This window comes from Triticum urartu, chromosome 2 (assembly GCF_003073215.2).
Source record: "Triticum urartu cultivar G1812 chromosome 2, Tu2.1, whole genome shotgun sequence".
Taxonomy (NCBI): Eukaryota; Viridiplantae; Streptophyta; class Magnoliopsida; order Poales; family Poaceae; genus Triticum; species Triticum urartu.
Window position 1 is genome coordinate 595,293,127 of NC_053023.1, and position 72,089 is coordinate 595,365,215.

Here is a 72,089-nt window from a genome sequence, read left to right on the forward strand (position 1 = left end):
TGGAGACGTATCAAGCATCCCCAAGCTTAATTCCTGCTCGTCCTCGAGTAGATAAATGATAAAAACAGAATTTTTGATGCGGAGTGCTACTTGGCATAATTTTAATGTAATTCTTCTTAATTGTGGTATGAATATTCAGATCCGAAAGATTCAAGACAAAAGTTCATATTGACATAAAAAATAATAATACTTCAAGCATACTAACTAAGCAATTATGTCTTCTCAAAATAACATGGCCAAAGAAAGTTCATCCCTACAAAATCATATGGTTTAGTCATGTTTCATTTTCGTCACACAAGAATGATCTCATCATACACAACCTCGATGACAAGCCAAGCAATTGTTTCATACTTTAGTAATCTCAAACCTATAAGCTTTCACGCAATATATGAGCGCGAGCCATGGACATAGCACTATGGGTGGAATATAATATAATGAGGGGGGTTATGTGGAGAAGACAAAAAAAGAGAAAGTCTCACATCAACGAGGCTAATCAATGGGCTATGGAGATGCCCACTGATTGATGTTAATGCAAGGAGTAGGGATTGCCATGCAACGGATGCACTAGAGCTATAAATGTTTGAAAGCTCAACAAAAGAAACTAGTGGGTGTGCATCCAACTTGCTTGCTCACGAAGACCTAGGGCACTTGAGGGGGCCCATTGTTGGAATATACAAGCCAAGTTCTATAATGAAAAATTCCCACTAGTATATGAAAGTGACAAGACAAGAGACTCTCTAACATGAAGATTAAGGTGCTACTTTGAAGCACAAGTGTGGCAAAGGATAGTAACATTGTCCCTTCTCTATTTTTCTCTCATTTTTTTGGTGCCTTCTCTTTTTTATGGCCTTTTCCTCTTTTTTATATTCCTCACTTGGGACAATGCTCTAGAAAATGATGATCATCACACTTCTATTTATTTACAACTCAATGACTACAACTCGATACTAGAACAAAAGATGACTCTATATGAATGCCTCCGGTGGTGTACCGGGATATGCAATGGACCAAGAGTGACATGTATGAAAGAATTATGAACGGTGGCTTTGCCACAAATACTATGTCAACTACATGATCATGCTAAGCAATATGACAATACTGAATGTGTCACGATGAACGGAATGATGGAAAGTTGCATGGCAATATATCTCGGAATGGCTATGGAAATGCCATAATAGGTAGGTATGGTGGCTATTTTGAGGAAGATATAAGGAGGTTTATGTGTGAAAGAGTGTATCATATCACGGGGTTTGGATGCACCGGCGAAGTTTGCGCCAACTCTCAATGTGAGAAAGGGCAATGCACGGTACCCAAGAGGCTAGCAAGGATGGAAGGGTGAGAGTGCGTATAATCCATGGACTCAACATTAGTCATAAAGAACTCACATACTTATTGCAAAAATCTACAAGTCATCAAAAACATCGGTACTACGTGCATGCTCCTAGGGGGATAGATTGGTAGGAAAAGACCATCACTCGTCCCCGACCGCCACTCATAAGGAAGACAATCAAATAACACCTCATGTTTCAAATTTGTTGCATAACGTTTACCATACGTGCATGCTACGGGACTTGCAAACTTCAACACAAGTATTTCTCAATTTCACAACTAATCAACTAGCACGACTTTGATATTATTACCTCCATATCTCAAAACAATCATCAAGCATCAAACTTCTCTTAGTATTCAAAACACTCTTAAGAAAATTTTACTAACTTTGAATGCCTAGCATATTAGGATTTTAAGCAAACTACCATGCTATTAAGACTCTCAAAATAATCTAAGTGAAGCATGAGAGATCAATAGTTTCTATAAAACAAATCCACCACCGTGCTCTAAAAGATATAAGCGAAGCACTAGAGCAAAATTATATAACTCAAAAGATATAAGCGAAGCACATAGAGTATTCTAACAAATTCCAAATCATGTATGGCTCTCTCAAAAGGTGTGTACAGAAAGGATTATTGTGGTAAACTAACAAGCAAAGAATCAAATCATACAAGACGCTCCAAGCAAAACACATATCATGTGGCGAATAAAAATATAGCTCCAAGTAAAGTTACCGATAGAAGTAGACGAAAGAGGGGATGCCTTCTGGGGCATCCCCAAGCTTTGGCTTTTAGGTGTCCTTAGATTGTCTTGGGGGTGCCATGGGCATCCCCAAGCTTAGGCTCTTGCCACTCCTTGTTCCATAATCCATCAAATCTTTACCCAAAACTTGAAAACTTCACAACACAAAACTTAAACTAGAAAATCTCGTGAGCTCCGTTAGCGAAAGAAAATAAAAGACCACTTCAAGGTACTGTAATGAACTCATTTTTTATTTATATTGGTGTTATACCTACTGTATTCCAACTTCTCTATGGTTTATAAACTATTTTACTAGCCATAGATTCATCAAAATAAGCAAACAACACACGAAAAACAGAATCTGTCAAAAACAGAACAGTCTGTAGTAATCTGTAGCTAGCGCAAGATCTGGAACCCAAAAAATTCTAAAATAAATTTCTGGACGTGAGTAATTTATCTATTAATCATCTGAAAAAATAATTAACTAAATAGCACTTTCCAAATAAAAATTTCAGCAGTTCTCATGAGCGCTAAAGTTTCTGTTTTTTACAGCAAGTTCAACAAGACTTTCCCCAAGTCTTCCCAACGGTTCTACTTGGCACAAACACTAATTAAACACACAAAAACACAACCAAAGCATAGGCTAGATAAATTATTTATTACTAAACATGAGCAAAAAGCAAGGAATAAAAATAAAATTGGGTTGCCTCCCAACAAGCGCTATCGTTTAACGCTCCTAGCTAGGCATAACAAGCAAGAATAGATCTAGGTATTGCCATCTTTGGTAGGCAATTATTCAATTAGGCATCTACCATCTTTAGGAATTTCTTTATTTTTATTAATTATCAAACTTTCAGGCACAAGATCTAAAAATTCATTTGTAGCAAATGGTTCCTTAATGATAGCAAAAAGATTGGGATGAATACTTATAGATTTGAGATCCGCATTTTCCTTACTAGAGGATTCACCCTTATTTTTAGGAACGTACATAAGCTTGGCAAGTTTAGTGGAAGGACTTGGAGTATTCTTTACGGAAGAAAAAGCGGTTCCCAAGTTGGTAATAATATCCTCAAGTTTATCGATCCTAGTAGAATCGTGATTTATTTTCTCATTAACTATGGGTTCCTTTTCTTTAATATTTTTCAAAGTAACTCCTACTTTAGATCCATATTGAGAGATTCGGCTGTGGATCTTTTTATCCAAATTTTCAATTAACTCTACGGTAGCAACCTTATTTTCAATAATTTCAAGCCTTTGCATTACATGCTCCAAAGTTAATACAGTTCCATTAACCAGGAGAGGGGGTGAGCCAAATAAATCTATCATAGCATTATAAGAATCAAAAGTATGGCTACCCAAGAAGTTCCCTCCGGTAATAGTATCAAGAACATATCTGTGCCAAGGAGTAATGCCTACATAAAAACTGTGAAGGAGAACGGAAGTAGATTGCTTCCTAGTAGATCTATTTTGAGCATTGCAAATTCTATACCAAGCATCTTTTAGATTTTCTCCCTCCCTTTGCTTAAAATTTAGAATTTCATTCTCGGGAGACAATGGAGAAGATAAGGGACTAGCCATAACGACAAGCAAACAAACTAACACACAAGCAAACAAAAAGCAAGCGGGCAAAAAGAGGCAAATAGAGAAAGAGAGGGAGGATAGAGAGAGAGGGCGAATAAAACGGCAAGGGTGAAGTGGATGAGAGGAAAACAAGAGGCAAATGTCAAATAATGTAATTCGGGAGATAAGGGTATGTGATGGGTAATTGGTATGTTGACTTTTGCGTAGACCTCCCCGGCAACGGCACCAGAAATCCTTCTTGCTACCTCTTGAGCACTGCGTTGGTTTTCCCCGAAGAGGAAGGGATGATGCAACAAAGTAGCGTAAGTATTTCCCTCGGTTTTTGAGAACCAAGGTATCAATCCAGTAGGAGGCTACGCGCGAGTCCCTCGTACCTGCACAAAACAAATAAATCCTCGCAACCAACGCAAATAGGGGTTGTCAATCCCTATAAGGCCACTTACGAGAGTGAGATCTGATAGATATGATAAGATAATATTTTTGGTATTTTTATGATAAAGATGCAAAGTAAAATAAAAGCAAAGTAAATAGCAAAGGAAATAACTAAGTAGTAGGAGATTAATATGATAAAGATAGACCTGGGGGCCATAGGTTTCACTAGTGGCTTCTCTCGAGAGCATAAGTATTCTACGATGGGTGAACAAATTACTGATGAGAAATTGACAGAATTGAGCATAGTTATGAGAATATCTAGGCATCATCATGTATATAGGCATCACGTCCGAGACAAGTAGAGCAACTCCTGCCTGCATCTACTGCTATTACTCCACTCATCAACCGCTATCCAGCATGCATCTAGAGTATTAAGTTAAAAATAGAGTAACGCCTTAAGCAAGATGACATGATGTAGAGGGATAGACTCATGCAATATGAAGAAAACCCCATCTTGTTATCCTCGATGGCAACAATACAATACGTGCCTTGCTGCGCCTACTATCACTGGGAAAGGACACCGCAAGATTGAACCCAAAGCTAAGCGCTTCTCCCATTGCAAGAAAGATCAATCTAGTAGGCCGAACCAAACTGATAATTCGAAGAGACTTGCAAAGATAACCAATCATACATAAAAGAATTCAGAGAAGATTCAAATATTATTCATAGATAAACTTGATCATAAACCCACAATTCATCGGTCTCAACAAACACACCGCAAAAAGAAGATTACATCGAATAGTTCTCCACAAGAGAGGGGGAGAACATTGTATTGAGATCCAAAAAGAGAGAAGAAGCCATCTAGCTACTAACTATGGAGCCGTAGGTCTGAAGTAAACTACTCACACTTCATCGGAGGGGCTATGGTGTTGATGTAGAAGCCCTCCGTGATCGATGCCTCCTCCGGCGGAGCTCCGGAACAGGCCCCAAGATGGGATCTCGTGGATACAGAAAGTTATGGCGGTGGAATTAGGGTTTTGGCTCCGTATCTGATCGTTTGGGGGTATGTAGGTATATATAGGGGGAAGGAGTACGTCGGTGGAGCAACAGGGGGCCCACGAGGGTGGAGGGCGCGCCTGGGGGGTAGGCGCGCCCCCCTACCTCGTGGCCTCCTCCTTTCTTTCTTGACGTAGGGTCCAAGTCTCCCGGGTCTTGTTCGTTGAGAAAATCACGTTCCCGAAGGTTTCATTCCGTTTGGACTCCGTTTGATATTCCTTTTCTTCGAAACCCTAAAACAGGCAAAAAACAGCAATTCTGGGTTGGGCCTCCGGTTAATAGGTTAGTCCAAAAAATAATATAAAAGTGGATAATAAAGCCCAATAATGTCCAAAATAGTAGATAATATATCATGTGGCAATCAAAAATTATAGATACGTTGGAGACATATCAGGCCAGGACCGAAGTGGCGACTCTGAGGAAGGCGTTGTCCGAGGCCAAAGACAAAGCGGCCGAGGAGCACATTGAACGGGAAAAGCAAGAAGCCCGAGTAGGCGAGGTGCAGCAAGAGCTCGAGGCTCTCTCCAAAAAGCACGAGTCCTTGGAGCATGATTCTAAGACGCGAGAGTCCGAGCTCGCGCAGGCGCTTGAAAGCATCTGGAGCGCCAAGGCCAAAGCCCACAAGGCCCTCGAGGAGATTGACGCGGTGAAGAAGATAGCAGCGGGTAAGGCATTCATTATGCAAAGAAAGCACGTGAAGGAGACTTTCCTTTTTCTTACCAGAGTTCGGAGCTCTCCAGGAGCGTTTGCAGATCTTCCCCGCAGTGTACTGGATGCTGCGGAGTTATACCGGGCTGAGGAGGGGAGCTCGACGGAGAAGTTGTTCTGGTCTCAGTATACTGGGACCGAACACCCCGTGCCCTTGAGCGACCAGCTGAAGCAGTTGGTCGAGCTTCACAAGGCGGCCGAACAGGCCATGAGGGGCCTTATAGTCCGGATGTGGCCTGGCGAGCCCCTATCCGGGAGCTACTTCGGTCTGGTGAGGCGGCTTGTGGAAGCCTGCCCACATCTTGAAGTCATCAAGCGGTCCGTCTGCATCGAGGGTGCACGCAGGGCTTTTTCCCGGGTGAAGGTGCACTGGGCGAAGCTAGATGCCGTGAAGCTAGTGAAGGAGGGGCTGCCGGAGGGCAAGGAGCATCACTGCCCTGAGAATTATTATGAGAGTGTCCTGAAGGGTTCCCGGCTAGTGGCAGATGAGTGTGCCAAGGATGTAATTTTTGAATGAACATGCTCTTGTGATCCTATAATATGAAACGAGTTCGTTTCGCCATGCGACGCTTTCTTAATTTAAAATATTACCTTCTGTGCGGCCGTTTATAAAATCTGAGAATTGGCCAGTCGTCGGCTTCTATCCCCATGTAACTAGTACTGGGTTGTTCGGGATAAACTTGAACACTCTTTACCCCAATTTTGGGTCCTTCAAGGGAGGTGTTCAGCGCAACGAACCATGCAATCGGACTATAATGCTTTATCATTCTCACTTAGCCATAGAAGTCTATTTTAAATCTTGGCGAAGCCCCTAGTATTCGGAGGGCTGAATTTGGGACGCTATACACGCCTAAGCCGGACAAGGCCGACTCCTCGCCCAAAGCGGAAAAAGTCTTTAAGGACTTGAGACCTCTCAAACAGCGACCAGTCTCTCGCCTTATCATGACAGTCAGTTTTTGGCTTTCTCTACTGAGGTGCTCGTCCGGAAGAACCGGGACACAATCGCAGTAGTTCTCCCACCGCTACCTTAGCCAATATAGCGGAACGTAAGGTACCAAAGCATGGGAGCCGGGCAACCCAGCATTTGACCAAAGACATGATTCGGAGCTAATGCATATAATGTTATAAGTTCGGGGTGCCGCACTGTCAAAAGTGTTCGGACTTCTTGCGCCGTATTATGGGGTAAATGGGAGCCCCTGGCGTACTGACCGTACTCGGACGTACGGGTGCGGATTGTCATAAACGGACATATAAGTGAGAGAAAAAGGGAAAAACTTAAATAATGCAATGGCAGATTAATGATATGCATTGTTATTTAAATAATACGTCGAAGCATAATGGTACAAGTAGTGCAATAAGCAGAAAGTAGGACAATTCGAAATGTCCTATCCTAGGGCGAGTTGCGCATAGATAGTAAAAAACGGTATATCAATTATTATTAGAGACCACCTGAGGATTCCCGTGTTCATCTTAGCTTCTTGCCACCTTGGCTGTTGCTTCCGGAATATGTCAGGCAATCGTACTGCCGGAAAGGGCTTCCAAAGAGTTAGGCCCTGAAAGGAAAAAAGGAATGGTAAAGGTATACAGCCCCTAGTACGGTTAAGCCACAATGCGGGGTGTGTCCTGATCGTGCCCCCACCTATGTCCATGGTATTTTCAATGCGTAGTTATGTACGTGCGGCACAGATTTCATCGCTTCACTGGGACTAGGACGGGGGCCGAATTGCTAGGCGAGCTCTGATTGTGCCAGGCGATCTTGTTGCAGCTTGTTTCGGACTCGCTTGAAGGTGTCCGGGATCTGTGACGCCGAATGAGTGGTCTGCCTGAACAGGCTGCTTTGTGCTTCTGCTGCAAGGGTCGCAGTGTGCTCTTCCGTATGGAGCGAGCGTTCTGTGTTTCCATTTACCCTTATGACCCCGCGAGGTCCTGGCATCTTGAGCTTGAGGTATGTGTAATGCAGCACTGCATTGAATTTTGCAAATGATGTCCGTCCGAGCAGTGTGTGATAGCCACTGCAAAACGGGACGATATCAAAGATTAACTCTTCGCTTCGGAAGTTGTCCGGAGATCCGGAGACTACTTCCAGTGTGATTGAGCCCGTGCAATGAGCTTCTACACCTGGGATGACGCCCTTAAAGGTGGTTTTGCTGTGTTTGATCCTCGAGGGATCGATGCCCATTTTTCGCACTGTATCCTGATAGAGCAGGTTCAGTTTGCTGCCGCCGTCCATAAGGACTCGAGTGAGGTGAAATCCGTCAATGATGGGGTCTAGGACCAGTGCGGCAGATCCGCCATGACGGATGCTAGTGGGGTGGTCCCTGCGATCGAAGGTGATCGGGCATGCAGACCATGGGTTGAACTTTGGGGCGACGGGCTCCATCGCGTAGACATCCCTTAGTGCACGCTTCCGCTCCCTCTTGGGAATGTGGGTTGCGTATATCATGCTCACCGTCTTCACTTGTGGGGGAAACCCCTTCTGTCCTCCTGTGTTCGGCGGTCGGGGCTCCTCCTCGTCATCGCTATGCAGCCCCTTGTCCTTGTTTTCGGCATTTAACTTGCCGGCCTGCTTGAACACCCAGCATTCTCTGTTGGTGTGATTGGCTGGCTTGTCGGGGGTGCCGTGGATTTGACACGAGCGATCCAGTATGCGATCCAGACTGGACGGAGCCGGAGTATTTCTTTTAAATGGATTTTTCCGCTGACCAGATCTAGAGCCTCTAATCCGGCATTGACTGTCGTATCTTCGATGTTATCGCCGTTATTGCGGCGCTTTGGTCTGTTACGACGCTGCCTACTGTTGACATCTTTGGTATCCGAGGTATCCGGATTCCTCGATGTGCTGTTGCTGCGAGCTAGTCAGCTCTCCTCGCCCGCACAAAAGCGGGTCATGAGTGTTGTGAGGGCTGCCATAGATTTCGGCTTCTCCTGGCCGAGGTGGCGAGCGAGCCACTCGTCGCGGATGTTATGCTTGAATGCCGCTAGGGCCTCTGCGTTCGGACAGTCTACAATTTGATTTTTCTTAGTCAGGAACCGTGTCCAGAATTGTCTGGCCGATTCCCCTGGCTGCTGGGTTATGTGGCTCAAGTCATCGGCATCTGGTGGCCGGACATAAGTGCCATGGAAGTTGTCAAGAAATGTGTCTTCCAGATCCTCCCAACTGCCGACGGAATCTGCTGGCAAGCTGTTCAGCCAATGCCGAGCTGGTCCTGTACAGCGGGATCTGTTGTGCCATCGTATGATTCGATATTTACGGGTTTGAAACCCTCCGGGAATTCATGATTCATAACTTCATCAGTGAAGCATAGGGGGTGTGCGGCGCCTCTGTGCCGGGCTATATCCCGACGCAGTTCGTATGAGTCTTGTCTGTTGTATTCGGCCCGGCCAGATTTACTCTTGGTGTATCCGACGCGACGATCATCGTCTCGTGTTGGCGTGCGTGCCCGTGTTCCATATATTGACCTTGCGATTTTTGCCTTACTGTCCAATATGTCTCGCAGGTCCTCTATGTTACCCCGGGCCTTAGTATTTTTGATTGAGTGGCGATGGGGTGCGGGCTGAACTTCAGGCTGAAACGCCTCTCTGACTCGGCCGCGTAGTGGCCGGTCAGCCGCATCGTACACTGGTGAATGAGGTTTCAATTCTTCCTCCTCGAGGTGAGGTAGCAACCTACGTTTTGGGTAACTCTTGGACGGGCGCTCGAGTTCATGCTCCCCGACCGCAAGGACTTCGGTCCACCTGTCTGCTAGCAAGTCTTGATCAGCTTGAAGCTGTTGCTGCTTTTTCTTCAGGCTATGTGTCGTGGCCATAAGCCGGCGCTTGAAGCGCTCTTGCTCGACGGGGTCCTCAGGCACGATAAATTCGTCGTCGCCGAGGCTCGCCTTGTCTTCGGAGAGAGGCATGTAATTGTCCTCCTCCGGTTCTCCATCTGCTGCCTGCTCTGGAGGGCTAGGTTGTTCGTCCTCTGGCTCTACATCGTGCTGGAGGGGATTGTTGTTGTCTTCGGCACTATCCGGAGTGTTATTATCTCCTGTGCCAGCATCACTGCTCTTGTTGTGGCGGGACTTAGAGCGGCGCCGCTGACGTCGGTGCTTGGGTTGTTTCATGGAGGGGTCATCCTCCGCCATCTCGTCGCCATTGCCTTCTTTGGAGGTGTCCACCATGTATATATCATATGATGAGGTGGCAGTCCAGCGCCCTGAGGGCGGTGGTTCCTGTTCGTCTCCGGCTTCGTCGTCCATACCGTCGAAGTCTTCGGAGTCGAAGTCAAGCATGCCGATTAAGTCGTCGATAGTGGCTACTAAGTGGGTGGTGGGTGGGCAGTGAATTTCTTCGTCGTCTGCATCCCATTCTAGCCGGGCATAGTTCGGCCAAGGTTCTCCTGACAGGGAGAGAGACCTTAATGAATTTAGCACGTCGCCGAAGGGTGAGTGCTGAAAGATATCCGCGGAGGTGAACTCCATGATCGGGGCCCAGTCAGATTCGACGGGCACGGATGTGAGCGGCTCGGAGTCCGTGGCCGGAGATGAACCCAGTGGTTCGGTGATATGGCTCTCGTAAGGGGTGAAGTCAGTATCTGGCTCTATCGCCACTGAGAGGGCAGCCTCCATGGCGGGGTCTATCCCTCCGCTCTCGGACGGCGCGATTTGCTCCGGATTAACGGCCGGAGTAGTTACGGATGCGATCTCCCGAACACTGTCCGACGGCAGAGTTACGTCATGCTCGTCATGACTGTGCGGCGTATTTGACATGGGCTCGAATCCGTCGAAGATCAAGTCTCCGCGGATGTCGGCGGTGTAGTTTAAGTTTCCGAACCTGACCTGATGGCTAGGGGTGTAGCTCTCGATCTTCTCTAGATGGCCAAGCGAATTGGCCCGCAGTGCGAAGCCGCCGAATACAAAGATCTGTCCGGGGAGGAAAGCCTCACCCTGGACCGCATCGCTAGCGATGATCGAAGGAGCCATCAAGCCTTATGGTGACGACACAGTGGAACTCTCAATGAAAGCACCAATGTCGGTGTCAAAACCCGCGGATCTCGGGTAGGGGGTCCCGAACTGTGCGTCTAAGGCGGATGGTAACAGGAGGCAGGGGACACGATGTTTACCCAGGTTCGGGCCCTCTTGATAGAGGTAATACCCTACGTCCTGCTTGATTGTTCTTGATGATATGAGTATTACAAGAGTTGATCTACCACGAGATCAAAGAGGCTAAACCCTAGAAGCTAGCCTATGGTATGATTGTATGTTGTCCTACGGACTAAACCCTCTGGTTTATATAGACACCGGAGGGGGCTAGGGTTACACAAGGTCGGTTACAAAGGAGGAGATATACATATCCGTATTGCCTAGCTTGCCTTCCACGCCAAGTAGAGTCCCATCCGGACACGGGACGAAGTCTTCAATCTCGTATCTTCATAGTCCAACAGTCCGGCCAAAGGATATAGTCCGGCTGTCTGGAGACCCCCTAATCCAGGACTCCCTCATCCTCGATCTTGGCTATAAAGTGGGTGGCGGTTAGGATGTAAAATTATCCATCGTCAGCCCCTAGTTCAAGCCGAATATAGTTCGGCTATGGGTCCTCTGCCAAGGACAGGTTTTTTAATGAGTTCAGCACATCGCCCAGAGGCGAGTGCTGGAAGATGTCTGCGGCGCTGAATTTGAAGATCGATAAACGATCAAACTCGGCGTCCGCGGGCTCGCGCGGTTCGGAACCTGCGGCCGGAGACAAGTCCGGCGTTCCGGTGGCATAGTCATCGTGTGAGACCAGGTCCATGTGCGGCTCCAACGCCGTGGAATCTGCAGCCTCCGAGGTGGGGTTAATCCTTCCGTGTTTGGATGGCACGGCCTTCTCTAGTTCTAGGGCCAGAGAGGTTACAGGAGCGATCTCCTGGATGCGGCCCGATGATAGATTTAGGTCATGATCATCGGGGTGACCGGGAGCGGCCGCCGCGGTATCGAATCCGGCGAAGATCAAGTCTCCATGGATGTCCGCGACGTAGTTCAAGCTCCCGAATCTGACCTGATGGCCAGGGGCGTAGCTTTCGATCTACTCCAGATGACCAGACGAGTTGGCCCGCAGTACGAAGCCGCCGAACATGAAGATCTGTCCGGGGAGGAAAGTTTCTCCGCAGACAGCGTCATTATTGACGATTGAAGGGGCCATCAAACCTTTCAGCGACAGCACGGAGGAACTCTCAATGAAAGCACCAATGTCGGTGTCAAAACCAGCGGATCTCAGGTAGGGTGTCCCGAACTGTGCGTCTAAGGTTGATGGTAACAGGAGACAGGGGACACGATGTTTACCCAGGTTCGGGCCCTCTCTATGGAGGTAATACCCTACTTCCTGCTTGATTGATCTTAATGAGTATGAATATTACACGAGTTGATCTACCACGAGATCGTAATGGCTAAACCCTAGAAGTCTAGCCTGTATGACTACGGTATTGAGTATATCCTTTCCGGACTACACCCTCCGGTTTAAATAGACACCGGGGGATCTAGGGTTACGTAGAGTCGGTTACATAAGATGGAATCTTCATAGTTCTTCACCAAGCTTGCCTTCCACGCCAAGGAGAGTCCAATCCGGACACGGGTACATTCTTCGGTCTTCATATCTTCACAGCCCATCAATCTGGCCCATAGATAACAGGCTGGACGCCCGAGGACCCCTTAGTCCAGGACTCCCTCACCGGGCGTAGCCACACTCGGTTCAACTAAAATTGGAGAAACTGACACTGGCCAGCCACATGTGTGCAAAGCACGCCGGTAGAACCAGTCTCGCGTAAGCGTAAGCGTAATGTCGGCCCGGGCCACTTCATCCAACAATACCGCCGAACCAAAGTATGACATGTTGGTAAGCAGTATGACTTGTATCGCCCACAACTCACTTGTGTTCTACTCGTGCATATAACATCTACGCACAAACCTGGCTCGGATGCCACTGTTGGGGAACGTAGTAAATTTTAAAAATTTCCTATGCACACGCAAGATCATGGTGATGCATAGAAACAAGAGGGAAGAGTATCATCCACGTACCCTCGTAGACCATAAACGGAAGTGTTATGAGAACGCGGTTGATGTAGTCGAACGTCTTCACGATCCGACCGATCCAAGTACCGAACGCACGGCACCTCTGAGTTCAGCGCACGTTCAACTCGATGACGTCCCATGAACTCCGATCCAGCAGAGCTTCACAGGAGATTTCCGTCAGCACGACGGCGTGATGACGGTGATGATGTTGCTACCGATGCAGGGCTTTGCCTAAGCACCGCTACGATATGATCGAGGTGGGTTATGGTGGATGGGGGCACCGCACACGTTTAAGGGATCAATGATCAACTTGTGTGTCTATGGGGTGCCCCTGGCCACGTATATAAAGGAATGGAGGAGGGGGAGGGCCGGCCCTTCTATGGCGCGCCCTGGGAGTAGGATCCACCCCCTTCCATGTAGTAGGAGTAGGAGAGAAGGAAAGAGAAAAGAGAAAAGAGAAGAGAAGGAAGGAGGGGGTGCCGCCCCTCCCCCTAGTCAAATTCAGACTAAGCCTTGGGGGGCGTGCAGCCTCCTCTCTCTCTTTCCCCTAAAGCCCAATAAGGCCCATATACTCCCCGGCGAATTCCCGTAACTCTCCGGTACTCCGAAAAATACCCGAATCACTCGGAACCTTTCCGATGTCCGAATATAGTCATCCAATATATCCATCTTTACGTATCGACCATTTTGAGACTCCTCGTCATGTCCCCGATCTCATTCGGGACTCCGAACTACCTTCGGTACATCAAAACACATAAACTCATAATACCGATCATCACCGAACATTAAGCGTGCGAACCCTACGGGTTCGAGAACTATGTAGACATGACCGAGATTCATCTCCGGTCAATAACCAATAGCAGAACCTGGATGCTCATATTGGTTCCTACATATTCTACGAAGATCTTTATCGGTCAAACCGCATAACAACATACGTTGCTCCCTTTGTCATCGGTATGTTACTTGCCCGAGATTCGATCGTCGGTATCTCAATACCTAGTTCAATCTTGTTACCGGCAAGTCTCTTTACTCGTTCTGTAATGCATCATCCCGCAATTAACTCATTAGTTACATTGCTTGCAAGGCTTATAGTGATGTGCATTACCGAGAGGGCCCAGAGATACCTCTCCGACAATCGGAGTGACAAATCCTAATCTTGATCTATGCCAACTCAACAAGTACCATCGGAGAGACCTGTAGAGCACCTTTATAATCACCCAGTTACATTGTGACGTTTGGTAGCACACAAAGTGTTCCTCCGGTAATCGGGAGTTGCATAATCTCATAGTCATAGGAACATGTATAAGTCATGAAGAAAGCAATAGCAGTAAACTAAAACGATCAAGTGCTAAGCTAATGGAATGGGTTAAGTCAATCACATCATTCTCTAATTATGTGATCCCGTTAATCAAATGACAACTCATGTCTATGGTTAGGAAACATAACCATCATTGATTCAACGAGCTAGTTAAGTAGAGGCAAACTAGTGACACTCTGTTTGTCTATGTATTCACACATGTATTAAGTTTCCGGTTAATACAATTATAGCATGAATAATAAACATTTATCATGATATAAGGAAATAAATAATAACTTTATTATTGCCTCTAGGGCATATTTCCTTCATCAGCCTCCTCCTCGGACGGCTCGTCGTCGTTGTCTTCAATAAGAGGGGCCCTGGTGCCAGCGCTGCTGGCCTCCCCAGCGGACTCCACCCACTGGGCGAGCTCCCTCTCCTTTTTGGCCGCCGCGGCTTTGTCCTCCATGCCGCCGGTGCTGCCGGCCTCCTTCGCAAGCTCCGCCTCCGCCGCCCTGGCCGCGATGTAGTCCGGCTCCACCTGGGTGGTGTCCTGGATGAACCGCGGCTCGTCGCGGACGTACTTCTCCTACAGGGTGTCAAAGAACTCCTGCACTTGATCCTCCGGAGGCTTGGCCCAATTTGGGACGAGGCCGTGCGCGTTGAACTCCGGCATCATGGCGATGATGTCGTTTCGGCGCGAGTTATTGCTCAGCGGGACCACCCCCGCCGGCAACCCAAACAAGGGCCCCTTGGTGACCTTGCCGGCCTTCGCGGCCTTGCCGGACCTCTCGGCCTTGCCGTCGCGGTTCACATCAAGATGGAAGAGCCGCTGGCAGAAGTGGGCGTGCCCCATGTAGGATCGAAAGTATGTCTAGAGGGGGGTGATTAGACTACTTGACCAAATAAAAACTTAACCTTTTCCCAATTTTAGTTCCTGGCAGATTTTAGCTATTTTAGGACAAGTCAAGCAATCATCACACAATTCAAGCAAGCATGCAAAGAGTATATTGGCAGCGGAAAGTAAAGCATGCAACTTGCAAGAATGTAAAGGGAAGGGTTTGGAGAATTCAAACGCAATTGGAGACACGGATGCTTTTCCCGTGGTTCGGATAGGTGGTGCTATCCTACATCCACGTTGATGGAGACTTCAACCCACAAAGGGTAACGGTTGCGAGAGTCCACACAGGGCTCCACCCACAAAGGGTAACGGTTGCGTGAGTCCACACAGGGCTCCACCCACGAAGGGTCCACGAAGAAACAACCACCCACAAAGGGTAACGGTTGCGCGAGTCCACACAGGGCTCCACCCACGAAGGGTCCACGAAGAAGCAACCACCCACAAAGGGTCCACGAAGAAGCAACCTTGTCTATCCCACCATGGCCATCGCCCACACAGGACTTGCCTCACTAGCGGTAGATCTTCATGAAGTAGGCGATCTCCTTGCCCCTACAAACTCCTTGGTTCAACTCCACAATCTTGTCGGAGGCTCCCAAGTGACACCTAGCCAATCTAGGAGACACCACTCTCCAAGAAGTAACAAATGGTGTGTAGGTAATGAACTCCTTGCTCTTGTGCTTCAAATGATAGTCTCCCCAACACTCAACTCTCTCTCATAGGATTTGGATTTTGTGGAAAGAAGATTTGAGTGGAAAGCAACTTGGAGAGGCTAGAGATCAAGATTCATATGGTAGGAATGGAATATATTGGTCTCAACACATGAGTAGGTGGTTCTCTCTTAGAACATATGAGTTGGAATGGTGTATGTGTTCTGATGGCTCTCTCTTCGAATGAAGAGGAGGTGGAGGGGTATATATAGCCTCCACACAAAATCCAACCGTTACACACAGTTTTCCAATCTCGGTGGGACCGAATCAACAAACTCGGTCGGACCGAAAATGTAAACCTAGTGACGTTAGAGATTTTCGGTGGGACTGACATGCAACTTGGTAGGACTGATATGGTTAGGGTTTGGGCATAACGTAATCTCGCTGAGACCGATTACACAAACTCGGTGAGACCGAATTTGGTAATTAGCTAACCAGAGAGTTGGTCAGGCAAACTCGGTGGGACCAATTTGCTCTTTCGGTGAGACCGAAAAGTTACAAAGGGGAAACACTGAATTTACATTGCAATCTCAGTGGGACCGATTCGCTCTTTCGGTGAGACCGAAAAGTTACGAAAGGGAAACAGAGAGTTTGCAATCCCATCTCGGTGAGACCGAGATCCCTATCGGTAGAACCGAATTGCTAGGGTTTGGCAGTGGCTTATGACAAGTGAAACTCGGTGGCGCCGGATAGGAAGAATCGGTAGGACCGAGTTTGGCTTAGGGTTTAGGTCATATGTGGATATGGGAAAGTAGTTGAGGGTTTTGGAGCATATCACTAAGCACATGAAGCAAGAGGCTCATTAAGCAACACCTCATCCCTCCTTGATAGTATTGGCTTTTCCTAAAGACTCGATGTGATCTTGGATCACTAAAATATAAAATGAAGAGTCTTGAGCTTTTGAGCTTGAGCCAATCCTTTGTCCTTAGCATTTTGAGGGTTCCACTTTCACATCCATGCCATGCCAATCATTGAGCTTTCCTGAAATAATCATCTTGGAATAGCATTAGCTCAATGAGCTATATGTTGTTATGAATTACCAAAACCACCTAGGGATAGTTGCACTTTCACCCCATCACCGTGAGGTTGTGGTCGAGGCCGGGGCGAAGCCTCATGATATCGGCCGCATTCGTGAAAAGCCAGGCCAGCCTCCCCTTGTTATGCAGCGGAGTGATTCGGCGGCGGATGAAATCCGCCCCGATCATCTCAAGGGTGAGCCCGGCCTCGGTAAGGCGAAGAATCCTGGTGGTGGCGACCGTGAGCTTCGCGTCGTTGGCATCGACATTGCTCCAGTCGTTTCTGTGAACCGGCGGCGCTTGGCGAAGCCGGCAGAATTCTTGTGGATCCTCCTCTTCAATCTAGCACCACCGGCCCCGCCACTCCTCCCACCTCTCCTTCTGAGCGCCCTCCGGGTATGTACCCTTGGACCTCAGGATCCAGGCGACACAACCGGGGATGGCGCCTCCCTTCTGGATCCGAGGGAAGAAGTAGTGGCGGAAGAGCGCCGTGTTGGGATGCACTCCAGCGAAGCCCTCACAGAGATGGGCGAAAAGAGCCATGCACGCCATGGCATTTGGGGTGAAATCTAGGAGGTGGAAGCCGAAGGTATGCATGATGTCATTGAAGAAATCGGAGAAGGGGGCAGAGGCCGCAGAGAAAGTAATCGACGAAGAACGGATACCGATTCGGGGCGGCTTTGCCGCAGTTGGCGGGGATGACACATGTGGCAGGATGCCCCGTCGTTTCTCCCCCGTCTTGACCCCCCACAGCGGTCTGAAGTTGTCCCGGAGGTGGGCCGTGTCGACCGTCGAGGGGAAGTAGGCGAGCTGCATCCGCCGCGCCGCCAACTCATTCTCCGGCGGCTCCGCCCCTCCGGCGTCCTTGGTCGCTCCCTTGCCCTTGGTAGTCTTGGGTGCCATGGCGGCTGCGAAAGGTGGAAGGGAAAGGGTAGCGAAAACGCGGCGACGGCGAGCGAGAGCAGGGGCTTGAGGAGGAAGAAGGAAGGGACAGTGGTCCCTAGATTGGAGAAGACACAGGGGTAAATGAGCAGCGCGCCCGCGGTCGTTCCTTTTTACGGGGAAGGCGCGGGCCGCCTCTTTACCACGATGTGACGCATGCGTGCGGAAACCGCCCCACGCATGACCCCCACGTTACGCACGACCCTCCACGTCGTGTGTTCAACGCAGGTCGTGGGGAAGCATAGCGGACGAGAAGGTACTGCGGTAAAATCCGCCCCACCTGCCCGCGCACTATTCTGGGCCTAGCCCAACAACGCGGCTCGCTTATGTGTGGCCCAGGCCCGGGGGCCCCTGTCGGTGTACAAAAGTAGGGGCTCTTCTTTTGACCCCTTTACTTGTGCACGGGCAGTCAGAACCGCGCGCCACGGCCACACTTAGTAGGGCAGAGGAGGGAAGTCGGAGAGAAGCCGAAACACGAGGCAACCAAGGCAAAGCCAAGACCAGAAGCGCAGGAGAGCAAGAGGGCGAGGTGGACTCCCTCGGCAAGATCCTTGCCGAGGCAGCCTCCGCAACCCCAGCAAGAGCTTTGCCGGGGCAACTTGCCCGATGCCGGCGGAGTGAGCCACCCTTGAGCCCACAGGCTCCAACCCAACCAATTACATTGGAACCAAGGCTCGGGAGGCGCCTCTGTGGTGGCATGCAAATCTTTGTCAATATCATAAACATGTGAGATCAGATGATGACCAGAGGCCGGCGACCCTCGGCGGGGTCCTAGCCGAGGAAATCCACAAGACCCCCGGCAAGACCCTTGCCAGGGACGACTGCAACGCCACGGCAAGACCCTTGCCGAGGGCATCGGCAGGGCCACTGCCAGGCCTGCGCCAGCCAAGACTCCACCACCGTCCCCAAGCAGCTGCTAGCTCAACCAGCTGGGCAGGCACCTGCGTGGCGACGGGCGGCCTCTACACCGACTCAGCAAGCACCTGCGTGGCGGCATGCGACCCTTCATGAAGGCTCCACCATCGTGCCAGCCCAGCAGCCAGCCAACGTGGCGCTACGACGCCTCGTCAGCTCGGACGCGTGTCGAAGCCAGGCGTGGCGGCGATAGGTGGGACGTGCTTCCTTACCACCCCCGATAAAGTGAGAGGGGCACGTCGGCAACGCATTAAATGCGTTTGTCCGACGGGGCCAGAGGATAGACTCATCCACTATAGACCTTTCCACCTTCTGTGTGCCACTGTGGCAATCCCTTTTCGCCTATAAAAGGAGGCCCGAGGCGTCCAGGAGAGGGATTTGGCTCTTTTGGGAAAGTTGCACCCCGTAGCTAGCTCAAGAACACAAGAACACTCAAATACATCCACCAAAGCAGGACTAGGGTATTACGCATCTTCGCGGCCCAAAGCTGGGTAAACGATCCGTGTGCTTTCTGTCAGACCCGCTCTTTGCACAACCTCGCGCTCGCCAACCGTAAAAGGGATCCCAGTGACCCCATAGGTGTCGTTTCCACCGACATAAGGAAATAAATAATAACTTTATTATTGCCTCTAGGGCATATTTCCTTCACTTTCCCCCTCTGGGAGACAGAATTGTGGTGGGGGAGGAGGAGTCCTTCCCGTCTTCACTAGTGCAGTGACCTGCTATACAAACAGTTTTTAATCCCTTTCCGCGACGGCATTTTAAACCGTCGCCTTGCTTGTGTGTGCGATAGGGGGGTCCTTCCCACATGACCCAGAAACCATCGGCGATAGGTCCTCCGGTCACACACGCGGGGCAAAAAGAGCTCATGTGCGATCGGGCGAGCCATCGCATACAATTATACATGCCCAATCATTTCCATTTGTATGTACATCCCACACACTGAATCCCATACAAACATTTCCGTTCATATGTACATCGCACATAGTGAATCTTAGACAAGCGTTTTCGTTTGTACATACATCACACACGATTTCCTCCATTACATCATCTGTGATAGCATTGACATTGCAGACCATATTAATAATTTTATCGTTTGTGTTATTAAATGCATCACGCACGGTCCCTAGAACAAACTGTGTGGCATAAGTTGTCAATCACACACACTTTTTATATGGAAAACGTTTGTGCAAGGTGGCCTAACGCAAATAGTTGTCTAGACAAAGTCGTGTGTGATTGTTCATTGATCCAACATGTTTACTTCCTAGAAATTGTGTGGGTTGTCTGAAGTCATCGCCTGCGGTGTTGTCTCAATAACCGTTTCTAATAGAAAACCCCAATTAGCACGCTAATTGTACAATTATTTTTAATCCATTTAGTAATCAAATTTTGATCACTTGCTCTTCTAGATGATCCATTATGATCTCTTTAGAAGCACAATGAATTCTTCACTTGACTTACTTGCTTCATTATTAGATCAACTCAACTTATGAGCTCATCATAATCTCATATTCAAGCCTTATCTAGAATTCTTCCCTTTAATCATTCTCTCAAGATCTTGATCCATAGCGGATCAACTCATAAGTCCAAGCATGACAAACTTTGAGTTCATTCAATGAACTTCAACTTGATCACACCTTAGACATCACATAGACTTCATATTGATTATACTTGATTCAATCATAGAACTTAATCTTGAGGTCCTAAAGTCCATTCTTTTGCTTCTTATTGGTCATAATATATTCATCACTAGAGCTCAATGATTTTGATGCATATCTTTATGTTGATGGAATTCATTCCAAATCCATCCAATTTCTTCATGCATTGCCTATCAAACTTTTCTTCAAATACATCTCAATGGAAAACATTAGTCCATGTGGATTATAACTAATTACCAAAACCACACATGGGGAACTCCATGAAATTTCAGCCAGACTCCTTGTCTTTGGCGATTGAGTCCGAGTCAGCGCTCCTGATTTTCTCGCCGCCTCGGTTTCCCTTGTTACCACCAAATCTCTTATTGGCCTGCGTGATGCCCACCAGAAGAAGTTGTTGTAGGTTGGCGGTCAGCGTGTCTTGAGGCTAAGCTGTCGAAGATGATAGAGATTCAGAGACTCTCTGGCAGGCCTAAGCAGAGCAAGTTGTCTTGAGGCTGAGGTGTCGAAGATGATAGAGATTCGGAGACTCTCTGGCAGGCCTAAGCAGAGCAAGTTCAGATCGAGCAAATCGGTAAAAGAGGATATTCCGGTTTCCTAAAATTAGTGATATGGGCCGACCCATTCTCGTTTTCCTCCCCTCTATTTGTGGGAAGGTTCTATTTTTTCTTTTGGTTTTTTCTACTTGTTCTTCTAATTCTTTCCTTTTTATTTTTAGTTGTTTTATTTCAAAATTTCTTGAATATTTTTTAAAATTCCAAACTTTTTTGTAATGTGAGAACATTTTTCAAATTTCTAAATAATAATAATTTTTTTATCAATTTTTAAAATTCATAAACATTTTTTACTTTTGGGAACATTTTCAAATTAATGTATATTTTTCAAATCCAAGAACGTTTTTAAAAATCATGAAAATTCTCTAAATCCAAACCATTTTCACATTCAGAACATTATTCTGAAATCCAAGTTCGTTTTTCAATTGGTGAATATTTTTTGAAATTCAAACAAAAAATTCATGAATATTTATTAATGCGCAGACATTTTTTTCAAAATTTGGAACATTTCTAAAAAATTAAAACATTCGTAAATCCCTGAATATTATTTAAAATTATCAAGTTCATGAAATTTACTGAAATCCAAAATATTTTATGAAATCCTAGAAGCGTGTTACCTTGCCTCCCTGTTAGAACAAAAGGTAGTGTGATGGCGTCTACTCCAGCGACGGCTGGTTCGATTAGGCAATCCACAGTAGAGTTTCTTAAAAAGCAGCCCTAAAAAAAGTGGAGTTTCTTACAAAAGAAAAAGGCAATCCTCAGTGGCTAAGTGGGATGAGATTAAGAAAATCTTGGTCCACTGAAGGATAACTACCACCAGCGGCCCAATGAAAGTTTCCTTATTCAAAAATGGTACACTGTACGTAGTAGAGATGGAGACAGTGGCCTGTCTATCTTGTTGTGTCCTTGTTTAATACGAGTACAATCGTCTTCCATGTGCTCGGCTCAGTTGCAGCGGGACTGACCGCTTAACATTCCTCTTTTATGCGAGACAGGGTTGTTTAACGCGGCCACCCACCACATGCTCGAGGCAGGATCGGTTAACTGGCCCGTGCTCTGTCTGTGCATATTGCAAGTTGATATTGTATTCCGGTTAACCGGCTCTGTCTGTGCATATCGATTATCTCGGAGATATTGCAAGTTGCAGCGCGCTGGACCGTGCGTACCAATCGACTCACTTGCTTGTGCTAGTTATAGGGAGTGACTGTGCATGCATATAGATATGGTAGTATGAACACCAGCCCGACCACGTTACCCTTGCCCGCTGAATTTCGGCACTGCATTCAGGGTCTTGTACCTAACAGCTACTCACTGGTCAGTGGTCACAATATATATTTTGGCTGTGCATATCATGTACGAGATGGTTGTATGGCAAACAGCAGGCAGCGTGCATGACGACTGAACAGTAGATAGAGTGGAGCTTAAGAAAAGACGCCACTGGTGCTGACTGAAACAGCCGAGACTGAGAATTCGCATCACCCCATAGAATGAGATCTTCAAATCCAGCACGTCACAAATCTTTCTGAAGCCGGATCAACACGTTACACCTCTGCGATGTGCGTCGGCAGCATGGCTCTCTCATGTCCATTGTGAAAAGAACATGAACAGAACCGGCAAAGGAGCCAAACCGAAACCACGCCACGGGCGCATGCGCAACGGACTTTTAGAGCATCTTCAACAGGCGCGCCAAACTAGCGCCGTGTCGCAAAATCCTTCGTTTTAACGCGCGCGCAACCGGAATAGTTGCTCCAGCGGACGCGCGAAAACAGCACGCGCGGCATACGTAGTCCAGCGCGCAGGCCGAAACGCAATCGCGCGCCGCTTATTTGCTGCGCCCGTTCCCGCACGTTGGACTCTCACGCGCTCACTCGCACCTTCCACCTCCATCCAGCCGCGCCGCCGCCGCCGACCGCGCCACCCGGCGACCGTTCCGGCGCTTTCCCAGCCTATCCCCGTCCCGCGCGCACTTTCTCCGGCCCGTTTTGTTGTCTCCTATCATGCCATTCGACGTCCCGCAGCGCATAATGATCTTCAGAAGGGTCTCATTGAGCAGTGGTGGGCATGGAATGGACGACAAAGAGCATTATGATTTGTGCGTTCGTTATTGTATTGTTGAACTATTTGTTGTGTTCATTGCACTATTTGTTGTACTGAACGATAAACTGTTTTTTGAGTTGTAATAAACGAAATTGAACTATTTATTTTTGTTTGTTTTGATCTTTTTACTTCTGTTTTTGAATGCATATGTTGTTTGTGCGAGTCGTGCGCTGCATTTTTGCTCGCTGCTGAAGCGGCGTGCGCGCGCTGCATTTTAGCGCGGCTGCTGGAGCGGATGTTGCGCGTCGCGTCAAACCAGGCGATGGGCACGCGCTAAAGCTGTTTTTTGCGCGCGCCGCGCCTGTTGGAGATGCTTTTATACAGGAAAACAACAGGCGGCGCAGAAATCCAGTGAGCCGTGCCCGTGCGTGCGCCACCGCAAAACGAGAGCCGTCACGGTCATCCTGCGGCCGTGCATGACCCACGCTTTCGTCCTGTCGCGCACGCCGAATCCAAGCCGAGACGCCATCCGTGACGACGAGGCACCGTGCCAGCACGCGGCGGTAGCCCGAAGATAACATCCACCACCACGTGGGCGGCTCAAGATTAGTTTTCCGTTTTCAACCAGTGTTGACACCCAGGCATGGCACCGATGTTTGAGTGCAGACTAGAAAAACATCACCGTATTACTGCTCACAGTTAATTATCCACTACTAGGAAAAGTGCCACTGCTCATGTTACAGCAGATGACGTACGTACGTCACGATAGATGAGAAATCAAACCAACGACTCACGCAGCGACTACTACGACGACTTCTTGTCCTTGTTTATTCATTCACCGTCCGCCCGAGAGGCCGGAGACGGCCGAGACGTCGCCGGAGGTGGGGCTGGCGTCCGTGGTGACCGTGGACGGGAAGGACATGGCGAAGGAGTCGAACCCGTCGTTCTGCATCAGCGCCAGCGTGGTGTAGCTGAGGAACGTCGGCACCGCCTCCGGCATGGCCACCTCCCCCTCCAGGTACTGCGTCACCTGCCGCATCCCGGGCCGCGCGTCCGGCAGCGGGTGCGCGCACATCAGCCCCAGCTTGATCGCCAGCCGCGCCTCGTCGGCGTCGTACTTGCCGCACAGCCGCGGGTCCACGGTGTCCAGCCCGGCGCGCCGCCGCTCGTGCTCCTGCACCCAGTCCAGCAGCACGTTCTGGTCGTCGGGCGCGATGCACCCCAGCGGGCGCCGCCCGCAGGTCACCTCCAGCACGAACACGCCGAACGCGAACACGTCCGTCACCGGCGTCGCCTTGCCCGTGCGCACCAGCTCCGGCGCCAGGTACCCCATGGTGCCCACCACGTGCGTCGTCTGCGGGTCCACGCCGTGGTCGTACAGCCGCGCCAGCCCGAAGTCCCCCAGCCGGCCGTTCATGTCGGCGTCCAGGAGCACGTTGCTGGCCTTGATGTCGCGGTGGATCACGATCTTGTCCCAGTCCTCGTGGAGGTACAGCAGCCCCGACGCGACGCCCCGGATGATCTGGAACCTCTGGCTCCAGTCCAGGACGGGCCTGGTCTTGTCGTGCAGGTACTTGTCGAGGCTGCCGTTGGGCATGCAGTCGTACACCAGCAGGAGCTCCCCCTGCCGGCGGCAGTAGCCGAGCAGCTGCACCAGGTTCCGGTGCCGGAGGTGGCCGAGGCTGACCACCTCCGCGATGAACTCCTTCATCCCCTGCTTGGAGTCGTGCGACACCCGCTTCACCGCGATCTCCAGGTTGGACCTCGGGAGCACGCCCTTGTACACCCTGCCGAAGCCGCCGGTGCCCAGCAGCCGCCGGTTCTTGAACCCCTTGGTGGCCTTGTACAGCTCCTTGTACGCGAACCGGTGCGGCCCGAACTCCACCTCCCAGTCCTCGCGCACCTCCGCGTACCGGATGCGCGTGCGCACGAACATGAAGAAGGCGATGGCCAGCGCGAGGACGAAGGCCGCGGTGGCGATCGGGAGCACGATCTCCAGCACCTTGGACCGCGGCTTGGGGCCGAACCGCGGCAGCGAGGGGAGCTTCGAGGTGTCGAGCGGCGGCGCGGGTCCGTTGAGCGCGAAGCTCCAGCCGAGAACGTAGTGGCGCGTGAAGATGACGCCCGTGGCCGCCGAGAACCCAACGTACGCCGTGTCGGTGACGACCGCCGAGAGGTTGACGGGCGCGGAGATGAGGGGCTTCCTCGGCCTGGGCACGTCGAGGGGCGCCATGGCGACGTCGAGCCGGGTGGTGGCGCCGTCGTAGTCCACCCAGACCTGCATGGGCCGGCGGCTGATGAGGCTGAGGTTGTTGAACACGCCCGTGGCGTCGTCGTACCACCCGGCGGAGTGGTTCTGCACGGAGCGCAGGCTGTTGAGGTCGACGCCGACGTGGTTGCTGTTCATGTCCTGGAACTCCGGGTTGAGCATGGTGTCGAGCTCGACGGCGAAGACGCCGTTGTCGGGCTTGCCGTTGTCGGTGACGTTGAGGATGCCGAGGTACTGGCCGGCGTTGAAGGTGGAGAGCCTGGTGCTGGGCGCCACCACGAACGCCATGCCGTTGTCGCTGAGCACGGTGAAGTTGGAGACGATGGCGAAGACGAAGGCGACGGAGAAGGACTGCACGGCGCCGTTGCGCATGCGGAGCGGCGTCGGGTGGAACGCGTGGCCGGCCGCCTGGCTGGTGCCGTTGCTGAGCGCCAGCAGGCCGTTGGGCGCCACGGCGGCCAGGCCGTCGAGCGTGAGGTTGGCGCTCGCGAAGCCGTTGTAGGCGAACTGGTCGGTGTTCTGCGCGGCGCCACGGCCGAAGCCATCGGCGCCGAGGAGGACGAGGAGGACTGGGAGGAGGAGGAGAAAGCGGCGAGGAGCCATGGCGAGTGTCCGCCGTGCGTTGCTTGCGGCGTCCGCTGCGCCTCGTCTCTTGTGCGAGCAGCGCAGGCCTGGGGGTTTGTAGTGTAGAGTGTGATGGTGGACTGCCGCGTGTGAACGATGCGATCCGGAATTTGCTGATCGTGGGACGCATTGACCCGAGCGGCGAGTCTTCGTTCAAAATCTGCTGCTTTGGGTGCCAGTAGTAGTAATCAAGATTGTGTTGCTAACGTGGGTGCCTGGGTGGGGAGGGGGTGCTAATGCTAATCAACAGTGCCGATAAAGCTGCTTGTAATGAATAGTATCATAAATTAGTATCATATAATATATGATACTAGCGTATGATATTATTTCCTTAATGCAAAGTATCATATAATAGTATTACGAATGACTTTATTTATTGTCATGCATGACACATAGTAATATACAATTTATTATAATCCGGTATCATAATACTACTACACTTAATCTTTTTTTAAATTTAATTCTATGTCACCTCATGTAAATTGCATACTATTAACATGCATGATACTTTCATTACCATCATCCTGATGGAGAGTACAATCATAGGAGGATTTCAGAGCAAGATCACACTACATAGACAAACTATGCCAGTGCTCCAGTGGGGACCTTGCCCTGCCCAGCGTACGCGTGCATTGTACTTCGACGACTCCGGGAGTCAAAGTCAAAAAGAAGTTTATACAAAATTACATATCTTATTAGGTTAGGTGGGCAATGACATTATGACAGGAGTGAGTGGTTGAGCGTCATACCGCAACGCTGTATCCTAGCCTGATAGATACGATACGAGTAGGCATTAGGCAGCTGCTAACTGCGACGAAATTGAGTTGGCGCGCGCCCATCTTTGACTTCTCCTCGGCGCATCACATTTCTTACTACTCGTGTCAGGATCATCTAAGGTTACAGAGAATTGGACCCGGAAATCGCCAGTCTCAAAAGAACCGGCGTCGTATTAAAACCTCGAAGCAGATGGATCCAAATCCTCAACCACCGGGGAAAATGAGGTGAGTGGATCGGTCAATGGAGTGAGTGAGTGGCAAGCCCCCACAGCGCACAGCGGAGCACACGAGACGAGCCAAGGAAGGTTCCTACTCACGGACTGTGCCCTGTGGGCGCCGGGGCGGCGCGGGCACGGCGTGAGTGGGCTGCACCTGCATGCAGCCTCTAGTAGTAATTGCTGCGCGACTTGCGTGCTCGCGCCGCGTCCCACCGGTCGCGTCCATTCGGAAAACCGCGCCGGAATCGTTGACCCATCAGGACGAACGGGCAGCGGACAGTGACAAAGCCAAGACTCCGGGCAGACGCGTCTACACATGTGCAGTCGCTGTGCCATCGCCCACAATTAGGTGGGCGCGACCAAACATTAGATTTTGCCTCGCTCCTCTCACTCTCACAGCCTCACCAGGATCTGTGCTAATCTCCACGTTTACATCTCGGTCAACTTCACACTGCTTTTAAGGTTAAGCCACCCACACAAAAGAAAAGGATATGGTATGTTAATTACTACACACCGGGAGTAGTATCAGTGGGGCTATAGAGAGGCCAGCCACGGCACTCGCAGACTGCAGAGATCCAGAGAGACCATGCCGCTCCTTCTCCTGCTCCTCCTGCTCGGCCTCGCCGGCCCCCGCCGGGCGGCGGCGGCGGACGAGCAGTTCGTCTTCGACGGCTTCACGGGCGCGAACCTCACCATGGACGGCATGGCCACGGTGACCCCCAACGGGCTGCTCCAGCTGAGCAACGCCACCAGCCAGCTCAAGGGCCACGCCTTCTTCCCGACGCCGCTGCAGTTCCACCGGGCGCCCAACAGCACGGCCATGCGGTCCTTCTCCACGGCCTTCGTCATCGGCATCATCGGCGCCTACGACACGCTCAGCAGCCACGGCATGGCCTTCGTCGTCGCCAAGAGCGCCAACTTCTCCTCCGCGCTGCCGGGCCAGTTCCTCGGCCTCGTCGGCTCCGCCAACAACGGCAACGCCACCAACCACCTCTTCGCCGTCGAGTTCGACACCATCCTCAACTCCGAGTTCAACGACATGAGCGGCAACCACGTCGGCGTCGACGTCAACGGGCTCAACTCCGTCGACGCCGACAACGCGGGATACTACGACGACGACGGCACCGGCGCCTTCAGGAACATCAGCCTGGTGGACCGCAAGCCCATGCAGGTGTGGGTGGACTTCGACGGCCGGACCATGCAGGTCAACGTCACCATGGCGCCCCTGCAGGTGGCCCGGCCCAAGCGGCCCCTGCTCTCCGCCGTCGTCAACCTCTCCTCCGTCATCGACGGCACCGCGTACGTCGGGTTCTCCTCGTCCAGCGGCATCCTCTTCTGCCGCCACTACGTGCTCGGCTGGAGCTTCAAGATGAACGGCGCCGCCCCGGCGCTCAACATCTCGTCGCTGCCGTCGATGCCGGTCACCTTCCCCAAGCCGCGGTCCAAGGTTCTGGAGATCGTGCTCCCGATCGCGTCCGCGCTGCTCGTCTTCGCGGTGGCCGCCGCCGTCTTCGTGTGCATGCGGCGGCGGCGCATGTTCGGGGAGCTCAAGGAGGACTGGGAGGCCACCTTCGGGCCGCACAGGTTCTCGTACAAGGACCTCTACCACGCCACCGACGGGTTCAGCGACGAGCGGCTGCTGGGCATCGGCGGGTTCGGTCGGGTGTACCGCGGCACGCTCCCCAAGTCCAAGTCGGCGGAGATCGCCGTGAAGAAGGTGTCGCACGGGTCGAGGCAGGGGATGCGGGAGTTCGTGGCGGAGGTGGTGACCATCGGCCGGCTCCGGCACCGCAACCTGGTGCAGCTGCTGGGCTACTGCCGGCGCAAGGGCGAGCTGCTGCTGGTGTACGACTACATGCCCAACGGCAGCCTGGACAAGCACCTGTACGACGACGGCGAGAAGAAGACGGCGGCGGCGGCGGGCCTGGGCTGGGGGCAGAGGTTCCGGATCATCAAGGGCGTCGCGTCCGGGCTGCTGTACCTCCACGAGGACTGGGAGCAGGTGGTGGTGCACCGGGACATCAAGGCCAGCAACGTGCTGCTGGACGCCGACATGAACGGCCGGCTGGGCGACTTCGGGCTGGCGCGGCTGTACGACCACGGCACGGACCCGCACACGACGCACGTGGTGGGCACCATGGGGTACCTGGCGCCGGAGCTGGGGCACACGGGGAGGGCCTCCAAGGCGTCCGACGTGTTCGCACTCGGGGCCTTCATGCTGGAGGTGGCGTGCGGGCGGAAGCCGGTGGTGCAGGACGCGCGCGACAACCACCTGGTGCTGGTGGACTGGGTGCTCGACCAGTGGCGCGCCGGGGCGGTCACCGGCGCCGTCGACCCGCGCCTGGGCGGCGACGTCGTGGAGGAGGAGGCCAGCCTGGTGCTGCGGCTGGGCCTGCTGTGCTCGCACCCGCTGCCCGGCGCGCGGCCGACCACGCGGCAGGTGGCGCAGTACCTGGACGGCGACCTCAAGCTGCCGGAGCTGTCGCCCACGTACCAGAGCTTCAACATGCTGGCGCTCATGCAGGACCAGGGCTTCGACCCCTACGTCATGTCCTACCCGATGACCTCCATCACCGCCGGCACCATGTCCCAGATGTCCGACCTCTCCGGAGGGAGATGAGCCGCGGTCGTCGGCGCGTAACTAGAACTGCTGTCTGCTAGCATCTTCAGATTTCGTTTGTGTTCAGAACCGGGTGAGTTTCTTTGTGTGGTAGTACATGGATCGATAACCTGAATGTAAAGTGTTGTGCGATCATGCTCAGCATGGTTTGATGTTCAGATGAGATATTACCGACCAAAAAAGGGAGATTTGGGTGTTTGATCTCCCACCCCAGCTTTGTAAACTAATGTAGTGCTAGGAGTTTCTGAATGTAAACCATGATGCTGATCCCCTCCAAATCTGAATATTTCGTTTATGCTAGGAGTAGTAGAGATCCTGACGGCTGACGTTCCGAATTACCCATGCCACAAGATCCAGAACCTGACACAAGTTCCAAGCGTGTTGAACATATTTTTACAGATACATTGAACATCTTTCTGACGTAAATATGGTTTACTCTCTTTCTTGACACAGAAAGTTATATCTTTTGATGAAAAACATACTGCTCAGTAAAATTGGTTTGATTTACCCCAAAGAAGAAAGCATTGCTCTGGGCATCTAGAAGACGGCAACCAAGGAAAATAATTGGTCCGCTGCAACAAATTATCTGAGTGAGATATTATGATACAGTAGCATATGTATCAATAAGTCCTTCCAGAAGAAATAGCATGTGACCTCATATGGTCTATGATGTCACGGGTGATGCAGACTTTGTGCTTCCAGAATCCATATACAGAGGCAGTTTCATGCCTGTCAGAGCAACCAGATTGGAAGGCATCATATGCATGGGATGAAGCCAAAGAACAAAACCAAGGCCGTAGCCAAATGCTGTAAATTCTACGCAATAACAAATCCTACAAAATGTACAAAGTACAAACCCACACAACGATCGTTTCTAAGGAATACAATTCTCACAAAATCCTGTTTTTTTCTTTTATCAAACAACTCCAAAGCATTTGGACCCTGATAGACAATTGGATCTAACCCAAGTGTCAGGTAACACAATAAGGCCTTGAACTTGCCAAATAACATGATTTCCATCAATAATACATGACACAGCCTTTCAGCGATCCAGATTGGCAGAATAACTAAAATATATGTAAGCTTACAGAAATGGTGTCTATCAGCAAGTCATGGATTATATATTTTGTCAGTAATGGAAAGAATACAGTATCTCAAAATGCTTCTAGATTCTTGTCAGTCTAAATCAACGGCCTTTTTTGTCAAAAAAAATCCTATAAGAACACGGCGCAAAACTGTACCCCACGAAATAAGGAATCCATGAATCCTCAGTTGATCTTGATCAGATACCATGATGGCACAGTGCAAAAGCCAAAACTGCACTCTTCTTTGGTGATATGTGAATTTCTCCAAAACTCATCCAAAGATCTCCGGAGAAAACATTCATAAAACCAACCGAGGGATCCAAGCAGAAGCTGTCAGAAAACATGAAATTAGACAAAGAAGAGTTAAGTAAAAAAAGGTTAACAAGGAGCCAACAGGACTTCAGAAACACAGCACGCCAAATAAAGTGGAAGGTACACTGATCAAATCTGGAGCTAAAACACCAAACTTCTAGTCCATCTTTTGGGATAAGAGTTGCCCTTCACGACAGGGGTCACAGTCCACAGTCATGAAAACCAATACTTACCAAACCATTGGTAAGCCTTGCTGTCTTTTCCAAAGCAATTTTTACGAAGTTGCAACTTGGACATTCAGATCCAAGATTTGATGTATTTGTTCCAAATGGTGTTAGCTAACAACACCTTCATACTCTAGAAAGAATTGTCCTTTTTTTGCATGGTTCAGCAAACCACAGCACGCACACCGACACACTCGTACAATTAGCAAATTGTAACTTACAATCATGTACTTGGTCCCACTTCAGTCCAATGCATAACCCATACAGACTGGCACATACCAGTTACAATGTCAAAGGGAACCGTACAATTAAAATTTGGAAAGTCTTTTGCAATCCTGGTTACTAAACATGAATTTCTTGAGCACATTATTAAATTTGCAGCAGAGAACTTCAACAACGCAAAATTATATGATTGCATCAGCTCTACCAAAAAACTCGTTTCACTCATTATCACGAGTTGCAAACTTCATCAACACGAAATTATATGAAATAGATACCTGGGTCACATAGAGGTTAGCAAAATCCTGTTTTTTTCATTTCCTATTTGAAACAACAAAATTATAGTAATCCTCTTCCCCGTAAAGTCTCCTGAAAACATGAGAAGAATAAGCATCAAGATAGCTGCCAGTTAAGGAATATACAAAAGTCAAATGAGGAAGATTGCAAGAACCACAGCATTGCAAAATCTGGTAGGTTTTGCATTCATTTGGCCAAACTCATTACCTACTCCTTCAGTTGTAAATTTTGAAAGGCAATTTCAAGGCTACCAATCTCCTATTGACTCCTTCCTAAACAGTGTTATTCTGCAGTTTGATCCTTAGTTTTCTTTCAAGGAGACAGTAAGGGAGGATCCTGTTGTAAATATATCATGGTGACATAAAACCAACTAATCTATCTCCAGCTGGGCAAAGCCATGTCAGATGAGCTCTCAACAGGCAATATTATCAACAGAAAGAAGCTTTTCTCTCTGTACTAGATAGGTGGAATATTTCTGAAAAATACTATTATGCCTCTTAAGCCAAATATTCCAGCATGCTAATGTACTAGGTTCCTTCAAGAAGTCTTCTAATATACAGTAAAACTAATAATGACGTGAAAGTACTTCTAAATAAAAATCTAACACTACTATTTTTATGTAATCATCAAAATGACACGAATAGCTGCCAAAATACCACACAACGATCCAGCGGCACACACAAACCCTATGAAAAATGGCATCTTGCATGTGCCACATGTGAATGGGCCCGTTCCAGTAAGACCAAGACCATAAATTTGGGCAGTATTATCCATGGGTACCATAGAAGGGCAATGCATCTCCAAATATAGTGCTACATGAGCTCATGATATGCAAAAGAAAACAGATAGGAACTTGACTTCACTTACGCTACATCTGCTGACGAACCACACTTTATCACACCTTTCCCTTCAGTCCCTTCAAGGCAAATGTAGTGCATTATGATTTCTCTTAGCGTTGTCTTTGTGCTCTTAATATCGTTGTCCCACAAAATAGTCTGCCCCAAAGAAATAAAATGTGAAGACATATAGATCCAATAAGTAAAACAAGACAGTAACTTTGATGTTTGAACAGAACAAATGCAAGAGCAACATTTTTAAATACCTTTCTCACATACTCTCTTTTGAAATCCTCCCAAGGTACTTTGCCTTTAGCAGAGAAAATGGAGGCATTCCACAAGGCACCTCTAGCAGCCATTACAGATGTGGCACCTAGAAGTCAAAGTAATCAAGACACAAACCCATTGTTTAAAACAACATGAAAGAGAATAAACAATAATATGCCGGTGCACTCTGACTCACCAAGAACTGGAAGCAAGGTGTTAATCCCTCACATTTGTGCAGTTTTTTTTAGAATACCTTTATGGGTTTTCAAGAAACTCAGATTATGCATGCTTGTTTGCGAATGAATATTTTCATTTTTCCAGTTAACTCAGATGTTTATTGCCATTTGGCGCTGAGGAAATGATATAGTACTACTATCACAATCAAAGTACATGGAGATTTTTCTTTTGGCTAGGTGTAAAGTAAGCACAATACTGATAACTAGCAAGCAAAGAAACCCGAAGTAGCGAGATTTAAGCTGAGATCTATTTATGCATTTCTCAATTTCTCTTTAATGTACTATACTATAAAAATTACTATTATAAATAAAAGAGCATATGAATGGAACATACAAACCTGTAGCATCTTTGATTCTCTTAAAATCTTCGTACTCAAATACATTCCCATTAGCTATAACTGGAATTGACAGTGCGGATACAACATCAGCAATCTCATCCCACTTAGCCGGATCCCTTGGCCTGTCTTTGACCTTTCTGCAGTTTTACAGAAGGCTGACATAAGGAAAACAACTACTCGAAAATGATCCTAGGGTCCATGAAAAATGGAAGATGATATATGCACCACGTCATATTTCATTTTGATTACTGTGAAACAAAACCCAATGGATTACAAAGTAAATCTACAAGTTAGTTAATGTATGGATAGTGGGCAAAAATGCTAGTCAGTCCCTGAACTTTCCATGGATTTAAGTCGTATCAATTTGGGTACTACAAAATTCTAATAAACCGAATGGCCATGCATATGAATATAATTTTCACCACGATTTGCAATCTTGGGTGTTAAATTTGGTTGATACCCTTTAAAAACACGAATGGCAAATTGTGCGCTTTCAAGCAAGATAAGACTCAGAAATACAATTGCATCTGTGCTTACCTTCCATGGACAGCCAGAGCTGGAACACCACATTTCTCAATCCGGCGTGCCAACTCCACAGTGTCCTGACTTGTGTTCAGTAGACGGATTTTACATGTCACTGGTGTGTTCAAGTTCCTCCGCAATGTGGTCAAAATCTACATGGAATAATTTGCATAGCCTGAATAAGCCTAGTAAAGTACAAGGCATGAAAGTAAGAGAACAAATAAGACCATATAGGCATGTACATCATGTATAAGCTCAGGTTTGGAGAGTAATGCAGAACCCATTCCTCCACTGACAGAAAAAGCCTTTGGACAACCCATGTTGATATCTATAGCAGCGACATCATTACACCTGATGAGGATGAAAAATTACGATTAAAGAGAAGATGCTATGTTTAAAAGACCAATTCAAAGCTTTGATCAAATCATCAGATCAAACAATTTAGTTAGCACCCTTTCCCCATAACACAGTGCACTTTAAGTTATTCGCTGTTGAGAACAAACTCAGAAGTAAGGCTTACACAATCTCAGCAGCTTTAAGTGCTCTCACAGCATCTGACGTGCCGATTTGAAAGACAACCTTGTCCTTTTCTTGCGGGCATGTTCGGAAAACAACACTATCAGTCCCTCTCTCCACAAAATCAGTTGTCCCAAGAGATTCTGACCAATGATGAACACCATAAATTAGAATGAGTGGAACCAAAAAACACAAATCTGGAGAACATGGGGAACAAACAAAAAAAATCCAGTGGCGTTAAGTTGTCCTTAAATTATACACTTGTACACTAAGCAGTCCTTAAATTTGTTCCCTGTCTCCAAACAAAAAAAAAATCACATCCAAGAATCATCTCAGATAAATGCTTTCAGTCACTAACTTAAAATGCAACATTATTGGAGTAAAGCTATCTACAATACTATGAGATATGGCAGTCACAGTTGTGAAATCAAAATGAACTGTGAAACATCAATTGGACTACAATACCATTTATAACGCGTTGACAGTTCACAAACTTATGATCTATTATTTCTTCTCCGTACGTAATATCCGCGCCATATTCAGCAGCCAATAGCCTAAACGGCAGAGTACCCTGCAAAAATCACTGACAGAATAAGGATAGTTCCACATATGACTAGTATTTATGTTGAAGAAATATGTGGCAAGGAGGATATTGTCTAGAAATAACTGTGATTTGTGGAGGATAACCAGCATTTATTCAGGAATCCAGCATCGGGCAACTAAGAACCATACAAAGAGCTAAATCAGTTCATCGATAGAGATATCGTGCTATTTATTCCAGTCCTAGAGCATAAAAAAACCCTGATTTCCGACTACAAGAGATCTCTCGGGCTTCGCTTTGACTAACACGGCTAGCAACGGGGCAATCGTCCATCGAGCAACGCGCCGAGAAGCCGAGCTACTCGATGACCCCGTGCGCACTAAAGCTTCCTGCTCTAGATTCAGGGAGACTTGAATCTAGGACCCCCGTGCTCCGGGGGCTAAAACTCGGTTCCTACGGTCCCAACTCAAGCGGGCGCTGCTGCGAATCGGGGCGGGAGGGTTTGGAGTAGTTACCGCGCGGACCATGGGCGCGAGCACCATCTTGTTGCAGTACTCCATCTCTTCTTGCCTCGCGTCGCCGCGTCTCCGCCGCTGGCCGCTGCGGCTGCTCCGCCTCTGGCCCTCTCCTTGCTACCCCGGGGAATTCTGGAGGACGAGGGTCCGCGGCGGACAGTGCCGCAGAGAAGAGAAGGCGACGCTGGCGGCGACCGCGCTGTCCCGTGCAGGAACAGAGCACTGTGTCCTTTCCGGACCGGATCCTCTTGCACGTTTCTTGTTGGGTTGGACCCTCAAAAGCCCAACTCTTCTTGCTCGGGCTGGGCTGCGGTGATCATAAATAAAGCTTTTGTGCCATTTTTCAGTTTTCTAATAAAATCTGGTACCCCTAAAAAAATTCTGGTGTCTTTTAGAGCAAAAAAGAAGCCTGGTTTCTTTTAGAGCAAATTGTGTCAAACAATATAATTATTCAACTTTGCCTTGAAAAAAAATCAACTCATACGATCGTATCAAGGTCGGTCCCTCGTGTGGGCCGTGTGGCGGTTGGTTCTCTCTGTTAAGGTAGGCGATTTCGTGGCGGGTCGTCCTCCCTAGGGTTCTGGTGTTGCTTCGCCGGAGAGATCAAATCATGCCAAGTCTACAGTCTAGTTCCACTCGTCCATATCGTGCTTTCACGATAGACATTTGGTGTGTGCTAGGGCATATGATTGTGCACCACTGCTTTCAACCCTAGCTTCGGTTGTCTGTTTGCTAACAAAGGCCAGAGAGGATCATGGATCAGGTGGAAGGATTGACAAAGAGTTGAAGTTGTTAGATGGAGGGGAGGGCGGTCGTCTCGAGAGGCGGAGGAAAGGTGGGGGGAGGGGTGCTGAGCCACAAGTCATAGCAAAACTCATCTCGGACAAGTCGGCGCATGTAGAGGCACTGGGAAATGCCCTAGCCAGGGTTTGGTGTCCACTGAAGGGCCTGGATTGTAAGGATATGTGAGAAAATGTTTTCATGTTCATGTTCCCCCATCCAAAAGGGAAGAGGAAAGCTCTTGAAAATGGACCATGGGAATTTGGTAAGGCCCTTTCAATGGTTGAGAATTTTGTTCCAATCAAGACTTTGTGTGAATCACTACTATAGATCATAATAGAGATGAACCCTCGTCACTAGCTAGTGCCTGGCCAGACGACACTGACCGCCTAGTCGAGGCGTTGGGAATATGGTATTTTGGACTCGGCTGGATGTATATCACGGACGGGTTTAAAAATGACCGGTCAGTGATCGTGTTTTCCTATGGCCAAAATCGGTGTCTTGTCATCACTAACCGACCGCTTAACTTGACATGTTTGTTTTATTCTTTTAAAATTTAACACTATTGTTGTTTACGCGACCAATTATAAGCCATGTCATTGCCTCCCCATTCCAAAGTCTCACAACCTCCATTGAGCCCCTTTCTGGTTAGTTTTAATTGTGTTCGGTCTCGCGATGCCACTCCTATCCCCGAGCCTCCTTCAAACGCTTCCCTCCCTCCTATTGTTGATCTATAAACGGTTACCTCTTTGACGCTCCTGTGGCCACCCGACATGGCCTCTCCCATGCCTTCCCAAGCGGCGCTCTCTTGCCATGTGTGACATCGATGACCACATGATGTCGCTTGTATTCGATCATTTCTAGATCCGTGCAGTCCGCCCTACCATCGAAAACGTGGGTCTCGTGCTCCGTCGTGCGTAGTTGTAGATCCCACATGTGCTCCCTTGTTCTTCAGTCATAGTGGCGCCCACAGTGGTGAACCATTGACTCAGAAGTCTGGCAGAGGTCCGGCCAGGGCCCAGGAGGCCTGAAGAAGGTCCAACACCAAGAGGCGGCCCAAGGCCCAATTGGAGGCCAGAAGACCATCTCGGCATGCAAGCCAAGATGGCAGCGCTATAAGATTGGATAGACTCCATGTAGACCCTAGCCCTCGTCATTTATATGAGGCGAGGCTAGGGGTAGCCATTCTCATCTACTCTCGTAGACTAGACTCTCGGTAGCCATATTCATCAACCCTATAAACCCCTCGCATGAGGTGCTCCTGTTGGGGAACGTAGTAATTTCAAAATTTTCCTACGCACACGCAAGATCATGGTGATGCATAGCAACGAGAGGGGAGAGTGTAATCTATGTACCCTTGTAGACCGACAACGGAAGCGTTATGACAACGCGGTTGATGTAGTTGTACGTCTTCACGGCCCGACCGATCAAGCACCGAAACTACGGCACCTCCGAGTTCTAGCACACGTTCAGCTCGATGACGATCCCCGGACTCCGATCCAGCAAAGTGTTGGGGAAGAGTTCCGTCAGCACGACGGCGTGGTGACGATCTTGATGTTCAACTGTCGCAGGGCTTCGCCTAAGCACCAATACAATATTATCGAGGACTATGGTGGAAGGGGGCACCGCACACGGTTAAGAGAACGATCTTAGAGATCAACTTGTGTGTCTAGGGGTGCCCCCTGCCCCCGTATATAAAGGAGCCAAGGGGGGGTGCGGTCGGCCCTAGGAGGAGGCGCGCAGGAGGAGTCCTACTCCTACCGGGAGTAGGACTCCCCTCCCTTTCCCTAGTTGGATTAGGACTTGGGGGGAAGGAGGAGAGGGAAGAAAGGAAAGGGGGGGGGGGCGCCCCCCCTCCTTGTCCAATTCGGACTTGGGGGGGAGGGGCGCGCGGCAGCCCCTAGGCCTCCTCTCCTCTTCCTCCACTAGGCCCATTAAGGCCCATTAGGTTACCGGGGGGTTCCGGTAACCTCCCGGTACTCCGGTAAAATGCCGATTTCACCCGGAACACTTCCGATGTCCAAACATAGGCTTCCAATATATCAATCTTTATGTCTCGACCATTTTGAGACTCCTCGTCATGTCCGTGATCACATCCGGGACTCCGAACTAACTTCGGTACATCAAAACTCATAAACTCATAATATAACTGTCATCGAAACCTTAAGCGTGCGGACCCTACGGGTTCAAGAACAATGTAGACATGACCGAGACACGTCTCCGGTCAATAACCAATAGCGGAACCTGGATGCTCATATTGGCTCCCACATATTCTACGAAGATCTTTATCGGTCAGACCGCATAACAACATACGTTGTTCCCTTTGTCATCGGTATGTTACTTGCCCGAGATTCGATCGTCGGTATCTCAATACCTAGTTCAATCTCGTTATCGGCAAGTCTCTTTACTCGTTTCATAATACATCATCTCACAACTAACTCATTAGTTGCAATGCTTGCAAGGCTTATGTGATGTGCATTACCGAGAGGGCCTAGAGATACCTCTCCGACAATCGGAGTGACAAATCCTAATCTCGAAATACGCCAACCCAACATTTACCTTTGGAGACACCTGTAGAGCTCCTTTATAATCACCCAGTTACGTTGTGACGTTTGGTAGCACACAAAGTGTTCCTCCGGCAAACGGGAGTTGCATAATCTCATAGTCATAGGAACATGTATAAGTCATGAAGAAAGCAATAGCAACATACTAAACGATCGGGTGCTAAGCTAATGGAATGGGTCATGTCAATCACATCATTCTCCTAATAATGTGATCCCGTTAATCAAATGACAACACATGTCTATGGTTAGGAAACATAACCATCTTTGATTAACGAGCTAGTCAAGTAGAGGCATACTAGTGATGTTTAGTTTGTCTATGTATTCACACAAGTATTATGTTTCCGGATAATACAATTCTAGCATGAATAATAAACATTTATCATGATATAAGGAAATAAAATAATAACATTATTATTGCCTCTAGGGCATATTTCCTTCAGTCTCCCACTTGCACTAGAGTCAATAATGTAGATTACGCTGTAATGATTCTAACACCCATGGAGGTTTGGTGTTGATCATGTTTTGCTCGTGGAAGAGGCTTAGTCAATGGGTCTGCAACATTCAGATCCGTATGTATCTTGCAAATCTCTATGTCTCCCACCTGGACTAGATCCCGGATGGAATTGAAGCGTCTCTTGATGTGCTTGGTTCTCTTGTGAAATCTGGATTCCTTTGCCAAGGCAATTGCACCAGTATTGTCACAAAAGATTTTCATTGGACCCGATGCACTAGGTATGACACCTAGATCGGATATGAACTCCTTCATCCAGACTCCTTCGTTTGCTGCTTCCGAAGCAGCTATGTACTCTGCTTCACATGTAGATCCCGCCACAACGCTTTGTTTAGAACTGCACCAACTGACAGCTCCACCGTTTAATGTAAACACGTATCCAGTTTGCGATTTAGAATCATCCGGATCAGTGTCAAATCTTGCATCAACGTAACCATTTACGATGAGCTTTTTGTCACCTCCATATATGAGAAACATATCCTTAGTCCTTTTCAGGTATTTCAGGATGTTCTTGACCGCTGTCCAGTGATCCACTCCTGGATTACTTTGGTACCTCCCTGCTAGACTTATAGAAAGACACACATCAGGTCTAGTACACAGCATTGCATACATGATAGAGCCTATGGCTGAAGCATAGGGAACATCTTTCATTTTCTCTCTATCTTCTGCAGTGGTCGGGCATTGAGTCTTACTCAATTTCACACCTTGTAACATAGGCAAGAATCCTTTCTTTGCTTGATCCATTTTGAACTTCTTCAAAACTTTGTCAAGGTATGTGCTTTGTGAAAGTCCAATTAAGTCTTGATCTATCTCTATAGATCTTAATGCCCAATATGTAAGCAGCTTCACCGAGGTCTTTCATTGAAAAACTTTTATTCAAGTATCCCTTTATGCTATCCAGAAATTCTATATCATATCCGATTAGTAATATGCCATCTACATATAATATCAGAAATGCTACAAAGCTCCCACTCACCTTTTTGTAAATACAGGCTTCTCCAAAAGTCTGTACAAAACCAAATGCTTTGATCACACTATCAAAGCATTTATTCCAACTCCGAGAGGCTTGCACCAGTCCATAAATGGATCGCTGGAGCTTGCACACTTTGTTAGCTCCCTTTGGATCGACAAAACCTTCCGGCTGCATCATATACAACTCTTCTTCCAGAAATCCATTCAGGAATGTAGTTTTTACATCCATCTGCCAAATTTCATAATTATAAAATGCGGCAATTGCTAACATGATTCGGACAGACTTAAGCATCGCTACGGGTGAGAAGGTCTCATCGTAGTCAATCCCTTGAACTTGTCGAAAACCTTTTGCGACAAGTCAAGCTTTGTAGACAGTAACATTACCGTCAGCGTCAGTCTTCTTCTTCTTGAAGATCCATTTATTTTCTATTGCTTGCCAATCATTGGGCAACAACCAAAGTCCACACTTTGTTCTCATACATGGATCCCATCTCAGATTTCATGGCTTCAAGCCATTTTGCGGAATTTGGGCTCACCATCGCTTCTTCATAGTTCGTAGGTTCATCATGATCTAGTAGCATGACTTCCAGAACAGGATTACCGTACCACTCTGGTGCGGATCTTACTCTGTTTGATCTACGAGGTTCAGTAGTATCTTGTTCTGAAGTTTCATGATCATCATCATTAGCTTCCTCACCAATTGGTGTAGGTGTCACAGAAACTGGTTTTTGTGATGTACTACTTTCCAATAAGGGAGCAGGTACAGTTACCTCATCAAGTTCTACTTTCATCCCACTCATTTCTTTCGAGAGAAACTCCTTCTCTAGAAAGTTTCCGAATTTAGCAACAAAAGTCTTGCCTTCGGATCTATGATAGAAGGTGTATCCAATAGTTTCCTTTGGATATCCTATGAAGACACATTTCTCCGATTTGGGTTCGAGCTTATCAGGTTGAAGCTTTTTCACATAAGCATCGCAGCCCCAAACTTTCAGAAACGACAACTTTGGTTTCTTGCCAAACCACAGTTCATAAGGTGTCGTCTCAACGGATTTTGATGGTGCCCTATTTAACGTGAATGCGGCCGTCTCTAAAGCATAACCCCAAAACGATAGCGGTAAATCAGTAAGAGACATCATAGATCGCACCATATCTAGTAAAGTACGATTACGACGTTCGGACACACCATTACGCTGTGGTGTTCCGGATGGCGTGAGTTGCGAAACTATTCCGCATGTTTCAAATGTACACCAAACTCGTAACTCAAATATTCTCCTCCACGATCAGATCGTAGGAATTTTATTTTCTTGTTACGATGATTTTCAACTTCACTCTAAAATTCTTTGAACTTTTCAAATGTTTCAGACTTATGTTTCATTAAGTAGATATACCCATATCTGCTTAAATCATCTGTGAAGGTGAGAAAATAACGATATCCGCCACGAGCCTCAACATTCATCGGACCACATACATCTGTATGTATGATTTCCAATAAATCTGTTGCTCTCTCCATAGTACCGGAGAACGGTGTTTTTGTCATCTTACCCATAAGGCACGGTTCGCAAGTACCAAGTGATTCATAATCAAGTGGTTCCAAAAGTCCATCAGTATGGAGTTTCTTCATGCGCTTTATACCGATATGACCTAAACGGCAGTGCCACAAATAAGTTGCACTATCATTATCAACTCTGCATCTTTTGGCTTCAACATTATGAATATGTGTGTCACTACTATCGAGATTTAATAAGAATAGACCATTCTTCATGGGTGCATGACCATAAAAGATTTTACTCATATAAATAGAACAACCATTATTCTCTGATTTAAATGAATAACCGTCTCGCATCAAACATGATCCAGATATAATGTTCATGCTCAACGCTGGCACCAAATAATAATTATTTAGGTCTAATACTAATCCCGAAGGTAGATGTAGAGGTAGCATGCCGACCGCGGTCACATCGACTTTGGAACCATTTCCCACGCGCATTGTCACCTCGTCCTTAGCCAATCTTCGCTTAATTCGTAGTCCATGTTTTGAGTTGCAAATGTTAGCAACAGAACCAGTATCAAATACCCAGGTGCTACTGCGAGCATTAATAAGGTACACATCAATAACATGTATATCGTATATACCTTTGTTCACCTTGCCATCCTTCTTATCTGCCAAATACTTGGGGCAGTTTCGCTTCCAGTGACCAGTCTGCTTGCAGTAGAAGCACTCAGTTTCAGGCTTAGGTCCAGATTTGGGTTTCTTATCTTGAGCAGCAACTTGCTTACTGTTCTTTTTGAAGTTCCCCTTCTTCTTCCCTTTGCCCTTTTTCTTGAAACTAGTGGTCTTGTTGACCATCAACACTTGATGCTCCTTCTTGATTTCTACCTCCGCAGCTTTCAGCATTGCGAAGAGCTCGGGAATAGTCTTATTCATCCCTTGCATATTATAGTTCATCACGAAGCTCTTGTAGCTAGGAGGCTGTGATTGGAGAATTCTGTCAATGACGCAATCATCTGGAAGATTAACTCCCAATTGAATCAAGTGATTATTATACCCAGACATTTTGAGTATATGCTCACTGACAGAACTGTTCTCCTTCATTTTGCAGCTATAGAATTTATTGGAGACTTCATATCTCTCAATCCGGGCATTTGCTTGAAATATTAACTTCAACTCCTGGAACATCTCATATGCTCCATGACATTCAAAACGTCGTTGAAGTCCCGATTCTAAGCCGTAAAGCATGGCACACTGAACTATCGAGTAGTCATCAGCTTTGCTCTGCCAGACGTTCATAACATCTGGTGTTGCTCCAGCAGCAGGCCTGGCACCCAGCGGTGCTTCCAGGACGTAATTCTTCTATGCAGCAATGAGGATAATCCTCAAGTTACGGACCCAGTCCATGTAATTGCTACCATCATCTTTCAACTTTGCTTTCTCAAGGAACGCATTAAAATTCAACGGAACAATAGCACGGGCCATCTATCTACAATCAAACATAAACAAGCAAGATACTATCAGGTACTAAGTTCATGATAAATTTAAGTTCAATTAATCATATTACTAAAGAACTCCCACTTAGATAGACATCCCTCTAATCCTCTAAGTGATCACGTGATCCAAATCAACTAAACCATGTCCGATCATCGCGTGAGATGGAGTAGTTTCATTGGTGAACATCACTATGTTGATCATATCTACTATATGATTCACGCTCGACCTTTCGGTCTCCGTGTTCCGAGGCCATATCTGCATATGCTTGGCTCGTCAAGTATAACTTGAGTATTCCGCGTGTGCAACTGTTTTGCACCCGTTGTATTTGACCGTAGAGCCTATCACACCCGATCATCACGTGGTGTCTCAGCAGGAAGAACTTTCGCAACGGTGCATACTCAGGGAGAACACTTCTTGATAATTAGTGAGAGATCATCTTAAAATGCTACCGTCAACCAAAGCAAGATAAGATGTATAAAAGATAAACATCACATGCAATCAATATAAGTGATATGATATGGCCATCATCATCTTGTGCTTGTGATCTCCATCTTCGAAGCACCGTCATGATCACCATCATCACCGGCGCGACACCTTGATAATCATCGTAGCATCGTTGTCGTCTCGCCAATCTTATGCTTCCACGACTATCGCTACCGCTTAGTGATAAAGTAAAGCATTACAGCACAATTGCATTGCATACAATAAAGCGACAACCATATGGCTCCTCCCAGTTGCCGACAACTTAGTTACAAAACATGATCATCTCATACAATAAAATTTAGCATCATGTCTTGACCATATCACATCACAACATGCCCTACAAAAACAAGTTAGACGTCCTCTACTTTTTTGTTGCAAGTTTTACGTGGCTGCTACGGGCTTAGCAAGAACCGTTCTTACCTACGCATCAAAACCACAACGATAGTTTGTCAAGTTGGTGCTATTTTAACCTTCGCAAGGACCGGGCGTAGCCACACTTGGTTCAACTAAAGTTGGAGAAACTGACACCCGCTAGCCACCTTTGTGCAAAGCACGTTGGGAGAACCGGTCTCGCGTAAGCGTACGCGTAATGTCGGTCCGGGCCGCTTCGTCCAACAATACCGCCGAACCAAAGTATGACATGCTGGTAAGCAGTATGACTTATATCGCCCACAACTCACTTGTGTTCTACTCGTGCATATAACATCAACGCATAAAACCTAGGCTCGGATGCCACTGTTGGGGAACGTAGTAATTTCAAAATTTTCCTACGCACACGCAAGATCATGGTGATGCATAGCAACGAGAGGGGAGAGTGTAATCTACGTACCCTCATAGACCGACTGCGGAAGCGTTATGACAACGCGGTTGATGTAGTCGTACGTCTTCACGGCCCGACCGATCAAGCACCGAAACTATGGCACCTCCGAGTTCTAGCACACATTCATCTCGATGACGATCCCCGGACTCCGATCCAGCAAAGTGTTGGGGAAGAGTTCCGTCAGCACGACGGCGTGGTGACGATCTTGATGTTCAACTGTCGTAGGGCTTCGCCTAAGCACCAATACAATATTATCGAGGACTATGGTGGAAGGGGGCACCGCACATGGTTAAGAGAATGATCTTAGAGATCAACTTGTGTGTCTAGGGGTGCCCCCTGCCCCCGTATATAAAGGAGCCAAGGGGGGTGCGGCCGGCCCTAGGAGGAGGCACGCAGGAGGAGTCCTACTCCTACCGGGAGTAGGACTCTGAAAGTGCTAGTGATCGACTAGAGGGGGGGGTGAATAGGCGATTTTTATGAAAGTCTTCTAAACAGGGAAGTTTTGAAGACAAACGATAGAAGTAAACCTATTACCACGCAGCGGAAGGTAGACTACACTAGGCAAACCTTAGTCAGGTAATCAACGAAGTGAAAGCACGATGACTAATAGCAGCTAGGCAGTAGGGATCAGGTAGGAAGATATTGTGAAGCCAATCAGAACAAGCAGTCACTCAGTGAAGACAAAAGATAATGCAATCACGCAATGACTTCACAAGGACCAACAATAAGTAAAGGGAAGGGAAGGATGAAACCAGTGACTCGTTGAAGATAATGATTTGTTGGACCAGTTCCAGTTGCTGTGACAACTGTATGTCTGGTTAGGGCGGCTAGGTATTTAAACCTGAGGACACACAGTCCCGGACACGCAGCTCAGAACCCTTAGTCCTCACCGTATTCCCCTTGAGCTAAGGTCACGCAGACCTCGCCCAATCACTCTGGTAAGTCTTCAAGGTAGACTCCCAAACCTTCACAGACTTCGTTCACCGGCGATCCACAATGACTCTTGGATGCTCAGAACGCGACGCCTAACCGGCTGGAGGATTCACAGTCCTCAAGTGTAATAAGTCTTCAGACCACACAGACAAGAAGACTTAAGTGATGCCTAACACTCTTTGGCTCTGGGTGGTTAGGACTTTATCCTCGCAAGGAATTCTCTCTCAAAGGCTTCGAGGTGGGTTGCTCTCAAACGACAACAGCCGTACTTTAACTCTGAGCAGCCAACCGTTTATGGTTGTAGGGGGTGGGCTATTTATAGCCACTAGGCAACCCGACCTGATTTGTCCGAAATGACCCTGGGTCACTAAGGAACTGACACGTGTTCCAACGGTCAGATTTCAAACACACACGGCAACTTTACTTGGGCTACAAGCAAAGCTGACTTGTCCAACTCTGGACAAGATTCACTCTCATAGTCTTCACTCGAAGACATAGGATTTTGGTTAAGCATCACTTCAGTCATTCTGACTGGTTCTCTTGGACCCCACTTAACAGTACGGTGGTTCCTATGACTCAACAAAGAAGAAAAAGAACTACGAAAGATCTAAGTCTTCGAGCTCCATAGTCTTCATGCGATGTCTTCTCTTGTCATCGTCTTCAATGTGAATATATTCACATACCACCTTTGACTTCAATGTCTTCATACATTTTTAGGGGTCATCTCTGGTAGGAAAACCGAATCAATGAGGGACTTCTACCTGTGTTATCCTGCAATTCTCACAAACTCATTAGTCCCTCAACTAGGTTTGTCGTCAATACTCCAAAACCAACCAGGGGTGGCACTAGATGCACTTACAATCTCCCCCTTTTTGGTGATTGATGACAAACTGGTTGAAGTTTTCAACAGGGAATATAATATGTGAAATTGTAAAGGATAAGGAATTGTCTTCATAAGTTGTAAGGGCTCCCCCTGAAGATGTGCATATAAGTAATTTGCTTTTGGAATGCAAATGCACATGGCAGGTTGTACTTGTGGAGATCCTCTTCAACTTATGATGACAATTCATCATGCATGAAAAGTATGTGAAGATAATGACATGCATAATGGAAAATGGACGTCTGCAAAATGATCTAAGTGTGGAATTTATCGTCGCACATGCGGAATTTATCATCGCATCACAAAGTAGCAAATGAGTAGCAGACGACCATCAAGTTTAAGTGTTACAACTCAAAGAACCAAATGTATCAAAACGAGAGTTGTAAACACTAGGCAAAACATAAAGTAACCGCCCATATGGACCCGCTTGAAGACTATCACACTCATATGCTTCTCCCCCTTTTGTCAGTAAGGACCAAAAAGGTTTGAAGACATAGAGCATCTACTCGTTCCCATGAGGAGTAGGTGAAGTAGCAAGGTCGTCGGTGTTGTTAGGCGGTGCAGACGAGCTCGGGGCAGTGTCGACGCATGCTGAAGGAGGGGGTGGTGAAGTAGCATCGTCTTCGTCCTCGATCACTCTGGCATTCACAGTTGCCGCAGAGGAAGAGAACTCAAAGTCTTCAAGTGAGGGAGTTCGTCGCAGCACAGCCCTTCGGGGAGGTGTGGAGTCAAACTTGAAATGTTCATAGAAGCCATCCTCTTGAAGATCATCCTCAGAGCAGATAAGCGTCAGCCCTTTCCATGTACGCCGACAAGTTTCATGGGCAACAAAGGCATTCTTGGTGGCAAGGTTGCGAATGCGGTTGACATCCACCAAGAGGCTGTGCATTTGGCGCTTCAGCCAGTCATGATGCCTATCCTGTTTCTGATGAAGAGCAACCAGAAGCTCTCGGTCATTGAGAACACGAGATCGCTTCTTGGGCCGTTGGGCAATAGTGCTTTCAGTGGCTTCAGTGAGGGCACGATGAGGTGCGCGTGTAGTGCCAGCCAGAGGATAAACACGAGTGACTGCTTCAACTCCTTCAATGTTCCGAGAGAAACTTTGATGCTCCGCATTCTAAAGACTAAGAGGCTCCTTGGCAGGCTCTGGATAGAGGGCTTCAACGGACATATCCACGTCAGGCATAAAGATCCGATGATTGCGAGCAGAGGGCTGATATGAGATAGCTGAGTGGAGTTTGATCAGCCTCATTATCCATGGAGCGTAGAACTTCAAGCCAAAGAGATCAGATCCTGAAGCAGCAAGTTGGCGGATGAAGAAGTCTTGTGCATTGAAGCATTTGCCGTGAAGAATATAGAAGACCAAAGTCTTCATTGCACCTTATAGCTTTGCATATGGGGAATGTCCTTTGATGGGCGAGAGAGTTCGCCTTAAAATGTGATAGATGGTCCTTGGCAGATACTCTAGGTCTTCAACAAGGAACTCCTTAGGATATGCAGCGTCTTGTGGCAAAGGCTTCATCATACTGAGCATCTGACTCATGTTTGGTTCAGGCTTCTGAAAGATGCTCTCCATAGCTTCACTGTGAAGTTGACATCCAGGTTCATAGAGATCTCCAAGAGTGGGCAGACCAGTGAGCTCAATGATATCAAAGGCTTTGGCTTCATGATGAACATTTCCTGTCATCCACTCAAGGACCCAAGTCTTCGGATCTCTGTTGTAACCACGTATGTGAAGTGTCGCATAAAATTAGAGCAGCTCCTCTTCGTTCCAGTGCTCTTGGTTGGTGACGAAAGGCAACAATCCAACCTCTTTGAAGCAGTCCAGAGCTTCTTCCAAGCAGGGCAGACCAGCTATTGCTTCGGTGTCAAGACGCATATGTGGGAAGATATGACCTTGATTGTACAGAATGCAGGAGTAATAGCTTCGCTGCGTATAGCTCCAGAACCGATCAGAAGATATTCGTTCCCTTGAGTAGGGGTTCTTGGAGCTATTAAAGAAGGTGTTGCCTCCTTTGAAGCTGTTGACATTGAAGGATCCAGGTGCTGATGCAGGACCTGGAAACCCGGGCAACCTTGGCATTGGCTTCTGTACCTGAGGCCTATGCTCAATGTGATAGTCAAACTGAGGACCAGCAGTAGGCGCAGGAACAGAAGCAGTAGCATCATTGGCTTCGCTGACTTCTGGTTCTTGGGTTGGTGTAGGCTCCACATTTGCTTCAGCCATGACAGCGTCAGTGGCTTCACCAGTGTTGGTGGTGGCAGCCTCAAGATTTTCTACCTCCACTTGATGAGCTGGAGGGTCGGGCACAGACACGTTCTCCTCGAGAACAGCTTCGTCAGTAGTTGGGAGAGTGGGGACACGTTCTTCTTCTTGGGTGTCATCGGCTGATGCAGCCGGAATGTCTTCAGTAGCTTTAGCTTCAGATGCGGAGACTGGAGGCCTTGGTCCTTTGCGAAGCCTGCGTAACACTGGCGACGCCTTTGGAGATGGAGTTGGCTGGGCCTCAAAGTCATCTTCTTCTTCTTGCCGGGGTGGTGTGACTTGTTGTTGTGGGTGATCAGCCCATGATGCATCCTGAGCAATTGGCGTCAGAGGACGACCAATGCTGATGAGTTCGCTGTGCGTAAGCACAGGCGATGATACCTGTTGGTGCTCGATCTGAGGAAGAACTGCATCATCTTCAACATGGTCATGGTGACCAATGTCTTCAGCACGGTGGGATCAGCTGCTGGAATGTCTTCAGCTTCATGAGCCTCTGTGAAAGCAGGCTCATGGACAGTCAGTTGGCGCTCTTGATGTTCAGCGGCAGGGCGAACCATGGAGATAGGTTCAACAATTAAGGGCTCTGTGGGAGCAGCCCGTTCCTTCTTGGTCTTCTGCTTCTTCTTGGAGGGAGCAGCAGCAGAGGCTTCAGGATGTTTCCTCTTTCTGGCTTCAGCCTCAGCAGTCCTCGTCTTCTTCAGTTCTGAAGCGGTAGACCTGGATTTTGGCTTCGAGCCAGTCATGCTGGTTGGGAAGACAATGGGATGTGCTTCCTGCCTTGGTGCGTCGGGTTCGACCATAGCGGGCTTCTTCTTCTTCTGCTTTGCAGCCATCCTGGGTCGATGCCAGGACGCCCAAGGGCCTTGCGCTTCTCAGCCTCATTGTAGGCTTGCACACACTTGTCAGCCAGGCTCTTCATGCGCTCACGAGAATCTTGAGCTTCTTCACACTTCTTGAGAAAGGCTTCTTTGAGCTCGTGCAGCATGATCTTTAAGTTCTTGACCTCTTGCACGCTGAGCTTGGCCATATGCTTCTTGAACTGAGCTTTCTTAAAGTCAATCTTCTGCTTCAGTTCAACGATGCGCTGGGCTATAGCTAACTCTGAAGCAATGGCGCCATGGAAGGCAACACTGAGGCCAATGGGAAGTTGCAGATCTTCAAAGCTGAGGTTGGGCGTGTCAAACCACTCATCGATGAAGTCGTGGATGATTGCCACGTCAAAGAGAGGCAAATTGTTGAAGATTTCTGCTTCTTCTTTGCTCTTGATCAGTTGCTCAAGAGCGTCATCTGCAAGATCTTCATCACTGGACAGATCAATGGCATCGTTGCGCAGAATAGTAGCAGCAGTCAGTTCTTGGCTAGTGTGTGGTAGAGGCATCTTGACTTTCTGGGGCTTGGAGATGCGTGATAGATCTTCAGACTACACACTGTCTTCAGGAGGTGCAGTAGCCAGTGGCTTCGCCCGTGAGATTTTTGGTGCTGAGGCAGGCTTTGAAGCTTTAGGCTGCTTCAGTTTCTTTGGCTTCGGTGCTGCAGGCGCTTCATCTGATTCAGCGTCATCTGCAGGCTCATCCACGGCTGTCCCTTGAACCACGATATGAGTGATGAGACCTTCCAGGTTGTAGAAGGGCCCAACAAGATTGGGTTCAGCTTCGCGGGTCCCATCGACACGGGGAGCAGAGGGACCAGGGTTGAAGTCTAATCCCAAAGACTTCTTGTTCTGCTTCGCCGAATTATGGGCAAACTGGAAGTTGCGCTTGAACAGATTGTCGTCACGACACCATAGCAGTGACGATGGGTCAGCATCCGCAGGCTGTGGTCCACGGACCATGCAGGGATAGAAGCCTTGTTCAATGGCTTCATCTCTAGACCTGGGTTGAAGATTTTTGTATAGGATGTCTCCCCATGGTCGCTTGATGGCATTCTTTTCAGCATATTCCTTTGTCACAAATCTGTACTTGAACCACTGTTCTGCCCAATATCGTCGAATCCATTGGATTCGTGTCTTGCGCTGATTGTAATCCTCTTCTGGATCTGTCTTGTACAGTTCTGAGAGGTCATCGGGCAGATCTCTTGATGTCTCACCTCGACGCTTTCTGCCACCCTTCCTTGCTGATTTCTCTGCAGCCATGAACTTTAAACTGAATGGCTTCAATATGTTCAAAGGCTTCAAGGGCTTTCTCTTGCTGGACAAACAGGAACTGGCTTCGGGAGAATTTATGTGATGCTGTAAGAATTCTGCAAACGAATGCAGACTATGAGAACCAAGGGATTCTCCCACGGACATGTACCTGTGACAACATTAAGGTGCGAGGGAAGGGGAAAAGGTCATATGCATTCTCAGAAGATTTTGAAGATAAATTAGTTTAGAAGACATTGACCTCATCGTGCGAAGACATTCACTCATAGATAAGGAGTTGGTTCCAGATTTGTACGAATCCACGAATCCACAGATCAGTACAAGTGAGGAATCTAACTATTTTGTGAAGCATAAGTGAACATACTAGGCATAATATGAGATGCAGTATGAAGTGGATCCAACTTGTGTGAACAGAAACTGCTTGTGCTAGAAAGTGACGAATCAATAGGATCAAAGAGGCCGTAAAAAGGGAGTTTTATTTACCACACAAGAAACTGCTGGACGGAGTGGAAGAGGAGGCCGAGAAGTTCGATCGTCCGTGCCCTAACTTGGCGACGGAGGACACCTACGGCGACGACGGAGAAGACGATGTCCGCGGTCGGCGTGAAGACAGCATCGGAGAGGTTGCAGCAGCTAAGCGCTTCGTCGCCGGCGTCGTCGAGGGCTAGCGGTGGCGCTAGGGTTCGTGCGAGAGTGGAAGAAAGGATAATGACTGAGGTGAGGCGTGTATTTATAGGGACAGGGATGGCTCAGTGTTATTACACAGGTGCCCCTGGCGATTCACATCTGAGGAACACGTGGCCATCATGCAGCATATCAGAGGTTGTTCCACATTCCCACGCATGCCTGGATTGTCAGGTGGTCGTTCCCACTTCTCCGGGTTTCAGGTGAAGGAATTAGCATTGAAAACAGACTTAATGTTTGTCTCTGTATCTTCCGCTGACAAGGATGCAGAGAAGACATTCGACAGTTTCTATAGAATGCATATGATTTGGAGAGATAGAGTTTGAGATAGAAAGCATAGAGAGGTTAGGGTCCGATCACATTCACTTAGTTCAAAAGATTCAACAAGAAGACATAGCTATAAGTGAATGCTGTAGAGGACAGAACACTAGTATATATATATATGATCAACATACTGAAGATAATCATGAAGACATGTTGAGATTGAAGTCAAACCAAATGTGAAGACATAGCAAATGTAACGCCATGAGTGAAATACTTCAAACAGAACATTTGGTGGTGGCGTTACCCACCGTATAGGAAGTATTAGACCCGGACACGACGCATAATTATCGTGGCGCTCCGAAGTCAAATTCCTCATTAATGTATTCACACTTAGAATGTATGTCTTCATTGATTGAAGATATACTTTACTTCGTGTGTTGCACATCTAAGTCATCAATACGCATAAGTGTTAGGATGTGTGCCTAATCACAGGACATTTGAGGATTCCAAGATATTTAGCTCACACCGTAACTTGCAAAATCTCTTATCATCCAAGGGCTTCGTGAAGATATCTGCCAATTGCTCTTTAGTGTTGACGTGTATGATATCAATATCTTCCTTCACAACATGATCTCTGAGAAAGTGATGACGGATCTCAATGTGCTTTGTCTTCGAGTGCTGAACTGGGTTGTTGGCAATCTTGATGGTGCTTTCGTTGTCGCAGTAGAGTGGTACTTGCTTTAGATGAATGCCATAGTCTTTGAGTGTTTGGTTCATCCACGGAAGCTGAGCGCAGCAAGATCCAGCAGCAATGTATTCAGATTCAGCAGTGGAGAGAGATACACAGTTCTGCTTCTTTGAAGACCAACATACAAGTGATCGTCCCAGAAACTGACATGTGCCTGATGTAGACTTGCGATCCACCTTGTCACCAGCATAATCAGCATCCGAGAATCCAACCAGATCAAACTCTGAGCCCTTTGGATACCATAATCCTAGAGTTGGGGTGTAAGCCAAATATCTGGCCTAGATGCACATAGATAAAGTAAAGAACCAATCATGGAGCAGTATACCTTTTGATCAAACTCTTTACCATTGTCGTCGGGACCCAGATAATGTTTGGCTGGCATTGGCGTCGTGAAGCCTTTGCAGTCTTGCATATCGAACTTCTTCAGGCAATCTTTGAGATACTTCTCTTGAGATATAAAGATGCCATTGCGTTGCTGTCGTATTTGAAGACCAAGGAAGAACTTCAGCTCTCCCATCATGGACATCTGATATTGCTCTTGCATCATATATCCAAACTCTTCACTGTATTTCTGATTGGTGCAGCCGAAGATAATGTCATCCACATATATTTGGCACACAAACAGTTCACCATCATATGTCTTCGTGAAGAGAGTGGGGTCGAGGGAACCAGGTGTGAAGCCTTTGCTCTTCAGGAAGTATTTGAGTGTGTCATACCAAGCCCGAGGGGCTTGTTTGAGGCCATACAGTGCCTTGTTGAGCTTGCATACCATTTCAGGATGTTTTGGATCTTCAAAGCCAGGCGGTTGTGCAACATACACTTCTTCTTCAATCTTGCCATTGAGAAAAGTGCTCTTCACATCCATTTGATATAGAAGTATGTTATGATGATTTGCATAGGCCAATAGTATGCGTATGGCTTCAAGTCGAGCCATAGGAGCAAATGTTTCATCGAAGTCAATCCCTTCAACTTGAGTATATCCTTGAGCAACAAGACGAGCTTTGTTTCTGACAACTTGACCATGCTCATCTTGCTTGTTGCGATATATCCATTTGGTGCCTATTATATTGTGCTTCCGAGGATCAGGACGCTTAACCAGTTCCCATACATTATTCAGCTCAAACTGTTGAAGCTCTTCTTGCATAGCTTGAATCCATTCAGGTTCCATGAAGGCTTCTTCAACTTTCTTGGGTTTTGTTATTGAGACGAATGCGAAGTGCCCACAGAAATTTGCTAGCTGTGTTACCCTTGAACGAGTGAGTGGACCGGGTGCATTGATGCTATCAATTATTCTCTCAATCTGCACTTCATTGGCAACACGAGGATGTACAGGGCGAAGATTTTGCTCTTGCTGATCATTGTCATTGTTAGAGGGATTGTCTTCAGGCTGAGCATTGTCTTCAGGTTGATCAGGTGCGGAGATGATAAGTTCCTCTTCAGGTTGAGCTTCAGAAGGTATGATTTCTCCAGTTCCCATAAGTTTGATTGATTCACTGGATGGAACTTCATCTAGCACATTTGGCAGGTGCTCTCTTTGTGAGCCGTTAGTCTCATCGAACCGCACATCCACTGTTTCAAGCACTTTATAATGAAAGAGATTGAAGACTCTATAGGAGTGCGAGTCCTTTCCATATCCAAGCATAAAACCCTCATGTGCTTTTGGTGCAAATTTTGAAGTGTGATGTGGATCCTTGATCCAGCACCTGGCGCCAAATACTCTGAAGTAACTGACATTTGGCTTCTTGCTAGTAAGGAGCTCATAAGATGTCTTGTTCAGAAGCTTGTGAAGATAAACACGGTTGATTGTATGGCATGCAATATCAATGGCTTCAGGCCAGAATTTTCTTGGAGTCTTGTATTCATCAAGCATCGTTCGGGCCATCTCAATAAGTGTTCTGTTCTTGCGTTCGACGATGCCATTCTACTGTGGCGTGTACGGAGTTGAGAATTCATGTGTGATGCCCAAAGTATCAAGATATGTATCAAGGCCAGTGTTCTTGAATTCAGTGCCATTGTCACTTCTGATGTGCTTTATCTTGGCGCCATAGTTGTTCATTGCTCGATTGGCGAAGCGTCTGAAGACATCCTGCACTTTAGTCTTGTAGAGGATTATATGCACCCAAGTATATCTAGAATAATCATCAACAATGACAAAGCCACAGAGACAAGCAGTAGTAGTAAGAGTTGAGTAATGAGTGGGACCGAAAAGATCCATGTGGAGCAGTTCGAAGGGTCGAGTCGTTGTCATGATTGTCTTCGAGGGATGCTTGGCCCTCGTCATCTTTCCCGCTTCACAGGCACCGCATAAGTGATCTTTCTTGAACTTGACGCCCTCGATGCCTATGACATGCTTCTTCTTTGCAAGGGTGTGCAGGTTCCTCATGCCAGCATGCCCTAGCCTCCGATGCCAGAGCCAGCATTCTGAAGCTTTTGCTAGAAGGCATACGGCAAGTTGTGGTCCTACTGAGAAATCTACCACGTACAAATCATCTTTCCGATACCCTTCAAACACTAGAGACTTGTCAGATTCCATTAGAACAAGGCAACGATATTTTCCAAACATCACAATCATGTTTAAATCGCAAAGCATTGAGACAGACATTAAGTTGAAGCCAAGGGATTCAACAAGCATGACTTTATCCATGTGTTGATCCTTTGAGATTGCAACTCTACCTAGACCCAATACCTTACTTTTACCAGTGTCAGCAAATGTGATGTGACTTTTATCGGATGGACGTAAGGTTGAGTCCATAAGAAGGCTTCTCTTGCCAGTCATGTGATTGGTACACCCACTATCAATAATCCATTCTGAAGCTGCTGGTGTCGTACCCTACAGTGCAGTTAGGGGGATAGGCTTCACGAAGAGAATTGTGAAGCAAAAACATTTGATGAACCAGTGGGTTATGAAAGCTTAGATCGAGATTTGGACTGATAGGGCGAGTAGCAAGCGATTCAGGAACAAAGTACATAATAAGACCATTTGGGCATTTGATCTTGCACCCTACAAGATGTTTAAGGTCCCCAGCAATAGCGTCAGACGATTTTGGTTTTCTGCTGGAGACCTTTCCCTGCAAAAGAGAGTTAAGCTTTCTTAGCCACCCACACCTTCAAGGGTGGCTTTGAAGCAATGAGTCTAAGTGCAGCATCTGAGAATTTTGGCTTTGGAGCCCTAGTAAAAAGTCTTGCAGGTGGACAATAGTACTCATAAGAATAAGTAGAATAGTTCTTGGTCTTATGAACATGGCGGTTTGATGAACCGCGCTCATATTCATAGGCCTAAGTATGGCTTCCCTGCAAAACATTTGCGTTAGTGCGGCTCCGGTGAGTCCTCTGTCTGTATGAAGCCTTTGGACCATATGAAGCCTGTGGTCTGGGGTTTGTCTTCTTCACTTGTGGTGTCATGATGACATTCACAGGAAGATTCTCCAAACACCTTTTCGGCACCCAGATCTTCTTCATAGGCGGTCCATTCCTACAGTTAGTACCAATATACCTGGCAAACACTTCACCATTCTGATTCTTAAACAGTTTGTAGTTTCCATCAAAGGATTCATCAATAACAATGGGATTAGCACAAGTGAAGCCAGATAGGGTGGATGCATCCACTGAAGGTTCCTTTGCAGCAACCCATGTGGTTTTGGGGTACTGCTCAGGTTTCCAGTAAGAGCCATCGGCATTCATTTTCCTTTCGAACCCAACACCCTCTTTCCTAGGGTTTCGGTTCAGGATCTGCCTTTTGATGACATCACATAGTGTCTGATGCCCGTTGAGACTTTTGTACATCCCTGTTTCAAGCAGTGTCTTCAACCTAGCATTCTCATCAGCAATGGTAGTGGTATCCTCAGCAGAGGGGTTAGTTACCACATCAACAGGTGAAGATATTGCAACAGTAGCAGCAGTAGAAAATTCAGCAACAGAAGTATCATTATCACGCTCAATGCATTTAAGACATGGTGGTTCAAATCCTTCCTGAGCTGAACTGATCTGTTTGGCGTGAAGTGACTCATTTTCCTTTTGAAGATCTTCATGAGCCGCTCTCAATTTCTCAAGGTCTTGCTTCCTTTGAAGATAATCGTAGGACAGCCTTTCATGAGTTGTTGAGAGCGTTTCATGACGACTTTTAAGTTCCTCATACTTAACGTGAAGATTTTTTATGTCTTCAATTCAGGACTGAGATCGAGTCATTTCAGCGTCTAACAGATCATCGCTTTTGTCTAACAGTTTTTGAATGTGTTCCATAGCTTTCTGTTGTTCAGTTGCAATTTTAGCAAGTGTTTTGTAGCTAGGTTTGGAATCACAATCAGATTCATCGGCACTGGATGTTTGATAGTGAGTAGTGCGTGTGTTTACCTTGGCACCACGTGCCATGAAGCAGTAGGAAGGAGCGGAGTAGTCCTTGTCATTTGCATCGGTGTCGGTGATGAAGTCATTGTCTTCAGTGTTGAAGATGGACTTGGCAACGTATGCTGTAGCCAGACTCGCAATGCCAGAATCGGACTCCTCCTCAGACTCCACCTCCGCCTCCTCAGAAGCAGACTCCTCCTCAGAATCCATTTCCTTGCCAACAAACGCACGTGCCTTGCCAGATGAGCTCTTCTTGTGTGATGAAGACTTTGAGTATTTCTTCTTCTTCTTGTCGTCAGAGTCATACTCCTTGCTCTTCTTCTTCTTGTTGTTCTCATTGTCCCACTGTGGACACTCAGAGATGTAGTGGCCAGGCTTCTTGCACTTGTGACATGTTCTCTTCTTGTAGTCATGAGCAGAAGCTTCATCATTCCTTGAGCTTGATCGTGAAGACTTTCTGAACCCTTTCTTCTTGGTGAATTTTTGGAACTTCTTCACAAGCATAGCAAGCTCCTTTCCAATGTCTTCAGGATCATCAGAACTGCTTTCAGATTCTTCTTCGGATGAGGAGACAACTTTTGCCTTCAAGGCACGAGTTCGCCCATAGCTGGGACCGTAGATGTCTCTTTTCTCAGAAAGCTGAAACTCGTGTGTGTTGAGCCTCTCAAGTATGTCAGACAGATCGAGTGTCTTGAAATCGGGGCGTTCTTGAATCATTAGGGCTAGGGTGTCAAACAAACCGTCAAGTGATCTCAGGAGTGTCTTGACGACTTCATGCTTGGTGATCTCAGTGGCGCCGAGGGCTTGAAGCTCATTTGTGATGTCAGTGAGTCGATCAAACGTGAGCTGGACATTCTCATTGTCATTTCTCTTGAAGCGGTTGAAGAGGTTGCGAAGGACACTGATTCTCTGATCTCTCTGGGTGGAGACGCCTTCGTTGACCTTGGAGAGCCAGTACAAGACTAGCTTGGAAGTCTCCAACAAATTCACACGGCCATACTGTCCTTTGGTCAGATGACCACAGATGATATTCTTGGCAGTAGAGTCCAGTTGAACGAACTTCTTGACATCAGCAGCAGTGACACCTTCTCCAGCCTTGGGAACGCCGTTCTTGACGACATATCATAGGTCGACATCAATGGCTTCAAGATGCATGCACATCTTATTCTTCCAGTAGGGATATTCAGTTCCATCGAAGACGGGGCACGCAGCGGAGACTTTAATTATCCCTGCAGTCGACATAGCTAAAACTCCAGGTGGTTAAACCGAATCACACAGAACAAGGAAGTACCTTGCTCTGATACCAATTGAAAGTCCTAGTGATCGACTAGAGGGGGGGTGAATAGGCAATTTTTATGAAAGTCTTCTAAACAAGGAAGTTTTGAAGACAAACGATAGAAGTAAACCTATTACCACACAGCGGAAGGTAGACTACACTAGGCAAACCTTAGTTAGGTAATCAACGAAGTGAAAGCACGATGACTAATAGCAGCTAGGCAGTAGGGATCAGGTAGGAAGATATTGTGAAGCCAATCAGAACAAGCAGTCACTCAGTGAAGACAAAAGATAATGCAATCACGCAATGACTTCACAAGGACCAACAGTAAGTAAAGGGAAGGGAAGGATGAAACCAGTGACTCATTGAAGACAATGATTTGTTGGACCAGTTCCAGTTGCTGTGACAATTGTACGTCTGGTTAGGGCGGCTAGGTATTTAAACCTGAGGACACCCAGTCCCGGACACCCAGTCCTGAACACGCAGCTCAGAACCCTTAGTCCTCACCGTATTCCCCTTGAGCTAAGGTCACGCAGACCTCGCCCAATCACTCTGGTAAGTCTTCAAGGTAGACTTCCAAACCTTCACAGACTTCGTTCACCGGCGATCCACAATGACTCTTGGATGCTCAAAACACGACGCCTAACCGGCTGGAGGATTCACAGTCCTCAAGTGTAATAAGTCTTCAGATCACACAGACAAGAAGACTTAAGTGATGCCTAACACTCTTTGGCTCTGGGTGGTTAGGAATTTATCCTCGCAAGGAATTCTCTCTCAAAGGCTTCGAGGTGGGTTGCTCTCAAACGACAACAACCGTACTTTAACTCTGAGCAGCCAACCGTTTATGGTTGTAGGGGGTGGGCTATTTATAGCCACTAGGCAACCCGACCTGATTTGTCCGAAATGACCCTGGGTCACTAAGGAACTGACACGTGTTCCAACGGTCAGATTTTAAACACACACGACAACTTTACTTGGGCTACAAGCAAAGATGACTTGTCCAACTCTGGACAAGATTCGCTCTCATAGTCTTCACTCTAAGACATAGGATTTTGGTTAAGCATCACTTCAGTCATTCTGACTGGTTCTCTTGGACCCCACTTAATAGTACGGTGGTTCCTATGACTCAACAAAGAAGAAAAAGAACTACGAAAGATCTAAGTCTTCGAGCTCCATAGTCTTCATGCGATGTCTTCTCTTGTCATAGTCTTCAATGTCAATATCTTCACATACCACCTTTGACTTCAATGTCTTCATACATTTTTAGGGGTCATCTCTGGTAGGAAAACTGAATCAATGAGGGACTTCTACCTGTGTTATCCTGCAATTCTCACAAACACATTAGTCCCTCAACTAGGTTTGTCATCAATACTCCAAAACCAACTAGGGGTGGCAGTAGATGCACTTACAGACTCCCCTCCCTTTCCCTAGTTGGATTAGGACTTGGGGGGGAAGGAGGAGAGGGAAGAAAGGAAAGGGGGGCGCCCCCCTCCTTGTCCAATTCGGACTTGGGGGGAGGGGCGTGCGGCAGCCCCTAGGCCTCCTCTCCTCTTCCTCCACTAGGCCCATTAAGGCCCATTAGGTTACCGGGGGGTTCCGGTAACCTCCCGGTACTCCGGTAAAATGCCGATTTCACCCGGAACACTTCCGATGTCCAAACATAGGCTTCCAATATATCAATCTTTATGTCTCAACCATTTTGAGACTCCTCGTCATGTCCGTGATCACATCCGGGACTCCAAACTAACTTCGGTACATCAAAACTCATAAACTCATAATATAACTGTCATCGAAACCTTAAGCGTGCGGACCCTACGGGTTCCAGAACAATGTAGACATGACCGAGACACGTCTCCGGTCAATAACCAATAGCGGAACCTGGATGCTCATATTGGCTCCCACATATTCTACAAAGATCTTTATCGATCAGACCGCATAACAACATACGTTGTTCCCTTTGTCATCGGTATGTTACTTGCCCGAGATTCAATCGTCGGTATCTCAATACCTAGTTCAATCTCGTTATCGGCAAGTCTCTTTACTCGTTTCCTAATACATCATCTCGCAACTAACTCATTAGTTGCAATGCTTGCAAGGCTTATGTGATGTGCATTACCGAGAGGGCCCAGAGATACCTCTCCGACAATCGGAGTGACAAATCCTAATCTCGAAATACGCCAACCCAACATTTACCTTTGGAGACACCTGTAGAGCTCCTTTATAATCACCCAGTTACGTTGTGACATTTGGTAGCACACAAAGTGTTCCTCCGGCAAATGGGAGTTGCATAATCTCATAGTCATAGGAACATGTATAAGTCATGAAGAAAGCAATAGCAACATACTAAACGATCAGGTGCTAAGCTAATGGAATGGGTCATGTCAATCACATCATTCTCCTAATAATGTGATCCCATTAATCAAATGACAACACATGTCTATGGTTAGGAAACATAACCATCTTTGATTAACGAGCTAGTCAAGTAGAGGCATACTAGTGACGTTTATTTTGTCTATGTATTCACACAAGTATTATGTTTCCGGATAATACAATTCTAGCATGAATAATAAACATTTATCATGATATAAGGAAATAAAATAATAACATTATTATTGCCTCCAGGGCATATTTCCTTCAGCTCCATCATTAATACAAAACGCAGAGCAGGACATATGGTATTACCTCACCATGGGGGCTCGAACCTAGGTAACTCCCCTGTGCGAACTCCCTTTTGGCACTTCCGGCCATGCTCGCCACCCTACTGAGTGTACTACTGGTTTCATGTACTGTCATATACCTTGAAGACTTGATAGGGGTGATTGGGCAAGGTATAAGTGACCTTATCTCAAGGAGAATAAGGTGAAGACTTGATCCTCTGAGTTAAATCTTAGCCTCTCCAACCAGACGTAAAGTTGTCACATCAACTTGAACTGGTAAAACAAATTCTCTATCTTCTCTGAGCAATTGGTTTCATTTCTCCACCTCTTTACTTTTCGTACTTGTGTTGTGAAGACTTTGTCTCCTTCTCTATACGCAAACTTTGTCTGAAGACTTACCTTCCTGTTGTGCATGTTTTGTTCATCTCTAGTCTTGCAGTGCTTAGGAGTATTTGCATCTTGTTATACTGTGGTAAACTCTATGCATGTTGTGAGTGGCACAAATGAATCTTGCCATTCACTTACATCTCCCACGTCTAGGGGGAATTACTCACACATCATAAGAGGGGAATCAATCATAACATAGATAAAGCCCATGAAAACCACATCGATAATACTGGGAAGATCCACAATAAGATGAAATGGATAGTTCAAATTGTCTTGATCTCCAGAAGAGATGGGGTAGAGTTACAATTGTTCTCCCAAATTGGAATTCCTATTACAATAGTGAAGGGGGGGGGGTGATGATGATGATGATGATGATGATGGAGATGAAAGGACCAAAACTAAGATCTTCGATGGTTCCTTAGATTCTCTATTCTCCTCTTCTAGATGGTGTGGCGGCGGCTAGGGTCCTCTTCTCCTCCCAAGCCCTCCATGAAAGTGGCGTGTATAGATGTGGTGGAGCTGATGGCAGTCCATACGAGCGCTTGTGGTCGTATGGAACACCATCTTTTGCTCTGCTACACCTGATGCCTTGAGTCTCTTCACGGAAGTTGCTCCTTTTGGCTTGATTTGTAGCAATCCCTCTTGGTTTCCTTCCATAATTGATATGTCATGCCAAACATTGGAAAATGGATTTTCTTATCTTTCGAGGGATTAGCGTTAGGAAAATATCTGAAGAGTAGTAAAAATCTAATGAAACCAAGCAATAATCACTAGGCAAACATCACAAATTCTTGAGCCGTCAGAACACAACTTAAAAATTAAGAAAAAATTAGAAAGAAGCCCTTAGCGAACTATCTGAAAGGACAAGGTTGCCTATGTGATGGTAGGCCACAATATGATGTTAGTTTAGTTTGGATGAATTGGATTTGCTTGCCTTGGGGAAATAACACAATCAAATGCATCAAGGAAGCGGAGCAGGTCACATGGAATATGTTTCATTCATTGTGCACTTGGCACAAAGAGCAATTTCATGCAAGAAATGCAACCAAAAGGCCAGATGAATCGTTTAAAGGAGCTTTATTCACGGTTATCTACAAAATACAATGTCAATGATTATGCTCATGTTGTATTATTTTACACACATCTTTTGTTGGGTTACACTGGTACAACGAGGTGCTATACAAATGGTTTTTAACCCCTTTCCGCAACGGCATTTGGAACCATCGTCTAGTGAGTGACGGTGATAGAGGGGTCCTTCCCACATGACCCAGAAACGTCGGGGATATGGCCTCCTGGCACACAACGCTCGGCAAAATGAGATCGTGTGCGACCGGCGAACGCTCAAATATGGAAATACGTACATTAGAGCTAAAAAATACAATTATATAGGCGAAATTGTTTTTGGTCACAAGTACATCCCACACAGTCAGTCCCCGCTAAATGTTTCCGTTTGTATGTACATCCCACACAGTCGCTCTAAGGAAAACGTTTTCGTTCACAGGTACATCATACACAATTTTTCCCGTTAAATTGTTTGTGATAACGTTGCCATTGCACACAATATTAACAATTTTATCATTTGTGTGATTAAATGCATCACACACGATGCGTAGAATAAACTGTGTGGCAAAGGTTGTCCATCACACATAGTTTTTATGTGGTAAACGTTTGCGCAAGGTGGCCTAACGCAAACAATTTTCAAGAGAAAGGGCGTGTGTGATTGTTCATTGATCCAACACAGTTTATTCCTAGAAACTATGCGCGTTGCTTGAGGTCATCGCGCATGGTATTTTCTCAACAACCGTTTGCAATAGAAGAACCCTATTAGCAGGCTAATAATTCATTTATTAATCTAACTGACATTCATATTAAGCACATAATATATTTCATTTCCATATTAAGGAAGCAGGATTTCATAATTGAAATACATCAGAGTACAACATGATATAGCTTCAGCACTCAGCTACCCCATTATACAACTACACCAGCACCAAGTTTCACATGCAACATGTAGAACATTTCAAAATTAGCATCATAGACGGTATATAGACAGATGCATCTCATCTGGAAAACTGCTGAAGCAGAAGGCGAATATTGAGCCTTCATTCATGTTGAAGGTCTTTGCAACTTTAGGCCAGTGCCTGTGGATGATTGACCATCTGTCCTTCTCCTCTTCAGGAACACTTCAATATTGAACCGTGGGTGTTGTATGAAAACCTTCCTCGCCTCCTGACCATAGAGGTGGTTTGAGAGGTAATCATTAGTGAACTGCTTTGGAAAGGCCTGAAAACAAGAATGTGCATACTTCTCTATATTGGAAATTGGGCAAAGGAATAAAAAAAAGGCAAGATATAATAGTTAGTATCATCTTGTAGTGAATTGATGTCTTCTTCATTGTGCAAACAAAGATCTTGTTGTTTTTTGTTGCTAATTTCTTTATCATAACAATCTTTCTGAGTTTCTTGACTTGATTGATATTCATGGACAACTCATTTCCCCATATGCAAAAAGGGTCGAACAGTGGGTCAAAACCTCTGATAGCAGGACCTACATATGCAAGACCAAATTGGTAAAAACCTAAATATTAGAATGGTTCCTGCAATTGCATAATAATGTGCTATTAGACAACGGACCATGCACGTGCTAACCTTGATTGTAAACCTCAGTGCTTCCCATTGTTTCCCTGCAACACATATAAGGTAGTTAGTCATCAGGTTAAGTAAGTGTTCACATGCTATCAGTAAAATATGTTGATGAAAAATAAGCACATTGCAGATTCATCAGATTAATTCAAGCCACATGGAAAACCCATCTATCCAAACCAAACATGATTAAGAACTAGGAAATATAGCACTTGTATATGTTTCTTATGTATTAAGTGTATCCAAATTCGATTTATTCCTCACATGCACAACAATACAAAATTCTACCCACGACAATTGGACATCGCATTGCAGAATTGAACCAAGCAGTTAAAATAACACCACAACAAATGAACCAAACATTAACTGAACACCACATTACACAATAGAACATACTCCTAATAGAAGATCAGTCAGTTAACCAAACCAAGCATGCTTAACAACTTGGAAATATAGCAATTGTATTTGTTTCTCATGTATTTACTACAGCCAAATTCAATTTATTCCACACATGGTATACAATAACAGAATCCACCCACAACTATTGAACATCGCATGAATTGAACCAAACAGTTAACTAAACACCACAACACAAATGAACCAACTATTAACTGAGCACCACATTGCACAATGTATAACCAAACGAAGCATGCTTGAAAACTTGGAAATATAGCAATTGTATTCGTTTCTCACGTATTTTGTAAAGATAAATTCGATTTATTTCTCACATGGAAGACAATACAAAATTGCAGCCTGAAGAATTAACATCACATTTGTAGAATTGAACTAAACAATTAACTGAAGACGAGAACTAATTAACCAAACAGTTAATAAGTGAGCACCACACTGCACGACATATAGAACATATACACTAGAGCAACAGATTGCATGGTAAAATTAGATACCACAATTCACTAGAATTTGTGAAGGAAAGGCAAGAGCAGCACACGCAACGGGTAAACCGAGCATGCTTAACCGGTGTATCTAGCAAATGGCAAGGTGCTCCTCCAAGATCTGGGGGTCGGCGCGAATGGCAGCCATCGCGACATCATCCGCGCATGCGGACGCGATTTGCTTCTCCGCTGCCAAATGCTCCTTGAGCTCCTGGCTATATTGCATGCACCATGGCTTAGGGCGGCGCTTATTTGGTGGAGGGGTCGGTGATTCGGGTGGAAGGTGTCGCGTCGGCGGTCGGGGCATGTGGGATGTGGAATGAGGAGGAGGATGGGGGTCGGGTGTGGATTACCTTCCTGGATAGACGAGGCCGAGTAGCGTGAAGGAGGGTCGCCGGTGAGGAGGCGGCGCTGCAAGCAAGGAGTGAAGGTTTCAACTTGGAAATGAAGGCGGAAATAGGGGAAATGCGGATTTTGGTAAGGGGGAGGGGGCGGGGAGGTAGATATTTCCGTGGAAGACGAAAATTTGGAATCGCTTTAGCGAAAAAACTAGAGCGCAAAGTGTCATCACAAACAATTCAGATAGCTTAACCCGTGTGTGATGAGTTTGAACATCAAAAATTTTGGTTCGAATTTCCTTGGTTACAGTGGTCATCCATGCCATTGCATAATTTGGGTACACAAAGGAGACTACAACACACCCACACTTCTTAATCGATCAAGTTCAACAATTAAACAGAGCTAGCTGACCTAAACATTACTCTAACAAATTAAAGACCGGCACTCTTAATTAAACAAAACAAAGAGTACTACTACGGCTGGTGCTCGTCGATCTCCGTCGCCACCTCCATTTCCAGCTCGCGCCCGACGCTCTCCTGAGGAAGGGGCTCCATGGCATCCATCGCACCATACTTGCCAAGCATCTCGCCATCTGCGTCCGCCATCTCTTTGGAAAAGGCCGCCACGAGCTGGGCGTGGGCGACTGCGATCTGGGCTTGGACGGGCTCCGTTGTCGCGGGGTATGCGGCGGAGGAATGGACGGCTGCTCGAACGCTCTCGGCGATTGCCAACTCTTCGGTCGTGGGTTGCCGATCGTTGTTGGAGAAGCTTCGTTTGATTTGTGCGGTGACCGCCACGAGATGGGCGTGGGCGGCCTCGACATGGTCGTGGGCGGCCTCCATCAGGGCTAAGGCCGCCGTTGCGGAACGGACAGCTATTGTGGCGCTCTCGCCAGATTCTATCCATGAGGCAGATGTTGTTGCCGCCACCTGAGAAGCAACAGTGGTCGTTTGGGCTGCCTTGGCCACCCGGTCGCAGATTGCGGCCGCGCTCATGCACCTTGTTAGCACGCGCATGGAGATTGTGGCCGCGCTCTCGCCAGAGTGGGCTACCGAAGTTACCCTCATGAGCGGGTCCTCATCCCCATCTTTCACCGGCGATGATTGAACAATGAAATGATATTTGGGGAGCGAGCTAGTGTACTTGACACGCCGGTTGTGGACTGTAGCCGACGCACCTTCTCGCGTAAGCCATAGGCGTAATATACACCGATGGTGCTCCAGGATATTTTGTGCTGCATCTCACACGGTTAGTGATAATAAACTGTGTGGGATCTACTTGATGTTTCATCTTGATTTGAATTACGTAATGGGGTCACAACGGCAATGGACGGTGTTTGAATTGCTAGACCTTTTATCTGCAGTGAACATGCAACTATATGTGTGTCGTAAAAGAATTGGAATTATTCAGGATTTGTTTGGACATTTTATACATTAAATTGGTTCTCTAGCCATTTCAGGTGCACAATTCAAAATTAAACTACATGCACATGCTCCGGTGCACCAACATGGTGTTGAGGAACGCAGTATTTCAAAAAATTTACCTACGATCACGCAAGATCTATCTAGGAGATGCATAGCAACGAGCGGGGACAGTGTGTCTAGTACCCTTGTAGACCGAAAGCGGAAGCATTTATCAACACGGTTGATTTAGTCGTACACCTTCACGATCCGTCCCGATCAAGTACCAAACATACGACACCTCCGCATTCAGCACACGTTCAGCTCGATGAAGTCCTCACCTTCTTGATCCAACAAGAGGGGCGAAGTAGTATATGAGTTCCGGCAGCACGACAGCGTGGTGACGGTGTTGGTGAAGAACAATCTCCGCAGGGCTTCGCCTAAGCACTATGAAAACTATGATGGAGGATAAACTAGAGGGGATGGGGTTGCTGACACACGGCTTGGTGTTTCTTGATGTGTCTTGGGTCCTAGCCCTGCCCCTCTATTTATATGTTGAGCCTTGGGGTCGAAACTTGGAGTAAAAGCCTCCACAAAGTCGGTTTCACCCGAAAGGCAAGACTCCTTCTCGGACTCCAGGGCCAGACGCCAGGGTTCCTGGCGTCTGGACCCAGACGCTAGGGACCCTGGTGTCTGACCCCTGGACTCTGCAAAACTTCCTTTTGCGCTTTCCAAAAACCATGTGGGCTTTCCCTTTTGGCCCAAATAAAGTGTTCTCATACCCAAACATTTTGGGAAACATCCGGAACCCCTTCCGTTGAATTCCAGAACCCTTCCGGAGACCAAACACTATTATCCCATATATTAATCTTTACATCCGGACCATTCCGGAGCTCCTCGTCATATCCATGATCACATCCGGGATTCCAAACAACATTCGGTTACCAACATACATAACTCATATAGTACTATATCGTCAACGAACGTTTAAGCGTGCGGACCCTACGGGTTCGAGGACTATGTAGACATGGCCGAGATACTTCTCCGGTCAATAACAAATAGCGGAACCTGGATGCCCATATTGGCTCCTACATATTCTACGAAGATCTTTATCGGTCGAACCTTTATGACAACATACGTTATTCCCTTTGTCGTCGGTATGTTACTTGCGCGAGATTCGATCGTCGGTATCTTCATACCTAGTTCAATCTCGTTACCGGCGAATCTCTTTTCTCGTTCTGTAATACATCATCCCGTAACTAACTCATTAGTCACATTGCTTGCAAGGCTTATTATGATGTGCATTACCGAGAGGGCCCAGAGATACCTCTTCGATACTCGGAGTGACAAATCCTAATCTTGATCTATGCTAAACCAACAAACACCATCGTAGACACCTGTAGAGCATCTTTATAATCACCCAGTTACGTTGTGACGTTTGATAACACACAAGGTGTTCCTCCCGTGTTCGGGAGTTGCATAATCTCATAGTCCGAGGAACATGTATAAGTCATGAAGAAAGCGAATAGAAGAAAAACTAAACGATCATTATGCTAAGCTAACGGACGGGTCTTGTCCATCACACATCATTCTCTAATGATGTGATCCCGTTCATCAAATGACAACACATGTCTATGGCTAGGAAACTTAACCATCTTTGATTAACAAGCTAGTCAAGTAGAGGCATACTAGGGACACTCTGTTTGTCTATGTATCCACACATGTACTAAGTTTCCGGTTAATATAATTCTAGCATGAATAATAAACATTTATCATGATATAAGGAAATATAAATAACAACTTTATTATTGCCTCTAGGGCATATTTCCTTCACATGGGTTATAAAATCATATATGTGCCCATGGGTTTATGCTTATGTTCCATGCAAGAAATGGGGATGAATTTCAAACACCATGGCACCGTGGCTCTCTGGCAAATGTCGACGTACTTTCTTTTGTAATTCTAGTAAATCCAAAAGTCGTTCGAAATTCATGAAACTTGGCATGCTATCATAGAGTGGCATCAACATGCCGTGGTAAATTTTTTTCCCATTTGGGGCAGGTTTGGGTATAAGCTTCTCATAAACCAGAGATTTTCACAACAAGTGTGATGGTTTCGGTAGGGAACGTTTCACCTTTCTGGACGAAATGATATCCGTTGCCTCTTCTCAATTTCAAATTTTTTCCTAGTGTCAACATATAACAACAAGTGTGTTGTGTCAATTTTTGGGATTTTTCAGGGTTCACTTGGACATTTTTATACATTAACTGAGTTTTCTATGTATTCATGTGCATAATTAAAATTTGAACTACATGCACATACTCTAATGCATATAAATTGGTTGAAAACTCAAATCTGTGTCCTTGGTTGCATGTTTAGGTCCCATGCAAGAAATGGGAATGAATGTCAAACACCCTGCCGCCGTCACTCAGCCGCAAACATTGAGATACCTAGTTTTTAAATTCTAGTAAATCGAAAACTTGTCTGAAATTCATGAAACTTGGCATGTTGTCATGGAGCGGCATCAACATGTCGTGGTAAATTTTTTGTCCCATTTGGGGCAGGTTTGGAGATATGCTTCTCACAAACCAGAGTTTCTCACAACAAGCCTGATGGTTTCGATAGGGAACGTTTCACCTTTCTGGATGAAATGATATCCATTGTGTCTTCTCGATTTCATTTTTTTCCTTGTGTCAACATATAACAATAGGAGTGTTGTGTCAAGTTTTGGGATTTTTTGAGGTTCGCTTGGACATTTTTATACATTAACTCAGTTTTCTATGCATTCATGTGCATAATTCAAATTTGAACTACATGCACATGCTCTAATGCATATAAATTGGTTGAAAATTCAAATTTGTGTCCTTGGTTGCATGCTTAGGTCCCATGCAAGAAATGGGAATGAATGTCAAACACCCTGCCACCGTCACTCTGCCACAAATATTGAGGTGCCTGGTTTTTAAATTCTTGTAAATCCAAAGCTCGTCTGAAATTCATGAAACTTGGCATGCTGTCATGGAGCGACATCAACATGCCATGGTAAATTTTGTCCCATTTGGGGCAGGTTTGGGGACATGCTTCTCACAAATCAGAGCTTCTCACAACAAGCATGATGGTTTCGGTATGGGAACATCCCACCTTTGTGGACGAAACGATATACATTGCCTCTTATTGCTTTCAAAAAATTTCTTGTGTCAACATAGAACAACAGGAGTGTTGTGTCAAATTTTGGGATTTTTCAGGGTTCGTTTGGACATTTTTATGCCTTAGCTGAGTTTTCAATGCATTCATGTGCATAATTCAAAATTGAACTACATGCATATGCTCTAATGCATATAAATTGGTTGAAAATTCAATTATGTGTCCTTGGTTGCATGCTTAGGTCTCATGCAAGAAATGGGAATGAATGTCAAACACCCTGCCACTGTCACTCGGCCGCAAACATTGAGATACCTGGTTTTTAAATTCTAGTAAATCCAAAACTCGTCTGAAATTCATGAAACTTGGCATGCTATCATGGAGCGGCATCAACATGCCGTGGTAATTTTTTTGTCCCATTTGGGGCAGGTTTGGGTATATGCTTCTCACAAACCAGAGCTTTTCACAACAAGCATGATGGTTTCGGTAGGGAACGTCCCACCTTTGGTGACGAAACGATATCCATTGCCTCTTATTACTTTCAAAAAATTTCTCGTGTCAACATAGAACAACATGAGTGTTGTGTTAAATTTTGGTATTTTTCGGGGTTCGTTTGGACATTTTTGTGCATTAACTAAGTTTTTCAATGCATTCATGTGCATAATTCAAATTTGAACTACATGCACATGCTCTAATGCATATAAATTGGTTGAAAATTCAAATATGTGTCCTTGGTTGCATGCTTAGGTCTCATGCAAGAAATGGGAATGAATGTCAAACACCCTGCCACCGTCACTCGGCCGCAAACATTGAGATACCTAGTTTTTAAATTCTGGTAAATCTAAAACTTGTCTGAAATTTCATGAAACTTGACATGCTATCATGGAGCGGCATCAACATGCTGTGGTAAAAAATTTGTCCCATTTGGGGTAGGTTTGGGTATATGCTTCTCACAAACCAGAGCTTCTCACAACAAGCATGATGGTTTTGGTAGGGAACGTCCCACCTTTGGGGACGAAATGATATCCATTGCCTTTTATTACTTTCAAAAATTTTCTCGTGTCAACATAGAACAACAGGAGTCTTGTGTCAATTTTTAGGATTTTTCGGGGTTCGTTTGGCCATTTTTATGCATTAGTTGAGTTTTCAATGCATTTATGTGCATAATTCAAATTTGAAATACATGCACATGCTCCAGTGCATATAAATTGGTTGAAAAATCAAATATTTGTCCTTGGGTGCATGCTTAGGTCCCATGCAAGAAATGGGAATGAATTTCAAACACCAGGGCACCATTGATTGCCGGCAAGACGTTGAGATACTTCCTTTTTAAATTTTAGTAAATCCAAAACTCGTCTGCAATTCATGAAATTTGGCATGCTATCATGGAATGGCACCAGACATGCTATGGTATTTTTCATGTCCATTTTGAGAGAAGGCGCACTCGAATAACAGCCAACAAAGGCATTTTGAAAAAATAGCTGTCACTTTAATATCTCAAATGTTTGTATAATTCAAACCGTGTGCGTTCTGTTAACCATTCACGTGATGCCACGTGTATTGGTTTTAATGGCTATAGGAGGTGTCATGCGGACAACTGCTTGACTGAACGGGAGGCGTGCAAGCGCAGTCCGGTGCGCATGCTGACCGAGAGGCGTGCAAGTTGTCCTCCAATGCGTAGGCTCACCGGGAAACGTGTGAGTTGTACGCTGCACAGGCTCACTGGGAAGCGAGCGCTTTAACTTCTATGGTCGCTCGCCTTCCTCTCCATTAATGGCACACGAGCTGCTACTTAATACAGGTAGGCTTACTGTTCGCCTCCCATTCCCCTCCCTCCCGCAGACCTCTTGTAACATCCCAAATTTTCAATTTGGAATACTGAAATACACTAGATCATCATTGCATATCATATTTTATTGCATTTTGGTTGATCCTAGAAAATTCTACGCAACTCAAGGACCCTTGGAGAGGGTTGGGGATTTCGTTATTTTCATATTTGAGTTTTCTCAAATTTTGAAAATAGGATCATTTGATTTTATTTATTTTATCTTCAATTATTTCTATTATCAAAAATATGAGAGAGGGAATAAAATGACTTTCCCAAAATAAAGAAATATTGAGGATTTAATAAAAAATCAAATAGAATTTTATTTTGGTTTTATTTGCCATTTTATTTGAATTTAGGAAAAATGTGTGTTTTTCAAAATTGCATTTAGGCCCCAAATAAATGTTCATCCTATGCGGCTTGATTTTATAAGCCGGGGAAAATTTATTTCGGGATTTTTGGAGTCCGTTTAGTATTCCTTTTGTTTTTTTAGCATAATTAGTTTTTTAAAAAAAGGGGTCCGAATCGACCTTGGGCCGTAACCGGCCAGGACTCCGCCTGGCCAGGCCTTCAAATAGAGCCGCCCGAGGCCCGAGCCAGTCCAAGCCGCCGCCGCCCCCGAACCCTAACCCTAGCGCCACCGCCGCTGCCCCACGTCGCCGCCGCCGCCGCCGCCCGCCGCCTTGCCGCGCCACCGCCCGCGTCGCCCGCCGCCCCGTTCGCCACCGCCGAGGCGCCGCCTCGCCGGACCGCCGGATCCACCGCCGCCGGAGGTAGTTTTTTTTCGCCGCCGGTTTTTTTAGAAAACCGATCGGTTTCCGTCAGTTTTGTTTGGCTTTTAGAGTTTTGGTCTTTTTAAATAGATCGCTTTTCTGGTTTATTTAATTAGTGAGCGTTCGTCCGTTC

General features: G+C 46.7%; 3 protein-coding genes across 4 annotated transcripts; 1 reads left to right on the forward strand and 2 right to left on the reverse strand.

The window, feature by feature from the left end:
- Nucleotides 1-23,504: 23,504 nt before the first annotated feature.
- LOC125539043 (L-type lectin-domain containing receptor kinase SIT2-like) lies at nucleotides 23,505-25,837 on the reverse strand. The gene has a single exon (XM_048702405.1). The coding sequence runs from the start codon at nucleotides 25,706-25,708 to the stop codon at nucleotides 23,672-23,674; it is 2,037 nt and encodes a 678-aa protein (XP_048558362.1). The 5' UTR covers nucleotides 25,709-25,837; the 3' UTR covers nucleotides 23,505-23,671.
- Nucleotides 25,838-27,126: 1,289 nt separating this feature from the next.
- LOC125539044 (L-type lectin-domain containing receptor kinase SIT2) lies at nucleotides 27,127-29,621 on the forward strand. The gene has a single exon (XM_048702406.1). The coding sequence runs from the start codon at nucleotides 27,310-27,312 to the stop codon at nucleotides 29,341-29,343; it is 2,034 nt and encodes a 677-aa protein (XP_048558363.1). The 5' UTR covers nucleotides 27,127-27,309; the 3' UTR covers nucleotides 29,344-29,621.
- A 169-nt stretch (nucleotides 29,622-29,790) lies between these two features.
- On the reverse strand, nucleotides 29,791-35,494 carry LOC125539045 (tRNA-dihydrouridine(20) synthase [NAD(P)+]-like). Of its 2 annotated transcripts, none has more exons than XM_048702408.1 (10): nucleotides 35,252-35,494; nucleotides 34,661-34,766; nucleotides 34,200-34,338; nucleotides 33,922-34,030; nucleotides 33,695-33,831; nucleotides 33,158-33,294; nucleotides 32,583-32,689; nucleotides 32,348-32,475; nucleotides 31,462-31,552; nucleotides 29,791-30,072 (listed from the first exon to the last, which is right to left on the reverse strand). In XM_048702408.1, the coding sequence occupies exons 1-9, from the start codon at nucleotides 35,294-35,296 to the stop codon at nucleotides 31,498-31,500; spliced, it is 963 nt and encodes a 320-aa protein (XP_048558365.1). In that variant the 5' UTR covers nucleotides 35,297-35,494; the 3' UTR covers nucleotides 29,791-30,072; nucleotides 31,462-31,497. The 2 variants fall into 2 exon arrangements, with proteins under 2 accessions (XP_048558365.1, XP_048558364.1); XM_048702407.1 differs by lacking the exon at nucleotides 29,791-30,072 and adding an exon at nucleotides 30,320-30,758 and having other exon boundaries at nucleotides 35,252-35,493.
- Between the last annotated feature and the right edge of the window lie 36,595 nt (nucleotides 35,495-72,089).

Coding starts and splice junctions, on each gene's coding strand:
- LOC125539043 (XM_048702405.1), bottom strand. CDS start 25,708: ATGGCTCCTCGCCGCTTTCTCCTCCTCCTCCCAGTCCTCCTCGTCCTC.
- LOC125539045 (XM_048702408.1), bottom strand. CDS start 35,296: ATGGAGTACTGCAACAAGATGGTGCTCGCGCCCATGGTCCGCGCG. Junction 33,832..33,921: donor AACCTGAGCTTATACATGAT/GTACATGCCTAT, acceptor TATTCCATGTAG/ATTTTGACCACATTGCGGAG. Junction 32,476..32,582: donor AAAGAGAGTATGTGAGAAAG/GTATTTAAAAAT, acceptor TCTTTGGGGCAG/ACTATTTTGTGGGACAACGA.
- LOC125539044 (XM_048702406.1), top strand. CDS start 27,310: ATGCCGCTCCTTCTCCTGCTCCTCCTGCTCGGCCTCGCCGGCCCCCGC.